Source organism: Phoca vitulina, unplaced genomic scaffold (assembly GCF_004348235.1).
Source record: "Phoca vitulina isolate PV1807 unplaced genomic scaffold, GSC_HSeal_1.0 scaffold12, whole genome shotgun sequence".
Classification (NCBI taxonomy): Eukaryota; Metazoa; Chordata; class Mammalia; order Carnivora; family Phocidae; genus Phoca; species Phoca vitulina.
In genome coordinates this window covers 33,226,976-33,298,684 of record NW_022589715.1, presented here as the reverse complement: position 1 = coordinate 33,298,684, position 71,709 = coordinate 33,226,976, and the positions used below count along the sequence as shown (strand labels likewise).

General features: G+C 40.6%; 3 protein-coding genes across 4 annotated transcripts in view; 1 reads left to right on the top strand and 2 right to left on the bottom strand.

The window, feature by feature from the left end:
- Window positions 1-19,073: 19,073 nt before the first annotated feature.
- FAM161A (FAM161 centrosomal protein A) lies at window positions 19,074-42,710 on the bottom strand. 2 transcript variants are annotated; one of them, XM_032410896.1, is made up of 7 exons: window positions 42,048-42,710; window positions 33,779-34,017; window positions 30,456-31,622; window positions 29,929-30,096; window positions 28,041-28,140; window positions 21,073-21,227; window positions 19,074-20,638 (listed from the first exon to the last, which is right to left on the bottom strand). In XM_032410896.1, the coding sequence occupies exons 1-7, from the start codon at window positions 42,246-42,248 to the stop codon at window positions 20,500-20,502; spliced, it is 2,169 nt and encodes a 722-aa protein (XP_032266787.1). In that variant the 5' UTR covers window positions 42,249-42,710; the 3' UTR covers window positions 19,074-20,499. The 2 variants fall into 2 exon arrangements, with proteins under 2 accessions (XP_032266787.1, XP_032266788.1); XM_032410897.1 differs by lacking the exon at window positions 29,929-30,096.
- Window positions 42,711-52,539: 9,829 nt separating this feature from the next.
- On the bottom strand, window positions 52,540-67,227 carry CCT4 (chaperonin containing TCP1 subunit 4). Its single transcript, XM_032410890.1, has 14 exons — window positions 66,966-67,227; window positions 64,317-64,369; window positions 62,829-62,918; window positions 61,763-61,871; window positions 61,016-61,158; window positions 59,391-59,512; window positions 58,818-58,950; window positions 57,552-57,691; window positions 55,970-56,066; window positions 55,778-55,888; window positions 55,553-55,683; window positions 55,192-55,426; window positions 53,092-53,205; window positions 52,540-52,833 (listed from the first exon to the last, which is right to left on the bottom strand). The coding sequence occupies exons 1-14, from the start codon at window positions 67,090-67,092 to the stop codon at window positions 52,819-52,821; spliced, it is 1,620 nt and encodes a 539-aa protein (XP_032266781.1). The 5' UTR covers window positions 67,093-67,227; the 3' UTR covers window positions 52,540-52,818.
- Window positions 65,476-71,709, top strand: part of COMMD1 (copper metabolism domain containing 1) — a 193,673-nt gene continuing 187,439 nt past the window's right edge. Inside the window, exon 1 of the mRNA XM_032410895.1 lies at window positions 65,476-66,854. The gene's annotated coding sequence lies outside the window, so the exon portion shown is untranslated. The remainder of the gene's footprint in view (window positions 66,855-71,709) is intronic.

Sequence of the window (71,709 nt, the reverse complement as noted above, 5' to 3'; positions counted from 1 at the left end):
TAAGATGTGGGGGCTGTCCGGATGGCTCAGCCTTAAGGTTAAGCGTCTTGATTTCGGCTGGGTCATGATCTCAGGGTCATGAGATTGAGCCCAAGTCGGGCTCCGTGCTGGGTGTGGAGCCTGTTTAAGATTCTCTCTCTTCCTCTCCCTCTACCCACCCCCCCCATGCACACGCTTTCTCGCTCTCTCTCTCTCAAAAAAAAAAAATAATAATAATAATAATAAAGGAAGTTGTAAAATGTGTTCTCTCCCTGCTTTAAAATGTAAAAAAGAGGGGCGCCTGGCTGGCTCAGTCAGAAGAGCATGTGACTCTTGATCTCGGGGTTGTAAATTCAAGCCGCACGTTGGGTGTAGAGATTACTAAAAAATGTAGAAAAGAAAGACCTCCCCTTACCTATGTGTTAACGTGTGCAGGATTGCAAACCCAGACGCCTACCAGCCCATCCCAGAGAGGTAAACTGTTACTCCTGGGGGAAGGAAGAGGACAAAACCACTCAAAAATGACGTCCCCAGCTAGTTGGTTAGCTCAGTTGGTAGAATGTGACTCTGATAACATGAACTCTGTGCGTTCGATCCCATCCCCAAACAGGCCAAGAAAGGCATTAGTTCTGTTGTTTAATAAAAATTAATTTAAAAAAATAATGAGGTGCGAATAGCACAGCAGGATTGGGGGGGCAGTTGGTAATACCTGATCACCAACTAATTCTAAACAAGAAATACAATGCTGATTTCCTTTTAAGTGTGAAGTTTAAAATGGTTTGATCCTCCAGCTCCTTTGGAGAGCCCGTGGTAACGCCTGTACGTAGGACGTGGTACTGGGCTGAGTCTGAGCACTTCTCCCTCCTTGGCTTCCTTCTCAACTCCATCTTGATTTACACACCTGCCCCCAAGCTACATGTTCCGCTTACTTCCGTCTTTGAGTTGCAAAATAATTTTTTTTTTTTTAAGATATTATTTATTGGGGCGCCTGGGTGGCTCAGTCATTAAGCGTCTGCCTTCGGCTCAGGTCATGATCTCAGGGTCCTGGGATCGAGTCCCACATCCGGCTCCCTGCTCAGCGGGAAGCCTTCTTCTCCCTCTGCCACTCCCCCTGCTTGTGTTCCTGCTCTCAAATAGAGAGAGAGAGCGCGAGAGCAGGAGCAGGGGGAGGGGTAGAGAAAGAGAGAGAAGAAAACTCGCTGTTTGAGCATGAGCCCAACGCGGGGCTTGATCCCAGGACCGCAAGATCATGACCTGAGCCAAAGTCAGACATTTAACTGACTGAGCCACCCAGACGCTCTGCACAATAATTCTTAAAAGTGAATGAATAAAAAAAAATGAAGATGGATATTGTTAAATGACAAAATTCAGTCAAGTAAATTTGAAGTTCTAATTGGCTTTATTAAATGTTTCATGGATTGGGCAGCATCCCATTTGGCAAATAGAGAGGCACTCCAAGGAGTTACACAAAATGCAAGGTTTTTCTAGAAAGAGGGTGGAGGCAAGAAAGTTATTAGGAAAAGAAAAGTATTAAGAGAGGCTGCTTTTTAGGGGGGAAAGCAAGGTGTTTTATCACGCAGATTACTTCATCTTCTTTGGGGGATGGAGGGGCCCAGGTGGCAGACTCATCCACAGGGACTGAAATATTCCCAGCGGACAGGTTAAGACTGTATTTCTGGGGGAGGTTGAAATTGAAATTAGGTTATTAAGCATCAGTTTGGGAACTCAGTCTAAATAACAGCATTTAGGGCCTGTGGGTTTTTTTTTAAAACAATATAAAATGCTGACCCATATGAATCAGTGAGCCCAGGTCACGTTATACAGAGAGTATATGGAAGCTTCCCCGTCACTGTTTATCTCCCTTCTTAGAAACACTCTTTCCTTGGCATCCAGGACACCATGGATGCTCCTTCTCGGTGTCCTTTGCTGGCCCCTCACCCTCTCCTCAACTTCTCATCACTGGTAGCTCAGGACTTAGTCTTCTGACCTCTTCTCTCTACACATGTTCCCTATATGCTCTTATCCGGGTCCAAGACTTTCAATATTTATGTCTATTTCAATGACTCCCAACGGAGTATCTCTAGCCCAGAACTCTGTTCTGAATTTCAGACGCATATATCCAGGTGCTAATTCAAAATCTCTCTTTGGCTTTCTCCAACAAGCATCTCACACTTTGCATATCCAAACCAGAGCTTTGATTCCTACCCTCACCCATCTTAGTTTCTATTCCCCAAAGAGCAGACTCTGAAACAGGGACCTAGAGCAGTGGTTACCTTGGGGAGTGGGGGAGATGGGTAGATTGTGTGCGAAGATGGCTAAGCTTTCCTCCTTCCTGTGTGCCTGCTCCTCTGCAAGGTGACTCTGAGCTCCCTTCCAATAAGAAGTGGGATTTATCACTTTACCCTTTGAATCTGGCCCTGCACAGTGACTTGCTTTGACCAAAAGAATGTGGGAGAAGTGACAGTGTGGGACTTCTGACCCCAGGCCGCAGGATGCTTTGTGGCTTCTACTTTAGCCCCCCTTAGGATGTTGCTCTGAGACTGCCCTGTAGAGAGTCCCAGTGTATGCTAGTGGAGGATATGAGGACCGGGGGCGTAGATGAGCCATTCTATCTGAAGCCTCTTAAAGCACCCACTGACGACTAGCATCTACCATCTACCAGCAGGGTTCATCTTAAACCACTCAGCACCAGTCAAGCTGCCAGATGACTGTGGCCACGAAGGGACGTGGGCAAGTCCAGCAGAAGGGTCACCCAGCCAAGTCTAGACCAAATTGCTGACCCACAGAATTGTGAGCAAAAATAATAGTTGTTTTAAGCCACTACGTTTTGAGGTAGTTGGTTCCGCAGCAAAAGCTAACTTATACAGGTTATCCCAGAAAGTCTAAGCCAAGTTCCCCAGTACCTCAGCTTGACTGAACAAGTCCCCCAGCAACGGGGGGTCCCCAAGGCAGGGAAGCAGAGGGATGAGGGTGGACTGTTTGCCACGCTGCAGGTAAGCTCTGAAGTAGGTCAATGGGAGACAAGGCATCAGTAGCATTTGCTAACTCCCCAAACCCATTTCTTCCCAAATCTTCTCTAATCCAGTAAGTGGCAACCCCATTCTCCTCTTGTTCAAGGTAGAAACTCCATCCTTGCACTCACTGATTTATTTCACGCTCCACACTAGAATCCTTCTAATGTTACCTTTAAAATATATCCGGAATCCGAATATTTCTCATTATCTCCCTCATGACAACTTCAAGTCGAAATCTCCATCATCTCTCATTTGGATTATGGCAACAGCCAGTATGACCATTTAAAGATGAGCCTGGGGCAGGGAGGGACAGTCCTGGGCTGACTCTCTGTGGGCCCAAATCCCTTAGCCTTCCAATCAACATTTTCCCTCCCTCTGGGGATACACGTGGGATTCGCACACTATGGCTATAAATGATTGTTCTCTAGTAAATCACTCCAGGTTCTGGGAGGACCTTTCTCAGATTCTGCATAATTACAAAGTTATGTGGAAAAAAAACTTTGTCTAAAAGCCCTGCTGGCAAGCTGCTTCACGAGGTGTGAGGTACGGGGAGAGCAGAAGGGAACCTGCCCCCAGAATGAGCCTGGAGGGGGCGGGGATGGGTCGGGACTAACATCCGGTGGCCAGTTGTTCTGTTCCCAGGGAGGACACACGGGGGTGTGGGTGGGGGTGGGAGGGGGTGTCAGGGTCTCTCCTCTCAGAAGCCGACTGCCCACCCTCTGAAAAATGTGCGTGTGTGTGCGTGTGTGTGTGTGTGTGTGTGTGTGTGTTGCTACATCTCTTCAGACATTTGAAGATAAACAGATCTTACTGCAGAGTGGAAACCAGGTGGTAAAATCTAAACATTATGTACTATATTTTGTGGAGAGAAGGCAGAACAACTGAATAATCCTTTGATTGGTCTCTAGGCCTCATGCTGTCCTGAAAATTCCACCATATCATTTTTTCACAAAAGGGAGGGTGGGGTGGGGAGGAGGGGGAGAAAGAACGAAATTAGGCTTAACTGAGGAATTTTAGCAAGTGTCTATAGTTTACCTCCTTACTGGGAAAACACACAGAGAGCCTCTGACAAGGTTTAAAAGGTTCTTTTCCAAGTAAAGGAGAGCAGGGAGTGGAAAATCAGGCCCTAAGCCCTGCTCTTTTGGATCCATAAATGCTGGTTTTCCTTTAATTCTTCTCTCCCTTATTTCCCAAAGTCCCTCCTTTAACCTCTCTCTATTTTCTGTCCCTTCTTCCCCACTACACCCTTTGTTACCTAAAGCAAACCAATACTCCCAACAAAAATAATGGAACTCTTATCCTCTTCTTCCTTCTGTCTTGCAAATTTTGCATCCTTGGGCTTCTACTGAAAATCAGTATCTTCTCCTGAGCCCTTAATCCCATTTCTGCTGGCTCCACCAGGAAAAAAGGGAAGCTCAGGCTTTGCTTGCTTCCCCCACCCCACCTCTTGAGGAGGGGTAAGTTCTGGATCCTAGCGTGCCAGTGAGACCTGCACTCCATGCTGGCTTCCTTCCAGAGGATAAAACCAAACACACCTCCACACCAAAGGATGGATGTTCTTCGGAAGGCCTACACTCATCTGCACAAAGAATCTTACTCCTATTCACACATTCTCTCACCTCATTACGTTATATTTGCCCTCCCCCCTGCCTGGGTCACATTAAAGCACGCTGACCTTGAATGACAGCAAAGTCATCCCTTCCTTCTTTGCCCAAATCCTTAAGGATCACCAGGGGCAGGGGTGGACTGAGCTCGGAGTTCTGGTTTACCCTACCTCTCTGCTGCCCTGTTGTACGGTGGGTTTATCAGCAAGTTGGATGATATGCGCGCTATCCTTGACTTAGAACAAGGGGCTCTTCATTCTCTGTCCTACTTGCTTTGGCAACCACATTCCTACAAGCACTTGCACTCTTCCTTCCGGCCACACTAACAGCTCCAGTGAGAGAGAAAGCAGGGGCCCAGGCCAGTTACTCCCCGCATGGGATGCGTACGTACTCAGGGTGGGAGGGGAGCAAGATGCCCCGTAGGTGCAGAAAGAAACTACTACTAGAACATTTCTACTTATCTTGTCTAAAAAAGAAAGAAAGCTTTACCAAAACAATATATGGATTGTCAGGGGCTGCTCACATGGTCTGGTCCTCGGACACCCAAGTGCCACAATGGGACAGGGCCTTTCAATTCTGTTCACCTCGTGGCTATGTCTTAGGTTGTGAGTGCCCTGTTAGGGAGCTTCAAAGGTTATATTAGCACCTTTCCAAAACGAAGCCTCACAAAACAGACAAGCGGCTTTAAAAGAAAAATCCGACAAAGAAACCTCCAGACTAAGGATAATACTCTTAACACAAGCACAAGGGAGCAAGAAAATACCAGAGCGCTTCTCCTGTACCTGATATGAGCTCTCAATCAGTCACAAAAGGAGGCAAAAACAATGGTGATCTAATCAGTCTTTCCTAGAGTAAGCCAAAAAGTGCAAAATTATCAAGAAGAATATATATTTTTTAAAGATTGTATTTATTTACTTGAGAAAGAGAGCACCGAGGGAGAGGGAGAAACAGACCTCTGCTGAGCAAGGAGCCCAACATGGGGCTCGATCTCAGGACCCTGGGATCATGACCTCAGCCGAAGGCAGACCCTTAACCAACTGAGCCACCCAGGCATCCCAAGAAGCCTATTGAAATAAGGAGTCCTAGCCACTGTAATTAACAACAAAGCTTACCCTATGTGAATATTGGATACCGAGCATTGAGCCTTGGAGGGTATCTTTCTCAGCATGACAGGCATTCAAGCCCAGCATTGAGGTACACTCAACTTGGAACCAATCTTTCAAATTGCTTTATGACAAAGTATTCAACCAACGTTTCCAAAAGTAAAGGACCATATTCAATCACCTTCCTCTCATGGAACAAAAGTTTTTATATGATTATACATTTAAAAAATTACTTTCAGGATAATGTTGTATTCTAATCTTATTTTTAAAATACATTTTTGTACATGTTTTATAACATATATAATATGCTAGTATAGTAGCACACATAATAAATAAGCATAATATAAAACTATAAATATATAAAATAGGGGCACCTTACTATCTTCCTCGGTAGAGCATGCAACTCTTCATCTTGGGGTTGGAAGTTCGAACCCCATGTTGGGTGTAGAGATTACTTAAAAATAAAATCTTTAGGGGCACCTGAGAGGCTCAGCCGGTTAAGCATCTGCCCTCGGCTCAGGTCATGATCCCAGGGTCCTGGGATGGAGCCCCACATCAGGCTCCCTGCTCAGGGGGGAGCCTGCTTCTCCCTCGCCCTCTGCTCCCCCTGCTTGTGCTCTCGCTGTCTCACATAAATAAAATCTTAAAATAAATAAATAAATAAAATCTTTAAAATATATATAATACAAACATTTATAAACTATAAATATGAAATAAAATATATTAAAATATAAAGATTATATAAAAATAAAAATACATTGGAGATGCATGCTCAAGTTCCTTTTTCTCATAGGGTCCACAATCATAAAAGGCTGCATTCCACTGCTGTAGGTGAGCGGTGATAGTGACCTAGACTAGAGCTGGGCAGGTGGAAACGGAAAGAAGCAATCTGATCTTAGATATATTGTGAAGGGACTTCCAAAAGGACTTGCTGAAGGCCTGGATATAGGAGGTAAGAGAGAAGCAGGAACCAAAAATGAAAACTAGGTCTCTGGCTTGAGTAACTGGGAGGATGGCAATGCCACCTAATGGAAAAGTAAGAAAATCTAAATTAGTTCTGGACATATTGCATTTGAGATGTATTTGAGTCCTGAAAAGGTAAACCTCTGGGGAGGGGCCTGAGATTGAGATATGGATTTGAGAGTTTTCCACTGTAGATGTTATGGGAAAGGGCAGTATCAATTATGGAGACAAAAGAGGGCAAATGGAATGGAAGTCACTGGCAAAAAAAAAAAGACAGGAAAATACCCAAGAGAAGAAGAAACATTCCAAAAGGAGGAATGGTCTGGCCATCTGGTCTTCTGAAACTCTACCAAAATGGCACTGAAGGAATAAAACAAGTATAAAACCACAAGAACAAAGAAAGCAAGAGAAGAAACAAGAGTGGATGAATCTTGAGCTTAACAACATTTGGAGAGATGTAAACAGAAAAGAGAAGTAGCAACTAAGGTAGAAGTCAGTAGAAGTTGTAATCTTTTTAGTGTGGGGTTCAAAGGAATGATTTTGGCACGTCTGAATGAGGTGGAAGAGAAGAGGTCTTGGGGATGAGGCAGTCCAGGTCTAAAGTCTAAGAGGTCTGGGGAAGGACACGTTGTCTGCAAAGAAGTGACATCTCTGAGAATGATGCAGATGGTAACAGGCATATATGAAATCTGATAGCATTCGTGGGATGTAGACAAAGATCACATATAATGTAGAATTTATACCTTATAGAATTTATACATATGTATTACAGAATATTTATATAAACACACATAACATTTCTGGAAGAATACACACAAAGCTGTTTTTAAAAATTTAGCCCCTTCTATATTATTGAGAGTATTTACCACAAACTTAAAGGATACTTTTTTATTTTTTATTTTCAAGTAATCTCTGCACCCAGCTTGGGGCTCAAACTCATGGCCCCAAGATCAAGAGTTGCATCCTCTACTGACTGAGCCAGCCAGGTGCCCCCTAGGATACTTTTAAAATAAGAAAAAGTTTGGGGTGCCTGGGTGGCTCTGTCGGTTAAGTGTCTGACTCTTGATTTCCACTCAGGTCATGATCTCAGGGTCCTGGGATTGAAGCCCATGTTGGGCTCCACGCTCAACAGGGAGTCTGCTTGAGGATTCTCTCTCCCTCTCCCTCTGCCCCTCCCCCTGCTCACACACACACTCTCTCTCTCAAATAAATAAATAAATCTTTAAAAAAATTAAGAAGGGGCGCCTGGGTGGCTCAGTCGTTAAGCGTCTGCCTTCGGCTCAGGTCATGATCCCAGGATCCTGGGATCGAGCCCCGCATTGGGCTCCTTGCTCTGTGGGAAGCCTGCTTCTCCCTCTCCCACTCCCCCTGCTTGTATTCCCTCGCTCATGGTCTCTCTGTCAAATAAATAAATAAATAATCTTAAAAAAAAAAAAAAAAGTTTTTCAATAATTCCTCCTGATAGTTTTCATATCATGACTGTAACAACTTTCTTAGTTATACCTTTTTTTTAAAATATTTTATTTGTTTATTTGACAGAGAGAGACACAGTGAGAGAGGGAACACAAGCAGGGGGAGTGAGAGAGGGAGAAGCAGGCTTTCCGCGGAGCAGGGAGCCCGATGCGGGGCTCAGTCCCAGGACCCTGGGATCATGACCTGAGCCGAAGGCAGATGCTTAATGACTGAGCCACCCAGGCGCCCCTAGTTACACCTACCTAACAACATTTGGGGTAATGTTTAAGTTTCTAGATTCTGAAGTTTTTTTTTTTAAGATTTTTATTTATTCATTTAAGAGAGAGAGACAGGGAGAGAGAGTGAGAGCATGAGCAGGGGGAGCAGCAGAGGGAGAGGGAGAAGCAGACTCCCCACTGAGCAGGGAGCTAGAGGTGGGACTTGATCCCAGGACCCTGGGATCATGACATCAGCCGAGGGAAGACACTTAACTAAGCCACCCAGGTGCCCCTAGATTCTGCAGCTTTTGAACACAAATGTTTTTGGACACCTTTAGTGGGTGTCCTTTTTTTTTTAAAGATTTTATTTGTCAGAGAGAGAGAGAGAGCACAAGCAGGGGGAGTGGGAAAGGGAGAACCAGGCTCCCCGCTGAGCAGGGAGCCCGATGCGGGGCTCCATCCCAAGACCCTGGGACCATGACCTGAGCCGAGGCAGACGCTTAACCAATTGAGCCACCCAGGTGTCCCTAAGATTTTACTTTTAAGTAATCTATACACCCAGCCCGTGCGGCTCGAACTCATAATCCTGAGATCAAGAGTCCATGCTCTTCCTACTGAGCCAGCCAGGCACCCCTAGTGGGATCTATTCTAAGGACCAAAAAACCCTGTACTTTCCTTGAAAGAAACTATTGTTTTGTTTCTGAGTCAACTTAGAACATGAACTGATTGTGTCTTCTGTTTTGAAGGTAACATTCCGTAAAGTGTAGGGGCGGCGGGGGTGGGGGCAGTTGAAGCAGCAGAGGACTCTGGGCCAGGTTTTGTCATTAACTAGTTGCACAATATAGCCTTTGCCTGGGTTATTTAATTTCTTCCTCTGCAAAATGGAAAGGATACTCTACCTGCTTCACAGGTTGGATGGGAATCTTCAATGATATAATATGAAATACATTGGAAACTACAGAGTTATACAAACAAAAGATTCTTGGATTCTTGTTTATTATTTGTTGTTTTTAAACTCTACTCCTTTCCTCTTTTTTTAACATGTGTACTTCCCAAGGGGTTCCAGAAGTGATGGTGGGCCCTGCAGAGCCTTCTCAGCTAGTGCACCTGCCCATCTGATCTGGAAATATTGGTTCAGAGTCTCCTTGTGAAAGAAAGAAATGCTGAGGCAAAATACAATTTCTCTCTACTCCCCCGAGAGCAAAGCAAGTTTACAAGATCCCATCCAAAATAAAGGAGAAAGAGAAGTTCTGAAAATTTCTTGACGAACAAGGAAAATAAGAGAATGAATTATATGGTACTCATTATTAATTACATATGTATGTCCATAATGTCATCGATACCACCTTTATTTAGTGGGCTGTTTTAAATTGGTGAACATTTTTAGAAATGTACTTTGTTTGGCTTCCTCCTGGCCTATTTTGGTTCCTCTGTCTCCATATTTCTCATGAAGTATTTCAGTCCCTCAGCCACACTTTCTCTTGGCCTGGTTTTCAAGAACATAACGTTTGGGGTTGGCAAAAGGACACTGTAGCTTACTCAATCCATCTGAGCATTATCACAGTGCCACAGGAGAGCTTATTTTCTTAATAAAAGATACCATGCTTCTTTTTATTAATACTTCAGGATGAACAGGGGCGCCTGGCTGGCTCTGTCGGTAAGGCATTGGACTCTTGATCTCGAGATCAAGCCCCGTGTTGGGCAGAGATTACTTAAAAAAAAAAAATTCAGGATGAACAGAAATATTTGTTTGAGAAGGGCTCCATTGTTGTTTTTCTTTATAATGTTAATTCATTTTGCATTTCTTCCCTCATAGGTAAATGCAGGGGATATTTTCTTTTTGGAAAAAAGTGAGTGTTCTTCAAGGAGAAGTAAAATACGGGCCTCAGTGTACGTGCTTCACATCACAGGGGCTTGTAGCTTGTGGAAATTCAGAAATGTTACTTCTTTCCGAAGGATGTTTAATGATGGGCTGGGGATAGCTCTTGAATTGGGAACTGTGTTCTGTCTGCCACATGTGAATGACTGAGGCTTAAACAAGACACAACAAGGCCCAAACAAGATTAACACAGCTTCTGGAGGTTAGCAATTGCTTTGTTGATTCTGTGGCTCAAGTGAGGCCATAGTTTCTCAGATTTCCCTGGGCCTTCCCCTCATGCTGATGAGATGACCACTCTGGCTCTAACCATCACATTCAAGCTCCCGGAAGGAAAAAGGAGAAAAAGAGAAAAGGCAAAGACCAAAAGGCCAAGCCAGCCAAATCTTTCCCTCCTGAAGGCCTTACCTGAAAATCCACTTACCTCTCTCTGCCCAGGATGGCAGGGCGTGACTCTGCTCCTTGTGACCACCGAGCTGCAAGGAAGGTTGGGAAGTATAATTTTGTTTTGTTCTGTTTTCACCTGGGCGTATTGCCACCTCCAGCAAAAGCAGGGAACTGATAATAAGGAAGGAAGGGAAAAATAGTTTGGCCAAGCAATTGGCAGTTTCTACTACATCCTTTTCTTGGAAAAATATCACCATCTCAAGATTATGTCTACAAACTAATGGTTATTTTCTAATTATAACAACAACATATGAGTTGTAAGGGCTGGTTTGAATTTCTCAATGCTATCACTAAAGCAAGTTAGTTATCTTGTTTTGGGGGAGTAGTTTCTAATGGAAATATTATATACTCAAAACTGTAGTTGGGGGATCTTGAGAGGATTTTTGTTTTTCTTTGGAAAGGATATATTCGTGGCTTATTTGTAATAGGGTGGTTTTGAGGAAAAAGTAGCTACCCACACAGCAGAAGTATAATCTCCCTTATGACCACTTTAGGACATAAGGTATAAGGGAAGGAGAACCGGCTTTGAAATTACACACACCCGGATTTGCACTATGGGCTATTTTAAAAGTCTCTTAAGTGACCTTCCTGCTTTTGCCCTTGCACTCACAGGCCATTCTCATCCATCAGATCATTCACCCCGTGGCTCCCCATCTCACTTGAAGCCAAAATCCTTGCAATGGCTTTCAAGATCCCCTGCTTCTCTGTTCCCCCTCACCCCCGCCCCCGCCCTGCCCCGTGTCTTTCTGGCCTCATCTCCTGTCTTTTCCTCCTCCTCCCTCTGCTCCAGCCACCCTGGCCTCCTTGCTGTTCCTCAAACATCCCAAGCACACTCCACTCAGAGCTCTGCACTGGCTCTTTGCCTGCAGCACTTTCCACACTGATGGCCACCGGGTCCACCCCTCACGCTTCCAGGGCTCCTTAACCATTTAAATTTGCAGCATGAGGGGCACCTGGGTGGTAGTCAGTTAAGCATCCGACTCTTGGTTTCAGCTGGGATCATGCTCTCAGGGTGGTGAGATGGAGCCCGGGGTCTGGCTCTGCCATCAGCGTGGAGTCTGCTCGGGATTCTCTGCCCCTCCCCTCGCTCCCACGTGCGCTCACTCTCTCTCTCTCAAATAAATAAATAAATCTGTAAAAAAAATCAATCTGTAGCATGAGCTCCCCCCGCAATCTCCCTTCTCTGCTTCATCTGTTTCCTGTGGCACTTGAATTTATCGCCACCATCTTTTCATTTCATTTAAGTGGTAGAAGGGAACTAAAACGTTTACTCCTAGTCCAGTATCTCCTTTTTATTATTTTTTCTAAGTAATACGGTAAGAAAAAAAAAATCAAAGAGTTCAAACAGTACACAGGGAAACTGAGTGTGGAGAAGAGGCAGTGCCCGCCGCGTGGTGGTGACATCTTCCCTTATCCACGCGTGTAAAAGGACGATGACAAAACCAAAAACCCTCAGCTGACATCTACAATAAAATCAGGGGATGAGACAGAGCCACCGGTTCCAAAATGGAAAAATAAGACCCTCGTGGTGTCAGGGAGAATGTGAAAAGAAGCAGAGAAGTCAGAGGCACTTCTGGAGGCGCTGAGACTCCGAGCCCTGAAACTGCCCACCGTGGAGCAGGCTGAGGACAGACTGCAGGCGCCAACACGCAGCTGAGTATGAAGAGACACAGGAAGCTCTGAGAATGCTGCAGTGGCCTGGGGCCCCGAATGACCAAAGCGCCCTCCCAGGAAAAGTCCCACAGTGAGGTGAAAACATTGTTTTTGTCTTTAAACAAACTCTACCCCTGACGTGGGGCTTGAACTCACAATCCTGAGTCGGACGCTCTACCGACTGAGCCAGCCAGGAGCCCCTGAGGAGAAACTATGAGTAGGGACAACAGGGGCAAAGAAAGTCGGAGAGTCGCATAAAAGCTCATGGGTGAGCAGAGTAGAAAATCTCAGAAAGTTCAAGCCCATATTTTATTTTAATAACATCATACAAACAGCAGAGTTTAAAGCTGATGGAGAAGGGGCGCCTGGGTGGCTCAGTCGGTGAAGGGTCTGACTTTTTTTTTAAGATTTTATTTATTTATTCATGAGAGAGAGAGGGGGGCAGAGGGAGAAACAGGCTCCCTGCAGAGAAGGGAGCCCGATGTGGGACTCCGTCCTGGGACCCTGAGATCATGACCTGAGCCAAAGGCAGACGCTTAACCGACTGAGCCACCCCGGCGCCCCAAGTGTCTGACTCTTGATCTCAGCTCTGGTCCTGATCTCAGGGTCCTGAGTTCAAGCTTTGTGTTGGGCCACGCTGGGTGTGGAGCCTACTTTAATTAAAAAAAAAAAAAAAAAAAAAAGGCTGTTGGAGGAGGCAATCCACCATAGGCCCGGAGAGTCCAAACACATTCTTGCTAGGTATGCCAGGATGCAAGGTCCTGACCACTCTTTCCCCAGGGCCATTTTCTCAGGGTTTTGTTTGTAGCAAGCAACCTTAAGGGGTGAAGTAACATCCCTCCCACCTCTACCTCCAGACAAATTACAGTCTTGTTTCCACCTACTGTGAAAGTTGCAACTCCCCCAATCTCAATTCTTCTCTTCTAACATAGGCCACTCCAGTGTGATGGTCCCTATGCATCCCCTCCATGGAACTCAGGGGACAAAGGGAACCAGCTCAAATGAACATCATGCAGACATTTCAGCTATGGCTTTCCATGAGTAACAGTCCTTTGTCTTTGACCCAGGATTCTCATGTTTTCTGTCAACATCCATGAAATTATGGCATGCTATCTCATGAACTTACAACAAGTGTAAAATCCTAGACCCTGCCCAGTTCTTAATAGAAGCTAGAAAAGCTGTCCTGGGCTTCTTCTCTCTTCTAGGAGTATGGTATAACTCATTTCACTTAAAATATTAGCAAGGGAAAAGGACCACAATTGAATCCTATTAAAAAAATTTTTTTTAAATAAGAGAACAAGAGAATAATAATGTCTCTTTGGACAATGAAGCACATGAGAAAAAAATACCCACAAAAGAAATGAAAACTATAGCCATCATATTTCAGAATGAGCTAAAAGAAAATGCTAAAAATTATAAGAGAAAATATTCATACACTGAGAAAAAAAATTTTTTTTTAAGATTTTATTTATTTATTTGACAGAGAGAGACAGCGAAAGAGGGAACACAAGCAGGGGGAGTGGGAGAGGGAGAGGCAGGCTTCCCGCGGAGAAGGGAGCCCGATGCGGGGCTCGATCCCAGGACCCTGGGATCATGACCTGAGCCGAAGGCAGACGCTTAACAACTGAGCCACCCAGGTGCCCCCAGTGAGAAAAATTTTGAAGTAAAATGATTTGAAAAAGATTTAAGGGGCGCCTGTGTGGCTCAGTCATTAAGCGTCTGCCTTCGGCTCAGGTCATTGTCCCAGGGTCCTGGGATCGAGCCCCGCATCAGGCTCCCTGCTCAGCGGGAAGCCTGCTTCTCCCTCTCCCACTCCCCCTGCTTGTGTTCCCTCTCTTGCTGTGTCTCTCTCTGTCAAATAAACAAAATCTTTAAAACAAAAAAAAAAGTAAAAACCCAGGAAAGATCAGAAGTAAATGAAAATAATCATTTCAAAAATGAAGGCTAGAGAGAATAAAACAAAAAAAAATAATGTGTTAAGGGGTGCCAGCTGGCTCAGTCAGAAGAGCATGGGACTCTTGATCTTGAGGGCGTGGGTTCAAGCCCCACGTTGGGTACAGAGATTACAAAAATAAATAAATAAATAAATAAATAAATAAATAAAAGGGCACACCATATACCTGGGGAAACTGGGTCAGGAGGCCAACATTGAGACACAATCTAGTAAAAGTACTGGACTTCAACAAAAAGAAAAACAAAAACTTTGGCTACACCAAGTCACTTACAAAGGCAAGAAAAATAAGATTTCTATCAAACCATATCATATTTTATGCCAGAAGACAATAGAGACATATTTAAGACACTTAATATGAGGTAAAGCTTTTATATCCAGCCAAACTGATTTTCAAATACAAAGACCCATAGACAAACAGTTATGAAGATGTTAAGGAATCAGGGACTATTCTCTCCATGAGCCCTTCCTAAGGAATCTACTAGAGAAGAGAGCTTCAGATAACCAGTGAGTGGAGAGATACTGGCATGAGGAATTGTAGCAATGTTCAGCAATGGTGGATTACATCACCAAATAAAATAATCATTAGATATCTCTTCCTGATGGAAATGTGCACCATCACCTATGAAATAATCTTGTCAAAAACACCAAATATGAATCTGATCAAGCCTAGATCTAACTACTAATTTACAGGAAATACAAAGAACAGAGGAACACATTAAATGACAAAATTTATAGTGGGATACTCAGCAGGACAAAGGACCTGGTCTCTTTAACAATAAAATTGCAAGAAAAAAGAGATATATTAAAAAGAGACTTCCAAGGGGCACCTGGGTGGCTCAGTCATTTGACCGTCGGACTTTTGGTTTTGACTCAAGTCATGATCTCAGGGTCATGAGATTGAGCCCGGTGTTGTGTTCCATGCTCAGTGGAGAGTCCGCCAGAAGCTTCTCTCCCTCTACCCCTTCCCCCACACACGTGTGTGCACACATTTGCACTCTGTCTCAAATAAATAAATCTTTTTTAAAAAAGAGACTTCAGAGGCATATTAACCAATTGCAATGTTTGGATCCTGATTCAAATAGACGGTATAAAATGTCTAAGACAATAGGTTAAATGTGAACACTAGTAGATAACTGGTATTAAGGAATTATTTTGTGTGTGTGTTAAGGTATGAGAATTGTGTAATGGGAAGATTTTTACCTTTTCAAGATATATACTGAAATATGTACACATGAAATATGACTATGATTTGCTTCAAAACAATTAGGGAGTAGTGGATGGGAGTACAGAGGAAATAATTGTGAGTTGATAATTATTGACATTGGGTGATGGGTATATGGGGTTCATTCACTCTGCTTTTGTATATGTCCAAAATATTTCATAATAAGGTTTTTTTTAGTACCAAGAAAAAGGTGTTTTTCTCTTTTCTTGATACCAGGACACTATAAATCCATGACTAGAAAATAGCTTCCAACAAGACTCATTTTATTTTTCTTTAATATATGTTAAAAAGGAAAAAACAAAACAAAAAACTAAGTCTTCCGCTGCCCACACCCAGACTGTTCCCAGAGGCAAATTCTGTTATCATTTTTTGGTATTACCACCTTTTCAGAGCTAAATATAAACATGCATATTATTCCTTGACTTTTGGCAGTTATAGAATAGACTTTACTATTTTTATTCTCAAATTTTTATCTCCTTCTCTTATTGAGATTCAGAACTTACTAAAGAGCACAAAGTCTTGGTTGTTACAGAAAGGACAAAAGTAGGGGATGGGGGAGTTGGGAAAGCTGGTCAAAAGGTACAAACTTTTGGGCACCTGGGTGGCTCAGATGGTTAAGCGTCTGCCTTCGGCTCAGGTCATGATCCCAGGGTCCTGGGATTGAGTCCCACATCGGGCTCCCTGCTCCTTGGGAGCCTGCTTCTCTCTCTCTCTCTCTCTCTGTCTCTCATGAATAAATAAATAAAATCTTAAAAAAAAAAAAAAGGTACAAACTTTTATAAATAAGTACTGGGGATATAATGTATATGGTGACTATAGTTAACACTACTATATGGTGTATTTGAAAGTTGCTAAGAGAGTAAATCCTAAAAGTTCTCAACACAAAGAAAAAAAACTTTTTTTTGGTATCCATATGAGATGATGTTAACTAAATTTATTGTGGTAGTTATTTCACAATATATGGACGTCATTATGCTATATACCTTAAATTTACAGAGTGCTCAATGTCAACTTTATTGCAATAAAACTGGAAAAAAAAAAACCCCAAAAGAAATAAGGAAAAAATAACTAGAGTAAGGGGGCGCCTGGGTGGCTCAGATGGTTAAGCATCTGCCTTCGGCTCAGGTCACTATCCCAGGACACTGGGATCGAGCCCCTCATCGGGCTCCCTGCTTGGCAGGGAGCCTGCTTCTCCCTCTCCCTCTAACATTCCCCATTTGTGCTCTCTCGCTCTCTCTGTCAAATAAATAAATAAAATCTTAAGAAAAAAATAACTGGAGTAAGTAGATACTCTAAATGTTAACATATCTGCTTTCATAGTTAGGAAATCTTAGAAACCATGGTTTTATTTTTTCATTTATTCAACCTATATTAGTTGCTAGACAGATTCTGAATATTGGGATTTTTTAAAAGTAGAATTTAAAAAACATACTGTATACTGGTTTTTTTTTCCCTCTGTAGAAACAAACAAAATTTCTTTTTTTTTTTAAGATTTTATTTCTTTATTTGACAGAGAGAGAGCACAAGCAGGGGGAGAGGCAGAGGCAGAGGGAGAAGCAGGTTTCCTGCTGAGCAGGGAGCCTGACATGGGGCTTGATCCCAGCACCCTGGAATCATGACCCGAGCCGAAGGCAGCCGCTTAACGACTGAGCCACCCAGGCACGCCACAAAAAAATTTCTATAAAAGTTATACCTATAATTTTTCCAAAGGATGATACAGATAAATTGGCCAACCACAGGCCACATCAGCACAACTTATAAACAAGAATTGAGAATGCCTAGAGCATGTAGGACAAAGTAATCACTTTCTTTAGACCATAATATATTGATAAAGCTTTATTGACCAAAACTTCATTTCACAAAACCTTGTTTCCTTCTAAAACAACCACCAAGAACACACATCTATACATAGTCATATGAAAGTTGAGAAGGGTAAAAAAAAAATTTTCCTTGAGCAGTAAGGCAATATTTTAAGGCTGATGATTTTTATGGCCTAGGTCTAAATGTTGAAATCTTTGCTACTCTCAAATTATTAGAAATAACTTAAAAATATTGTCCATGAAAATAATGCCTCTGAGGCATGTGAATTTGTTTTATTGTGTAGACTAAATAAATGGAATAAAAGTAATTTCTAAAATTTTCTATCATATACATACATATACTTATATGTGCATATGCAGTATACATAATATATATTTTGTATATACTATATATTATATGAATATAAAAATTTAGTATATATAAGTATATTAAAGTTATATTATATAAGTATATAATTATGTTATTATATATCTATATATATATATAATCACTTAATCCTCCATTACCCAGATGATTTCTTCTGAAGAAATATGTGTTTGAGGCCACTAGGTAACCCAGTAATATTTTTCTTATTTAAGGGGAAAGGAGCATAACCTTCTTCTTGATGCTAGGCTAATCATGAATAACAGACAATCCCATAAGTGAAAAGAATTATGGAGCCAATTCTGATGATACAAATGCACATTTTCAGTTACCTACCACCTGAGAACTATATTTACAGTTTGGGAGTGCCTGGGTGGCTCAGTCAGTTAAGCATCTGAATTCTGCTCAGATCATGATCTCGGGATCCTGGGATTGAGGCCCGCATGGGGCTCTGAACTCAACGGGGAGTCTGCTTCTCCCTCTCCCTCTGCCCCTCCCCCGCTCATGCTCTCTCTCTCTCTCTCTCTCTCTCTCTAATAAATAAATAAAATATTTTTTTTAAAAAGTGGTTCAAACATTATTTCTTTTTTTTTTTTCAAAGTTATCTATTTATTTAAGAGAAAGACAGGGAGAGAGCATGCGGGGGGGGGTGTGTGTGGAGGAAGGGCAGAGGGAGAGGAAGAGAGAGAATCTCAAGCGGACTCCCTGGTGAGTGTGGAGCCCTAAGCGGGGCTCGATCCCATGACCCTGAGATAATGACCTGAGCCGACTGAGTCACCAAAGTGCCTCCAAACATTATTTCTATTTTTTTTTTTTTAATTCTTTTGGCATGGCAGGCTGCTAGCACCAATGTCTTTTTTTTTTTTTTTTTAAGATTTTATTTATTTGTCAGGGAGAGAGCACAAACAGGGGGAGCGGCAGGCAGAGGCAGAGGGAGAAGCAGGCTCCCCGCAGAGCATGGCGAGCCCGATGCGGGGCTGGATCCCAGGACCCTGGGATCATGACCTGAGCCGAAGGCAGACGCTTAACGACTGAGCCACCCAGGCGCCCCAGGAATATTCTTTCTTCTGACACTAATCATTCGAATAGCCTAGTTTCCAAAGAGTTTTTTTCCATACATGATATCATCCAATCCTTCCTACAGCCACCCAAATAGTACTACTCCCATTTTTAGAGAAAAGAAAACTGAACATTGGTCCTGAAACCAAGTCCCACACTATTCCCATGGAACTGAGAAGGGACAGAATGAGGAGCAAATCCTTGGAAGCAAGTCATGTTTTTTTTTTTTTTTTTTTTTTAAAATTAAATCCTTGGAATTAATTTTTTTTTTTTTTTTTTTTTTTTTTTTAAATGTAAGTCAGATAATTTCTTTTTTTTTTTTTAATTTTTTTATTGTTAGCAAGTCATGTTTTAAATATTACAATTTGTGGGTTATATTTCACAGGCTTTCAATAAATTAGAAGGGAGATGATTTTAATCCCATGTGTACTCATTCTGAAATAATTATAATTAAAAACCATATTCATCTACTTACTCATCCAAGCCTTTATTAAGTCCCCACCATATGCACAATCTGGTGCAAAATATTAAAGGAATACAAAGATGAATTTTAAAATGGTGCCAACTCTCAAAGAGTTTACAATCTAATTATAGTGACAAATAGTTTTAACACAAACTGTAGGAAGGAATTACAAGGAAACATGTGCCCTTGAGAAAAATCACCTTATTTCTTAATTTAAAGCATAAATTTCCAGCTGGGAAACACTGCTATTATAAAACACCTTAATTAGTTCATGCTCTTTAAAGGAGGTTGTTTTTAGAAAAGAAAATGTCTTATCCTATCACATCTTTATGTCTGGTTTGAATTTTTAAAACAAAAATTTGCTTAAAGAGGAAAAATGATAGATTCATACATCATACACAGAAAGACAAAATACATCTGCAATAATGTATAAAAATTTGAGCACAACTGGGTCTAGTATTAAAGAGTTAAATCTGAATTACTTTGGAGATTTGCCTCGGACAAGTTATTATGCACAATTTCATCATATATACAACGGTGTTGATATTTACCCCCAATTAAGATTATAACTCAGATATTTATAATTACTTCTGTCATAATACATAGGGTTAAAAAAAAACCTGGTATAAAAACTTTTCTAATAATTTACATATCAAAAATAATTTGGAATAAAACTAGGGATAAAAAGAAAAAGTCATGATAGTGTGGATAATTTAACAGCAAACAGTGCAGAAATGAACACCAATTTTAAGTACCTATTTTTTCCTATATTTTATTACTTTTTACAAAAATGGCTCAAATAAGAAACTTAACATACCCAGTAAAACAAGTGTGAGGATTCATTCTGTGAGATGTATTGCAGAGGAAAAGAATGGGCAAATAGTATAATTTAAAGCTATTTATTGATTCAGACTTCCCAGAAAATTTTTTTCAAATCGCCAAAAGCCAATACTTCTCTCTGCTCTCGATGCCATGCCATTTGTTTCCACCCCAAATAAGGAAGTAACATATACTGTTATAACTAATCAGTTTGTGACAACTATGATTCTCAAATGCTTTTTTAAAAATACAAGTAAGGTCAAAGTTGCAAACCATATGGAGTGATTAAAAACCTGACTAGGCAAAGCCTTACATTAACTGACCCCACAGCCTTTCGGCTGGACTTGGCCTTTTCAGGCTACAGATGACTTTGCCCAGGAGCCCTGCACCTACTGGAGGGCTCTCATGGATGTCCTGAACACCACAAGCACGTACGCTAAGGCCCGCGGCCTTAGCACAGGCACAGACAGGCGGCCCGCTGAGTCCGTGTTACCCCTTAACAGATTGCTCTTCTCTGCTCTCTTCATCAGTTTCCTCTTTTTCCTTGTAAGAATCCTGGCTGTTCGTATCAGTAAAATGATTTTCTTCCCCATTCTCTCTTTCTTCTATTTTTTCTTCTTCATCAAAGCTGGAGGAAGAAATTTATTAGTCTTTCAAAGGAAAAATGATTTGGTTTAAAGGTCAACAAACCCTTTGCAACGTACGCCATCACGCAGTCTTCCTTCCTCAAGTGTATGAGCTCTGATTTATCAAGAAAACTCTACAAAAGTGCCAAGTGGGAACTAATCTATTTCAAACCTTGATTGATCTTTAAACTTCATTTGAAAGCATCTTATTATTTACATCATTTATGTCAGTCAGAAAGTTAAATCATTCTGCTTTACTTCATCACCATGTAATATTTTGAATGTGCCAAGTGTTAAAATATCAATGTTTTACAACAGTTCGCATGCATTTTGTTAGGTTAAAAGATCTTTTAAAAATATAGGACAGAATTTTATGCTTTCTGGCAGGTAAGAATTTTTTCAAAGGTAAACCATTTAGACATCTTATATATGTTACCTTTCTTTATCTTCAGTGAAACTCTTCCTCTCTTGATTGCTGAAGTACTCAATTATTTTTCCACTTTGGCCTTTCTTTGAAACAAACTCATCAGATAGTCCTAGTGCTTTTAGGGTGTTAGAATAATGCTTTTCTGCTGCCATTCTTGCATTTTTCTATAGGAAAGACAAACCTTTTTAGAAGAGAACAAAAGACTTTAAATTTCCATTAAAAATGTATGGGTTAAAAGCTCCAGTGAAAATTAAATCCAATAATCACAGTTGGCTGACTGTATGCAGACCTTCTGACCAGCAATCCCACTCCCAGGCATATACGCAGAGAAGCTCCTACGTATGTGCCCAAGAAGACCTGTACCAAAATACTCGGGACAGTACTGTTTGTAACAACCCCAAACTGGAAACAACCCAAATATCTCTCAACAATAGGATGGATAAATAGTGGTCTATTCATACAACAGAATAAAATAAAGCAATGACAATGAATGAACTCTAGTTGTACATAACAATATGGATGGATCTCATGAACATACTACTAAGCAAAAGAAGCAAAACACAAGAGAATACATATAGTATGTATGATTCATTTACATAAAGTCCCCAAATGGGTAAAACCAAACTATACTGTGTAGGCATAGGTACATAGGATGGTAAAACTGCAAAACACAAACAACAATAATAACAAAAACAAGGAAATACTAATTTCAAAAATTAGAATGGTGGTTACCTCTAGGGGAGTGGGAGAGGGTTTTGATCTGGGAAGGGCACAAAGGGTTTCTGGAGTGCTGGCAATGTTCTGTTTGTTAACCTAGGTACTAGCCACATGAGTTTTGGCCTATAGTTTATTCTTTACATTATACCTGTTTTATATACTTTTTAAAAAATACTTTTATGACTGTTGAAGACTATCTGGAAAAACCAGGGAGAAAATAAGTTTGTGATAGTTGTCAGATGGTTCTTTTAGTTTATGTACCTACTGTAATTTTTATTCTTTACATGCCATATCTCTAATCCATCAAAGATGATAAATTCATCACTGTTGTTATCTTTACTCTGGAGGAATCAATGGATACAGCAAAAAGAACAAGAATTTAGAACTCGGTTCAAGTCTCCAGAATGTTGTTTCCTGACTTTGGGACCGGTGAAATTGTGATGACCCTCTCACATCTGAAGCAAGACAGGAGTCATCACAGTTCCTGAGAAAACGGGCTTTCCAGGGTCGGTCACAGGATGACTGGGGTTCACACTAGTGCCTCAGCTTTGGTCACCTTTTACCTCCTATGAGTATAGGGCCAAGAATTGCCATCTGGACCTCCAACTGAAGCAAGGTGACTTGGAATGGGCCAGTTCCAGGGCACCAATGGCACCCCATATTGGAAAAGGTGTGGGAGAGCACCCAGTGTCACCCCCAGATTTAACAAAAAAGGAAACCAAAACACTCCCCACTGTCACTAAGGTTAAGCAGTTTGCTTAAGGTCACAAGGATAGTGAGTGGTAGAACCAAGTCTCTTGACCATTTCCTGGGTCTTTTCCACTGCACCATGCTGCTTTCTCTAAGTAGTAGTGCTCATCCCGGAGTTTGAAGGTAGCTTAAACCTGACTCCAGCAATGCAGGTGTCAGATATTTATTTGCCTAACCTAAGGACTCCAGCATAATGAGGGACTATAGCATCTAGTGTTCCACGGGAGAAACCAAAATAGCAAAGACCGATTACAATGGATAAACCATCACCAGTGATTTCCTGATGCTCTGGAAAACTGAAAACGCACTCAAACTGTTGCTAAAAGGCACCCACTATGAATAAAAACGATTTTTATTTTTATTTTTTTATTTTTATTTTTTTTATTTATTTTTAAAGATTTTTTATTTATTTATTTGAGAGAGAGAGAATGAGAGAGAGCAAGCACATGAGAGGGGGGAGGGTCAGAGGGAGAAGCAGACTCCCTGCCGAGCAGGGAGCCCGATGTGGGACTCGATCCAGGGACTCCAGGATAATGACCTGAGCCGAAGGCAGTCGCTTAACCAACTAAGCCACCCAGGCGCCCTAAAAACGATTTTTAGAAAAGTTAATAAAAATGCATCCAGAGGGGCGCCTGGGTGCCTCAGTCAGTTAAGCATCTGCCTTTGGCTCAGGTCATGATCCCAGGGTCCTGGGATCGAGTCTGGCATCAGGCTCCCTGCTCAGCAGGGAATCTGCTTCTCTCTCCCCCTTGCTCGTGTTCTCTCTCACTCTCTCTCTCTAAGTAAATAAATAAAATCTTAAAAAAAAAAATGCATCCAGAAGCTATGAACACCAACACACAAGCCTTGAGGACCTGAAAGTCATGGCAAAGTGAGAAGATAAGAACTATGCCCCAAAGACGGTAAAGCAGAATAAAGAAACCCCAAACCTAACTCTAAATGCATTAAGAACAGTATATTCTGATGTAAACAAATTAAATATAAAAGAAATTAAAATACCAAAGTCAGTGCTCATTAAGTCTTCGTTTGAATTTGGTTTAGAATTTAGAATCTACTCAATTAATAAACCCTGTGATTTCCAAGAAACAGGACAACATGGTTTGTTCTGTCCTGGATCAGAGGCTTACTCTGCTAGAGAATAACTCAACAGCAGCAAGATCACAATTAACACTAATAAATGGATAGTGCACAAAGTTGTGAGTGAATTTATTAAATAACAGCTGTTAATTAGCAGCAATAGTCACAGCAAAACAGACTGCAAGAAAAAACTGCATTAATTTATGTTAACAAAACCAAAGCAATGGTGAGTCACTGCCAGTCACTCTATACATAGAATTACCTTTTAATATTTTATATCAAGGTGAATAGTATATAATTATTCTTAATTGAAATAAACATTTCCTCCTTTCATTTTACCATGCAAAGAATTAATTGCACAGACTATGAGATAAGAGGAACAATTAAAATAACTGTATGGGGGTGCCTGGTGGCTCAGTCGGTTAAGCGTCTGCCTTTGGCTCAGATCATGATCCCAGGGTCCTGGGATCGAGCCCGCGTTGGGCTCCCTGCTCGGTGGGAAGCCTGCTTCTCCCTCTCCTTCTGCCTGCCGCTCCCCCCCTGCTTGCGTTCTCTCTCTGACAAATAAATAAAATCTTAAAAAAATAATAATAAAACAAAATAATTATGATTATTTTATTTTGCTATCAAAGATCACACAAAAAAAATTAGTGTTGCTTCTTCAGGAAATCAAAATAACATGCAACGATGAAAATTTGTCTACAATCAGTGCCCTCATTTGAAGGGGGAAAATACTTATTTTTCATAACTATAAGTTTCATTTATAGTAATTCTTTCATTTATTTAATTACTGAATACTTCTTTTGTAACAAGTCCTCATGGGAGGTAAGGGGGGTATATATATGGAGAGAGAAAAGTGTTTTTGGACAAAGGGACCAGCATATGTGAGGGCCAGAAGTGGCAAAAGTAGAAATCAGCTGTGAAACTGACCTATGTTTTCAACAGTTAAAATTTCTCTATGGGTTTAATTTCACACACGCTGCTTATTTTGCCTCACTTTCTCTGGTGCTTGGAAGCAGGAATTCACAGCAAGGCACAACGGCTTACTCAGGCTGAGACTCATCACTAACAGGTCAGCTCGGCGCTCTCACGCCCGGCTAATCCCAGAAAAAAAACAAGAGGTCATTATCTGGCTAATTTGATCTTGACAGTTCAGTTTTGGTTCAACAAATGTTTATTAACATCTCCTCTGTGCCAGACGTTATCCTAGGTGCTAGGTATTGGGAATACAAAGATTTGACCACAACCTTTAAAAGTAACTAGCTAAAAGGGAACAGAGATCCTGAAACAGCTAATTCCCACACAGTGCAGCAGGAGTGAAGACAGAGGCATGGAGACGGTAATGAAAAACACAGGAAACGGCACCCAATCCAACCTGGGAAACAATGCAAGAAGTGATTTTATACGAAGACTTGAAAGATCAGGAGGAAAAACAGGAAGAGGCTCTAAGAGTGTTCAGAAATAGCATGAATAAAGATTTCAAGTTTGAAACTAGTAGTCTGGTACGGTCTGAAAGTAAAGGGTGTCCATGGTGGGGGGGTTGGGGGGAGTGCTGTGGTTGATTAATTTGGTTTAGAATTTAGAATCTACTCAATTAGAGGTTAACAGGGATCGGAGTGTAGAGAGTTCTATACACTATGCTAAGACTCACAGAGTTATCTTCTGGGAGAAAGCTGGACAGCTTAGTCTTAAGTGTTTGGAAGCAGACTGGCTTGGGTCCAATCTTAGTTCCATTATTGACTAACTATAAACCTTACTAGTTACTTACCTTCTTTGAACTTCAGCTTTTTCCTCTGTAATACAGGAATACCCACTTTGAAGTACTGTTTGAAGAAGTCAGTGACAAGACCTCTTGATACCATTCGTTGAAAATGAGAACGAGTAGAATCAGTGAAAATGCATGACTGTCACTGTTACCAGAGGTTATTTACTACCTACCCAGGATTAACATTTTGGCAAGAGAACAGGAATGGTAAAGTGAAAATATAATGGGTGGCTTTGCAAAGAGCAAGGCCAGAAAAACCAGTCAAACCATTACAATAACTCAGAGAGGACATAATAGAGGCTTCACATAGCATTTCACCATCAGGAATAGAGAAAGACAGATCCAAAAATTATTTAGGAAGAAAACTTGTCAGGTCTCTCAGTGGCAACTGAAAGAGGGAGGAAAAGTGGTTCCCAGTCACCAAAATTGTGGCCCAACAAAAACAGGAAATCAAAGAGGAAGATCTAGTTTGAGGCAAGATGAATGTAAGATGTCTGTGCGAAGTCTGTGTAGGTACAACCACCAGACAAACAGATATAACAGCCTGCAGTTGGGAGCAGGAAATAACTACCTTGAGCTAAAAGTCAATCACTTTCTGCTAGGTTAATACAGAATTTTTCTGTATTTTTCCCTCTAAAGTTGAAACTGAGATACTAAAAAAGAAACCCACCCTCTACAATGAAAAGCATCACATAAAATTATATCCAAATCTGTAAGTAAAGGGTTCCCATAACTTTGCGAGATTGAATATATAAATTCATCTATAATACCTGTCCCTGTCCTCAGCACATCATTGAGAAGGGCAGTCCTATAATGCTGGCAGGAAGCTCCAAATGCAACAGCTTGAAATTCCCAACACAGCACCTGTAAGCTCCAGTGATTCTATTGTTAAGCCATGTCACCCACAAGAACACCTCCCTTGTGAGTACAAAGAAGATGATGCGAAATGGACAGGTATCTCTTAGGGTAAGATTGTAAAACCGACTATAAATTTAGTAAAATCAGGACTCACTGTCCACAGGACCAAATTATTTTCCCAATGAAAAAAAAGGAAGTCCTTTCAGCAGTTGTGGATAAGAATGAAAATTATAGACTCACTTAAAAAAACGATCAACAAAATGAAAAGGCAACCTACTGAATGGAGGAAATATTTACAAATGATATATCTGATAAGGGGTTAACACCCAAAATGTATAAAGAACTCATTCAAGTCAATAGCAAAAAACCAAATAATCCAATTTAAAATGGGCAAAGGATCTGAATAGACATTTTTCCAAAGAAGATATTCAAATGGCCAACAGGTACCTGAAAAGGTGCTCAACATCACTAATCATCAGGGAAATGCAAATCAAAACCACAATGAGGTATCACCTCACACTTGTTAGAATGGCTCGTATCAAAAAGACAAGAGATAACAAATGCTATACTAGTGAGGATGTGGAGAAAATGGGGCCCTTGTGCACTGCTGGTAGGAATGTAAAATAGAACGGCCGTTATGGAAAACAGTACGGAGGTTTCTCAAAAAGTTAAAAATAGAAATACGATACAATCCAGCCATATCCAACTTCTGGGTATTTATCTGAAGGAAACAAAATCACTATGTTGAAGAGATATCTGCACCCCCACATTCACTGAAGCATTATTTATAATAGCCAAGCATTATTTATAATAGCCAAGACGTAAGTATCCATCAAAAGATGAATAGGTAAAGAAAATGTGGTATATGGGCAAAGGAATACTATTCAGCCATAAAAAAGGAAGTCCTAAAAAAAAAAAAAAAAGGAAGTCCTACCATATGCAACGATATGGATAGACTTTGAGGACTTTATGCTAAGTGAAATAAGTCAGACAAGGGAGACAAATGCTATAGATCTCACTTATATGTGGAATCTAAAAACAAAAACAAAACAAACTCACAGAGAAACAGATCATATTTGTGGTTACCAGGGGAATTGGATGAAGGTGGTTAAAGGTATAAACCTCTAAGTATAAGATAAATAAACACTGGGAATACAATGTACAACGTGATGACGGTAGTTAGTATCACTGTATGGCATATTTGAAAGTTGCTAAAAGAGTAATCCTAAAAGCTCAGATTTTAGTAAATCCTAAAAGTTTGGTATCTATATGACATGTGGGTTATTAACTAAACTTATGGTAGTAATTGTTTTGTCATATATGTATGTCAAGTCACATGCTGTACATCTTAAATTCACACAGTGCTCTAAATCAGTTATATCTCGATGAAACTGAAAAAAAAAATCTGGCAGTAATAAATCTGATTCCATTAACATTTTGTTTCATTTTTTAATTCTTCAAGGACTTCCAAATCATATCATGAAGACTCACCTTAATATATGGCTAAGTTGGTACTTAAAAAAAAAAAAAAAAGACCAGCCACAAAAAACAAGTTGTGAAACTCTTATTTTGACTATGACTGCATTAGCAGCATGTTCTGTACCAAGCTGACATGCCGCCTCAACAAGATTTGATGTTCAGATTTAAGCACAAACTTACTTGACTGATTTGATGAAGCTGTCACAGAAACGACAGTATGTCTCAATAAATTATATAACATATAAGAAAAATGGACTGTAAGTTAGGAGCTAGAGATGTTAAAAAAAAAAAAAAAAGCTGACTGTAGCTCTTAAATTCCAACAAACACAACCTGAGCAACTCTTTCAAATAGTAGCGGCCTGTGTTTTAATTTTTCTTCTCTTTCTTCTAGTTCTTGTCGGTATTCTCTCATCCTTTCCTTTTCACTTTTTCTAAAATCAAATAAAAGGAATGGAATTTTAAAAAGAAATAATAACTTACACATATAACATTTAGCTTAGATGACAGATCAGAAATTAAATTATGAGCACGGCTTACAATTTACCACAATTCCTTTCCTAGACTGGTAAATTTTTATGGAATGCAGAATAAAAACCCTAGGTTGTGAGAGCACACATTTTACATCCTGGGAACAGTCTGGATACTCTGATGTTTCTGAAATTTTTAAGACATAATGTATTAAAAATGCTTTAAACTGTCTTGGAGAGATGAATAAATGCCCTCTTGACTCACTTTTAAGTGCAGAAAACCAAGAAAATTTAGTCCAAATTAGATATCTTCTCTTTAAGGAATTTATTCTGAAAAACAAGACCCTGCTCTTCTTTTTCCCCCTAAATGAGATCTCCCATAGGTTGGTGGCAAAGTTAATTAAATGGGAGCAGGTCAGGGGAAAATAGGGAGTAAGGGAATAGAACATCTAGAGGAAAAGGAACCAAAATACATAAATTCACAGTAAATGTACTTACTATTTGCACAAGATCCTATAATGATTAAAATATGCTTTTTCCTCTATGTAAAACATACTAACTCTACTAAGATAATAAGATTTCATGGATTAGAGAAAATAATTGTACTATAGAAAGATAATTATGCTTAATTATACACAAAATTGGTATTATGAAAAATCCAGTTTACTTTCTTAGGGTGAATAGTATATTTCTAAAAAATTTTTGTTCAAGTTCATCAAATTTCTCCCTCTATCATGAATTACACTGATATACATTATAAGGAATATAAACATAATATACATTATAAAGGAATATAATTATAAACACTATGTATTTAAAAAGGAATACTCATAATTAAAAGCAAATATAAATTTGGGGGGTTATTTATAAATCAGATTAAAAATTAATAAATCATATTACTTACCCAGCTTTGGGGGAGATATTTTCCTACTTAAACATGAACATTTTTACAGAAAAATGTTCCTCTGGAACACTGGTTTTCAAACTTTGTACTGCAGAATTCCAGTGTTCTGTGAAGGGGTTCTGCAAATATTTTTATTTATTTATATTATATTTATTTATATTAAAACTGCAATGAAATGCAACATACACCACTAAACACTTATACACGTGTTAATTGGTGTTAATTGACATCAATGTGTTAATTTGTGATATCAGATTTCATGCAGACCTTAGAACAAAGGTCTTTGACAGATCTATTTGTTGAAGAATATTCTGAGATTACATGGCAAACTATTAAAAAAGAGCTTTATCTGTATGAATCAAGATTTTTTGATGTTAACTATACTGGAATTAAAATAAAAAACTTAAAAAAAAAAGATTTTTCTCAATATTGTACTGTACAATCAAAAATGGTATAAAGAAGGGGCCCGTGGCTGGCTCAATCAGTAGAGCATAGAACTCTTGGTCTCAGGTCATGTCACGTTCAGGCCCCACATTGGGCATGGAGCCTACTTAAACAAACAAAAAAATAGTATAAAGAAAAAGAAAAGATTACATGCTGACATACAGTTACAACTATTAACTATGGCCACAATATAAAACGTTTCTGTTCATCAACATGGCATTATGATCCTCACCGTGAGGTAAGGTGAGTGTGAATGTGTATGTGTGTGTACGTTGAGTGTAAGTGATAGCAACTTGAACCCAGAAACTAAAATACTAATTAATCTGTTCATATATTATATCCGCTGATTAAAAAAGAAAGTTTGAAAACCAATGATCTAGAGGTTCAGGATTCTTTTATGGTACCTGAGAGATTTGACTCTGGATTTAGACATTTGAGCTAAACTTTGATGTGAGTCATAAGCCTTAGCCCGGATTGTCAGGAGTTTCTGCAACTCTTTCATTCTTTGCTTCTGCTTAGTTAGGATCCGATTTCTCTCTTCTTCCAACATTTTCTTTTCCTCAAGTGATCTCCTGAGGGCAACAAACTAAGGCTTAATTCCCTTTAAGCCAATGAGAATGTTGTTTAGCAAAGATTTAACATGGGAAAATTCAAACGTTGAAAAAAGGCAACCTTTTGAGAAGGCTCTGACTTGTGAAACAGGAAATCAACAGGCTAACTAATCTTTTCTATCCCCGAAGATTCATAAACTGGAAAATACATTCATTTCTTAGAAGGACACCCTCTGGCAAAATGCTCTATCTAATATAGTAAAATATATTAGCAAATACAATTTCTTCATGTTTTCAAGTTGACTGACATAAAATCAATAGAGCTACAAACACTGTTTCAGCAACCATGAGTCAGCTGGTACTACATCCTAGTCATTTACCTCGTGGCTTGCGCTCGGCCTCTAGAAGATACTGTGGGCATCGGAGGGTTGCAGTTACAAGGCACAGGCTTTGCACTTGCACTTCCTCCTGACGACTTGTGCCTTGGAGACAGATTAGGCCGTGTTTCTTCTAAACGTTCTACATCTGCTGCAATGTCTGCCAACATCTTCTCTCTTTTAGTGGATGCATTGGAAGCTGCATGAAGATCAAATGGCTTACGGCCAGTTAGGAGTTTTGAACACTTCTGTTCTGAGAGGTGTTTCTGGTATCTCTCAGGAAGGCCTTCAAAATCAGCACTCTGGCATCTAAACTTGTGTTTACACTTCAACTTTTCAGCCTGTTCAGGACACTTGAGCTTCCTCGGAGCACAGCTTCTGTGACCTGACCTAGAAGGCAGAGGGGATGAATTCTGTAAAAGCTCTTGGGCTCTCAGCTGCGTCATAAGGTCTCTAGAGAGCTCTTCTTCTTTTAACTTTTCATTGGAGGTTGAGCCATAAGTAGATCGAGGTACAGGTCTGGCCTTAAATCGATTTGTTTTCTTTTTAGACTTACACAAGTCTCTCAACTGCTTTTCCCGGATTGCTTGCTTCTGTTCCTCCCTTGCAATAAACTTAAACGGCTTTTGTGAGGCCAAAAGAGCTGCTTTGGTTTTTTCCTTCAAACGTCTCCTGCGTTCTTCATTTTGCTTGACTATGTCATGATAAAGGGGGAGAAAGACGAATGCAGGAACTGGATTGGCGTGGAATTTTTTCTTACACTCTGATTCTTCTTCTTGTTCTTTGAGCAGTTGGCGTACCATTTCAATATTGGATTCAGATTTCATGTTCTCTTCTTTTTTCCTCTGTTCCCTAATCATCATTTGAAAAGGCTCAGGTACTGTAATCTTTGGCACCCATTCTCTTGGTTTCTTCTTTGTTTTTTCAACTGCTGGGAAGTTAGCATCTTTACACTGAATATAATCTTCAACAGAGAAGTTTGTCCACATGTTGTTGATGAGTTCTTTAGCATAGCTCATCATCCTCTTTTTCTCAGGATACTCTTTTTCTGAGTTGGGCAACTCATCTTCAGAGGAAGACATAATCAAGGAGGAACACTGTCCTAAATCAGGTTCTGAAAATGATGTCATTAACGAGATAGGGTGATAGAAGTTTTTTTCTGATTCAGACCTAAAAGAGAAGAATAATTAAGTTACACTCTCAGTTGCATGTGACCAAATATAAAAATTAAGAACTATAAAATCAAGGTATAATCAGAAGATAGGAGCTGGATAGATAGGCCTTATAATTATCACTTTTATTTAGAATAGAGCTAAGAGATGCCTATAATTTATCTAATTCAACTCCCTCTTTTTACAGGGGAACCGGAGGCAACAGAGGCTCCTTGTGGCTAAGCTCTATTAAATTCCCCACATGTTTTCCAGAGTCACCATCTTAAAACATACATCTAGTCATGTCACTCCCCTTCTCGAAACTTTTCTATGATTTGCCATTGTAACAAAGTCTAGATTATAAAGTCCTTCAAGACTAGACCCTGTCTGGGGCGCCTGGGTGGCTTAGTCAGTTAAGCATCTGCCTTTGGCTCAGGTCAGGATCCCAGGGTCCTGAGCTCAAGCCCTGTGTCAGGTTCCCTGCTCAGTGGGGAATCTGCTTCTCCTCCACCCTCTCCCTCTGACTCTCCCCTGAGCTTGTGCTGTCTCTTGCTCACTCTTTCTCTCTCAAATAAATAAATAAATAAATCTTAAAAAAAAAAAAAGACTAGTCCCCGTTTACCTTTCCTGTTTCACCTCTTGCCTCTCTCTACCTCCAGTTACCAATCTTAAGTCATATCCAACCACAGGAAGTTCCTCACACACACCATGATTTCTCATGCCGCCATGCCTCTGCACACATGGTTTCTGTTGCCTAGAAGCCCACTCCTTGTTTCCTGCATCTGCTACAGCTACTCCTCCTTTAATACTGAACTTGGATATGACAGTTCCATAGAAAATTCCTGCCTGCGTCCCTCTACCAACACCATGACATGATCAATCGCTTCTTCCTCTGTCTCCAAAGCACTGTTACATCATGTTGTATCACAATTTTTGGCTCTCAGCTAGTCTTTGAGCTCCTTAAGGGCATCTTGATTTTTTTTTTTTTTTTAAGATTTTATTTATTTATTTGACAGAGAGAGACACAGCGAGAGAGGGAACACAAGCAGGGGAAGTGGGAGAGGGAGAAGCAGGCTTTCCGCTAAGCAGGGAGCCCAATGCGGGGCCCTATCCCAGGACCCTGGGACCATGACCTGAGCCGAAGGCAGATGCTTAACAACTGAGCCACCCAGGTGCCCCGGGCATCTCGATTTTTGACTCCTCAGTGCCCAGGCAACTTCTGGCACACAGGAGATGCACAATTAGCACTGACCAACGGGATGAGTTAAGGGACCTGCCTCAAGTTTCAAACAAGAGAGTTCATAGCAGAAATGGGTCCAGAAATTACAGACTATTTTGAAAACCTGAATCAGATTTATGTCTTAGTCCTGAACTCTTTGTGTGTGTGTGTGTGCATAGTATAATTTATTTATTTATTTACTTATTTATTTTTTTGAGTAACAGAAATGGGAAAGTTTATCAAAGCAAAAAGTACACTCTTGAGATACAAGAGCGGGCGCACTCAAGAGAGAGAGCTGTACCTGTACTTTATATTTTTAATGAGCTCAGGTTTTTTGTTGTTGTTGTTTTGTTTTATAAGCTCCATGCCTAGCATGGAGCCCAACACGGGGCTTGAACTCACAACCCTGAGATCAAGACCTGAGTTGAAATCAAGGGTAGGATGCTTAACTGACTGAGCCACCCAGGTGCCCCTGAACTCATGTTAATCCACATAATGTAAAGGATTTTAAAATTAAATTTTAATATTTATCATTTAAAAATGGCCCAGACTAGGGGTGCCTGGTTGGCTCAGCTGGTAGAGCATGCAACTCTTGAGCTCAGGTTTTAAGTTCAAGCCCACGTTAGGTGTAGAGACTATTTAAAAATAAAATCTTTAAAAAAATAAAAAATAAAAATAAATAAAAATTTAAAAATGGCCCAGACTAAATATGTTGATACATATCTATAGTTCTGTGAGTGGCAGGTCAGAGAGAAAAGACTAAATGACCACCAAATGACTCTCAAAACAAGAAGCCATTGGTGGATAAGCCATCACACATTTCGAATAAAATCCAACCTCTGTATATCATTAAAAGTACAAAGGGATAGTTGAGAGAAAATATTCTGAAATAGTTTTGTTCTGCACTTTTAAGAATACATTTTACAGCCCACAAATAACGTTATGTACAAACTCACCTAGAAGAGACACTAGAAGCTTCTTCCCTGATGGTCACTGGCTGAACTTCTTTTAAATTTAATTTATTCTGGTACATCTTCTCTAACTTTGCCATAGTGTCCAAGTGGGCAGCTTTCAGCTCTTCTAGCTTCCTAAAATACTCTTCATTAGAGTGGTATATATCAGAAAAGTCCACAAAGTCCTCATTGCTTATATGTGTTTGTTCATCCACCTCAGAAATGTTGATGTTAAAATCAGCCTGGTAAGAGGAAAAAAAACCTGTCATATGGTGTTAAAACTGAAAGACAAATTAAATTGACACCGATTCCCAATGCTGCTTCTGAAAGTGTACACTTAATTCGGTTATATGTTACTTGTAGGCTACATACACATAATGGATTATAAGTTACTTGTGAACTATGTACAATGTCAAGAGCCCCAACCAAGAGCCCAGGTGGCCAGGCCATAGCCAACAGGAACGTTGAAGTATGTGAGCAGAGGAGTGACATAGTAATGCTCAGAAGGAGTCTTCTCGTAGCAAGTGGGAGAGAGTGAAGGAAGGTAAGTTTGGCAGTAGTTAATGGGCTATTGCAAAGGTCTGAGTTAGAGATATTAAAGGCAAAATAAAGGGAGCAGTGCCAGGGACAAAAGCAAGGAGGCTGCCTTGGGAGATTTAGGAGGCTGAAGTATCAGCTTGATAATGGCCTGGGTTGTGGGCAAGAAAGTAAAAAGATTTCTGTTTGGAGTGCTGTCTGTCTAGGTAGATGGTGGTGCTGCCATGCATCAATATAGGGAATACAGTGGAAAAGAGTGTTTTAGGGAAAGGAAACTAATCTCTGTCTTAGAAACACTGAGTTTGAAGGGATAGCAGGGCAGCTAGATGTCCAGGAAATGGGGAGGGGGAGAGGGGAATGTATATGGAGAGCTGGTAATAAGGCTGGGCTGGAGAGGGAGGTATGGCAGGTACCAGTGCACACAGAAGTGACAGGTACAGCTTTGGACGTGGATAAGGTTGACTAGGGAGAATGGAGCAATGAGAGATGAAAACCTGAGGATGGGGTGCCTGGGTGGCTCAGATGGTTAGGTGTCTGCCTTTGGCTCAGGTCATGATCCCGGGGTCCTGGGATCGAGTCCTGCATCAGGCTCCCTTCTTAGCAGGGAGCCTGCTTCTCCCTCTCCCGCTCACCCTGCTTGTGCTCTCTCTCTCTCTCTCTCTCTCTCTCTCTGTGTTAAATAAATAAATAAAATCTTAAAAAAAAAAAAAAAAGAAAGAAAACCTGAGGATGGAAATGCTGACAAACACCAACATCTAAATAAGCAGGGAGAGGGGCACCTGGGTGGCTCAGTCGGTTAAGTGTCTGTGTTCAGCTCAGGTCATGATCCCAGGGTCCTGGGATCAAGCCCCACATTGGGCTCCCTGCTCAGTGGGGAGCCTGCTTCTCCCTCTGTCTGTTGCTCCCCCTGCTTGTGCTCTGTCAAATAAATAAAATCTTAAAAATAAATAAATAAATAAAGGGTGCCTTGGTGGTTCAGTTGGTTGGGCGTCTGCCTTCGGCTCGGGTCATGATCCCAGGGTCCTGGGATCGAGCCCCGCATCCAGCTCTCTGCTCAGCGGGGAGCCTGCTTCTCCCTCTTCTGCCTGCCGCTCTGCCTACTTGTGTTCGTGCTCACTCTCTCTCTCTCTGCCAAATAAATAAATAAAATCTTTAAAAAAATTAAAAAATTAAAAAAAATAAGCAGGGAGAGGAGGACTGATATGAAGGAGAAAGTGGTCAGGAGAGATATAAAGACCAAGTGACAAGGGTATTCAAACAAAAGGAGCTTTAGTTTGGTTTGAGTTTGGAAGATAAAGGAAGGCTTCCTGGAGGAGATGATATTTGAGATGAGTCAAAGAATGGAAGAATCTGGGGGGTCAGAAAGAGTGTAGGGGGCAAAAGGAAAAGGATACTCCAGATAAACTTCCAGTTGAAGCTAAATGACATTAGTAAAAGCAGCTGGGTCGGACAATATGGTGGGGAGCAAGGTGCACAAAGTTGCAGGATAAGAGGAGAGTAAAATGCATAAAGCAATTTAGGGAGCAAGCAGGAAGTTTCTCATTTAACTACTGGCTCCCAACCACTCACTGGTTACCTGGTTTCAGCTTCCTTATAACCCTTCAATAATAAACACCCGTATGGAAGTTAAATAACTTTCAGTTTGGAGCGTTGTCATGCCTTGGGAGAAAGATTACAGGCATGGCATCAGCATTCTCATTCAAGCCTAGGTTCTGCCCTTCTTAGCCATGTGACATGGGCACTTACCTTCTGAACATCAATTTTATGACACATAAAGTAGGTGAGCCAGGTGTTAAACTATTGTCTCTTGGCTCCAATGCCACCCATCTAGCCCCTGCTATGTGATGCTGGGGATGGGATTCTGCGCAGTGTTTCTGCTTTGCCAGCTGTTCCCCATTAGGCTCTGCCAAAGGTAAGACTAGAGGGAAACTGCAAGGCTGGAAGAGAAAGGGACTCTATTCCTTCCTGTTAGTTCTCTGTCTGCTTGAGCCTCCCCAGCAACGGTTCTTCCCCTGGGCAGCAGCAGGTCCTTCTAGAAGCAGCAGCTGCTTCCAATTTGCGGGTTTTCCAATGCTCACAGAATCAGCAAAACCATGTCAGAACCTTTGCACTTGCTGTTCCCTCTCCGTGGGATGCTCTTCCTCCAGATATTTGCACGGCCCACTTGCTCACTCCTTTAGGTCTTAATGAAATGTTATCTTCTCAGGAGCGCCTGGGTGGCTCAGTCGTTAAGCATCTGCCTTCGGCTCAGGTCATGATCCCAGGGTCCTGGGCCCGAGCCCTGCATCGGGCTCCCTGCTCAGCAGGAAGCCTGCTTCTCCCACTCCCCCTGCCTGTGTTCCCTCTCTCTGTCAAAATAAATAAATAAAATCTTTAAAAAAAAAAAAAAAGAAATGTTATCTCCTCAATAAGGTCTTCACTGACTACCTGATTTGAAATTACAACCTCTCCCCCCACTCATTGTCAGCCTCCCTTTTCTGCTTTATTTTTTTCATAAGTACTCACCACCAACTGACATTCTACATGACTTTACTTATTTGTGTGTTGTATGCCTGTTCCTACCAAAACGGAAGTGTCACAAAGACAAGGATTTGTCTGCTTTGTTCATGGCTGTGTTCCCAGTGCCTAGAAAGTTCTTGGCCAATGGCAAATACTCAAGTAATATTTGTTGGATGAAGGAATATAAGCTAAAAAAAATATTAAGTTTCCACAGGGGGAAGAAGATAGGTATTCCCTCACAGAGGACTGAATCTTTTGAAGAATTACTGGCTGCCCTAAAGAGCTATATTCCACTCAGTATTAAGGAAAGGGATTATTTTCCAAAAACTAAAATTAAAATCGGAGGATATTCCAAAGAACTATTTTTGGCAAAAGCATCCATACGCTCTTCATTCATTCTTTTAGAACATCACTTAAAAGGAGGCCTTATAACAATCATTTCCACAAAAAGGATAAAATGTATTTGGACCTGGAAAAACTGAAAAAGTTATAGAAGGATGAGTAGCTTCTGACGAGATGGTGCAGGTATCAAAAACTCAGGCACTGACTTCTGCACAGTAGCCATTCCATTTCAGCTTAATACTTTTAATTTTTCAGATAAAGTGATCTCTCAGTGTTTTATCTAAAACAGGTGAATGGTTAATAAGCAACTTCCAATTCTAATGTCACCTTTAATTATATCCACACAGAAGAAAATATTTAGTATATCAAATAACATAGGCCGACATTATTTTCCAAGAACCTGAAATAGCACCCTTTCCCTTTAATTGTCAGCTTTCTATGGAATGTTGTACATGTAGCCACCAGATTAGAGGATAATCTTCCCTAGATTGGCTTGACCCATTTAGATAATGACTCCTTCCAGCACATGTTGCTTCATTAGTAACCAGCACTCATTATTATTTGTGTTCTTGTCTATGTAGTATCATCGGCAGTTCTGGAATTTTTATTTAAAAACTTCTTTGCATTGAAAAGATTTCTAAGAGGGGCGCCTGGGTGGCTCAGTTGGTTAAGCGACTGCCTTCGGCTCGGGTCATGATCCTGGAGTCCCTGGATCGAGTCCCGCATTGGGCTCCCTGCTCGGCGGGGAGTCTGCTTCTCCCTCTGACCCTCCCCCCTCTCATGTGCTCTCTCTCTCATTCTCTCTCTCTCAAATAAAAAAAAAAAAAAAAAAAAAAGAAAAGATTTCTAAGGAATAAGGTAGATACATATACTAACATGGATAAACCCCCCAATAAATGTAAGAGAAAATACAAGCTGCAGAATAATACGTATATACACAATGTGACCATATATTAAAATATTATGTACACAGGAAACAGAAAAAAACCCAGAAGACTATATATTGGTTTCAAAACAGTGGCTACCAGTGGTGGGGGGTAGGGGGGTGTCAGATTTTCTTTCTGGGGGGAGAAGTGTTAAAAGGGCCTGTGCCTTATTTGTAGCATTGAAATTTTTTAAGATTTTAAGTAATCTCTACACCCAAAATGGGCTCAAACTCACAACCCCAAGATCAAGTCACATACTCTACTGACTGAGCCAGCCAGGCACCCTTGTAGCATTTGAAATTTTATTTTTTTAATTTATTTATTTTTAAAGATTTTATCTGTTTGACAGAGAGAGACACAGCACAAGCAGGGGGAGTGGGAGAGGGAGAAGCAGGCTTCCCACTGAGCAGGGAGCCCGATGTGGGACTGGATCCCAGGGCCCTGGGATCATGACCTGAGGAGGCAGATGCTTAACGACTGAGCCACCTAGGCGCCCCTCTCTACCTGACTATTAAACACTAGGTTCTTTTTTTTTTTTTTTAAGATTTATTTATTTATTTTAGAGAGAGTGTGAGCGTAAGCGAGTGGTGGAGGAGCAGAGGGAGAAGGAGAGAATCTCAAGCCGACTCCCTGCTGAGTCTAAGAGTCAGACACTCTGCCGACTAAGCCACCCAGGCACCTTTTTTTTTATTATTAAAAATATATATATTTTTAAGTAGGCTCCACACCCAACGTGGTGCCTTCCTTCTGCTTTGTCAAAGTCTCCAATCATTCTCCACAGAGCCATCAGTCATCTTTTAAAAATGTAAACAGAAACATGTCGGATCTCTTAAAAGTTTTCAAGGACCTCCTGCTGTACCTGTACCAACAATAACACTAAACTCCTTACCTTGATCTTAAAGGTCGTGAATGATCAGGCCCAGCTGACCTCTCCGACCTCGTCTCCTTCCCCAACACCTTCCTCTCTCCCCCACCTTCTCTCTTTTCAGATCCTCAATCACACAAAGCAATTTCTCTTCCTATCTTAGGGCCTCTGCACATGCTGTTCCCTCTGCCTGGAATGTTTTTTCTACCCCTAGTCTTCAGATGGTTGCTCTTTCTCATCTACCAGGCATTGATTTAAATGTTAATTCATTTAAGTAGGTTCCCGGCTAGTTCTTTTTTTAATCATAGAAACCTGTTCATTTCTTTCCCAGCATTTCTCATCTTATAAACATTTGACTATTCGTTTTGTATTATCTAACTTCCCCACCGACTGGAAGGTTGGTGATGATGTGCTCTATGTCTGCTTCACTCACAACTGAATGAACAGTCAGTAACTAGCACTTAATAACTGCTTGATATTTGTTGAAAAAGGTTACCCCATTAGGAAAGTCAGTGAAACTTTAACTGTGAATTAAAGAATATTGCTTTACCCATGTTATCATCAACCACGTAACAAGGCCTATGGAGTGCTATCTTCAACTGAGGCTAGATTCAAGGAACATGCCTCAGAGCCCAGTATGGGCTCAGAGTCCTGCAAGGGGTGTGTTCAAGAGGGGGATGGGGTTGGTTTTGGCAAACCAAAGGACTGAAAGGAGCCTACTGTGACAGTTGGTTCTCTGTAATCAGTCTTTTTTTTTTTTAAGTAGGCTCCATGCCCAGCGTGGAACCCAGCATGGGGCTTGAATTCACAACCCTGAGATCAAGACCTGAGATCAAGGCCTGAGCTGAAATGAGGAGTCAGACACTTAACCAACTGAGCCACCCAGGCGCCCCTCTAATCAGTCTTGTGTGGTGCATATAGTATCTGAGCTTACTACATTTTATAGATGACAAAGTTGAGACAAATTAATCTTTAAAAAACAAGGCAGAGGGGCGCCTGGGTGGCTCAGTCAGTTAAGTGTCTGCCTTCGGCTCAGGTCATGATCCCAGGGTTCCTGGGATCAAGCCCCACTTCGGGGTCCCTGCTCGGCAGGGAGCCTGCTTCTCCCTCTCCCCACTGCCTGCAGCTCTGCTACTTGTGCTCTCTCTGTCAAATAAATAAAATCTTTAAAAAATAAAATAAAAAATAAAAAAATAAAAATCAAGGTAGAGACCCAAGACAAACTGGGAAGAAGACAAGCTTGGCTCCTGCACCCTTTCCTGCCTTTTCAGGGCTTCTTCCTCCAACCAGTACCCTCTGATTATCAGGTCTACTGCGGCAGCTCATCCAGGTTCGCTTGTGGATCCTCCAAGTGTGGTAAGTCTTAAGAACAGTGTCAAACCCATAAGACTTAGCTCCCTTTTGTTTGCTTGATAGGATCCTGTCCCTTTAAAACTAGCTTATTAGATAAACTAATGTCTCCTAAGGTACTAAATTTCTAATACAAATTTGCAGTTCAGCAGGGCACTCTGGAAGTATGCCTGCCACTACAGAAATGACAGACTCCTCTAGTGCAGCAAGCCAAAGGAGATTTATTTAATCTTTGGGTGAGTTGTTCAAATAACAGTCTCACTGGCAGTTGTTATTATTATTACGAATTTATATAAACTGTTCTTTAGATACGACACACATTTTCTCATTTGGTTCTTCTAATATCCCGGTGAGACAAGAGAGACATTTATTATAGTTCTTTTACATATAAGGAAAATGAGATCGAAGAAAGTTACATCTTAATATCACCTAGCAAATGGCAGAGAACGGATCCTAATCCAGGACTCCCAATCCTCTTCCTCCATTCAAATCTTTTTCCTCTATCACTTTGCCTCCTTTGTCGGGTACTGAGATTTGTGTTGTGGAGAAACTTTATCATGAATGAAACTGTTCCCAGGACTCTGACCCTGGTTCATGTTCAGGGTCTCAATCTGCCTTACTCTGGAGAACCTCAAGGTGTTTGTCTGTTGGTGAAATACTGACCATAAAAGGGTTGCTACATATTTTCTCATTAACAGTTTTAGTGTAAAACGGTTAGAATTCCAAAATATCCAGTGATTTTATTAGCCACAGACCAGTGTTTTGTATCAGAGAAGCTTTGGACAAATGGTATTAAGAATCTTTAACTGAGGGGCGCCGGGGTGGCTCAGTTGGTTAAGCGTCTGCCTTCAGCTCAGGTCATGATGCCAGGGTCCTGGGATCAAGCCTCGCTTCAGGCTCCCTGCTCAGCGGGGAGTCTGTTTCTCCCTCTCCCTCTGCCTGTAGCTCCCCCTGCTTGTGCTCTCTCTCTCTCTGTCAAATAAATAAATAAAATCTTAAAAAAAAAAAAAATCTTTAACTGGGGGTAAGGAGGTTTGTATCTGCACACTGCTTGTTAAAATTCACTGTTCCCATCTTTTAAGTGAATAAGAGTAGATGGCAGACTCAGCCCTCTACCTGATGGGCAGGTGTTCACGACACATTTGACACTGAAAATTGATCAGTGAAAAGGCTTTCTCACCCTGAAGAGTCGTTTAGGAAATTGGAACCTCAGTAATTTGCTTCTCCGGATGTTTAACTTTAATCTGTGTATGATCTGCCCACTGAACTCTTAAACGATTTTAAACACCGCCTCTCATGTACAATGTTGTGTTAAAATGCACTAACCAAGACTTTAAGGTGACAATAAACCACACCCGACAGCACAGTTGATTCACCTGAGTTTTATGGGCTATCCACTATGGGGTATATCAACATCAGTTTTCCCCAAGTTGAAAAGAAAAAGCAGTAACTACTTCCAACAGATGCTGGAGCAAAAGGAGTAAACTTCTGTACTTTATACTCCCTAGAAATAAATGCTCTCCAAGAAATTTTTACAATCTCTTTGTTAAAAATTAAAAGATTTTCCAACGCCTCGGTTTTGAGGCTCTTCCGTGGGGCAGAGAGGTGGTGGGCCAGGTTTACTGGGTAGGGAGGAGCTGGACAGGGCGCCGCGTTTCCCAGCCGGTCCCTCAGCCCAGCGGGGACGCGGACCAGCCCTCAGCCAGCACCCGGCGGACACCCAGCCCCAGCCTACGACCCGCCCCTGCATTACCCGCGCCCGCGCCGGCAGCACCGCCTTCTCCTTCTCTTCGTCTTCTTCCTCCTCCTCTAAGGCCGCAGCCACCGCCCCCGCCGCCAAGGCCTCTAAAGGGTCTTCGCGTTCGTACTGGGCGACCTGCGCTCCGGTGCTGGGATTTTCCGGGGTTTGGAGACTGGAGGCCTCCAGCTTCGCCGCTCGGTGCGAGGCGGCCATCAGCGCGCCGCCGAGGCCTGAGCGCCCGCGCTGGCCCGGGGCGGGGAAGCTGGGCCGACTCAGGCCACCCGGCGGCTCCTGGCTTGGGGCGGGCGGTTACTAGGGGCCTAGTAACTAGGGACGCTACAGGGGCCGCGAGGGGCCAGAATCACTCACACTCCCTTCCGGCCGCTGGAAACCCGAGATGGGCGCTTCCTGGATGGTGGGAGTGAGTACTGAATCTTTGCTGGTTTAGAGGGTTGGCGAGCAGAACAGGGCATCTTCGCCAGCTTCGCGCCTCACCGCCTAAACGCACACTTCTCACATTATACCAGTGAAACAACTCGCTTTGTAGAAAAAAAAAAAAAGCGCATTTTCATTCATTGAAATAACACGTTTGTTGAAGGCGGCGGCAGAGGAAAGCAGGAGATGTTATTGTGTGGAGATCTCAGAAACACTGACACAGTATGCATCTCTTACCTAACATGGCTCCCCCGGGAGCCAGAGAATGGGAAGGAGTGAGGTATATTCTATTTTGATTGACTTGAGAGCTCGCAGGAATCAACCAACCCGAAGGAGGCTGCTAGTTATCACACGCGGTTTTTTTCTTAGTTTGACCAATAATAGCCCAGAGTTGGGTGGAGCCTGGCCCACCCACCGCTGAGTGATACTGCCGGTCTATGAACCGGGGGTTTGCTGGTTGGGTCCATCAACTTTACAGTGGTGGGGTTGAAGGGTGCAAGCGCCCGACAGTAACCACAGACACACCCTATCTCCACCTCACCCTCTCAACAGCTCCCCACTCAGGATTTGGGCGTTTCAAATGGCGCCTTCCCTCTACGCCATGTGGCTGTGGTGCAGTCTCAGCCACCTGCTACCTAAATCCCTACTCCCTCAGGCTGAGGCTGCCCTCACCCTCTCCTTCATATCCTTTAGCCTCCTCCCGACCCCTTGCCCTACAACCAGCCATCGCCACCATAAAGGTAAGGTATGCAGCTTGTGCTTACTAGAACCTCTGAGGTCTGAGGTCTGAGCGCTTTTTCTTTTTTAATCTTTTCTTTTCTTTTTTTTAACCAAGCTTTACACTCATCATGGAGATTGAACTCAGGTGAGATCTAGAGTCACATGCTCTACTGACTGTGCCAGCCAGGTACCCCCGAGCCCTTCTTACCAAATCTTTCTTGGTCAGGGGACTGGAGTGTGAGCACCTGCAAAATCCCCTATTTCCCCACCTCCTTCAGGCTGTTCTTTGTTTTGGCTGAGACTTGCTTTGCCTAATGGAACAGATACTGGCTTGATTTTGAGCAGAAGCCAGAGCTAGAAGCTCATGAGGTATGGATGCCCTAAGTGACCAGAGTAGGGACTTCTAGTCATTCACATGCAGATGGTTCCGTGGCCACACGTGCCCCTCTTGGGATTTGGTGTAAGCCTGACCCCAAAACAGCAAGACAGGCCTATATGCTGAAGCACTGCAAATGGAAGATTAGGAAAGAATATGGGGCGCCTGGGTGGCTCAGTCGTTAAGCGTCTGCCTTCGGCTCAGGTCATGATCTCGGGGTCCTGGGATCGATCCCCGCATCGGGCTCCCTGCTCAGCGGGGAGCCTGCTTCTCCCTCTCCCACTCCCCCTGCTTGTGTTCCCTCTCTCGCTGTGTCTCTCTCTGTCAAATAAATAAATAAAATCTTAAAAAAAAAAAAAGATTAGGAAAGAATAGAAGGAATGAGTGTGGAGGACATGGTCTCTCTGTGTGTGTGTGTGTGTGTGTGTGTGTGTGTGTAGAAGAGCAGAAAAGTTTCCATTCACCAACAATATTCTATATTTGCAGATATCTAATGATACAGCTGCAAAGTATGTAGAGCAGAAATGGAAAGACAGATCTACAAGAACAAAATGACAAATCTTACATCATCACAAGAAGAATTGTTTTTGTACTTTTGTATTGAGATGTAACATACACAGTGAAATGAATAGAACTTAAATGCATAGTTGGATGAATTTTGACAAATGCGTACACTCATGAAATCATACCACTATTAAGATATAGAGCATTTGCAGAGAAAGACAAATACCATGATTTCACTCATATGTGGAATTTAAGAAACAAAACAGATGAACATATGGGAAAGAGAAAAAAAAGAGGCAGAGGGAAGCAAACCATGAGACTCTTTTTTTTTTTAAGATTTTATTTATTTATTTATTTGACAGAGAGAGACACAGCGACAGAGGGAACACAAGCAGGGGGAGTGGGAGAGGGAGAAGCAGTCTTCCCGCTGAGCAGGGAGCCCAATGCGGGGCTCCATCCCAGGATTCTGGGATCATGACCTGAGCTGAAGGCAGATGCCCAATGACTGAGCCACCCAGGTGCCCCACCAAGAGACTCTTTACCATAAAGAACGGACTGAGGGTCGATGGAGGGATGTGGGTGGGGGATGGGCTAAATGGGTGATGGGTATTAAAGAGGGCACTTGTTATGACGAGCATTGGGTGTTATATGTAACTGATGAATCACTAAATTCTACTCCTGAAACCAATATTACACTATATGTTAACTATCTGGAATTTAAATAAAAATTTGAAACAACAAAAAAAGATATAGAATATTTCCATCATCCCAGAAAGATCTCTTGTGCCCCTTCCCACCCTATCCCCCATTCCATCCCTTTGACTGTTCTAAAACTTCATATAAATTGAATCATACGGTATGTACTCTTTTTGTTTTCAGATTTTTTGCTCAGCATACTAGTTTCTTTTGTTTTTAATTCATCCATGTTGTGTATTTAAGCAGTCTGTTCCTTTTAAAGTGCTGAATAGTATTCTTTGCTGAAAGAGATAATAGTTTTCCAATACTGGAAAAATTTTCGTTTTTTTTTTTTTTTTTTTTTTTTTTAAAGATTTTATTTATTTATTTGCGAGAGAGAGAATGAGAGACAGAGAGCACGAGAGGGAGGAGGGTCAGAGGGAGAAGCAGACTCCCCGCTGAGCAGGGAGCCCGATGCGGGACTCGATCCCGGGACTCCAGGATCATGACCTGAGCCGAAGGCAGTCGCCTAACCGACTGAGCCACCCAGGCGCCCTCGTTTTTTTTTTTAAGATTTTATTTATTTGAGAGAGCGAGCGAGCACAGTGGGGGTGGGGCTCCCCGATGAGCAGAGAGCTCAATGCAGGACTTGATCCCAGGACTCCGGGATCATGACCTGAGCAGGAGGCAGACGCTTAACCGACTGAGTCACCCAGGCGCCCCAATAATAAACTTTTAAAAAGCGTTTTGTATAGGATGTTGCTAAAGCAGTGTCCTAGGAAAATATGTAATCTTAAATGCTTATGTTAGAAAAGACTAAAAAAAAAAAAAGGCTCAAAATTAATGAATAATCCAACTTAAGAAGAAAAAGTAGAAGTATGAAAATACCCAAAGAAAGTAGAAGTAAGGAAATAATAAGCATGTCAGATTAAAGAAATGGAAGACAAATGTGCAATAGAGAAGATCAACGGAGCCCAAATTAATTCTTTGAAAAGACTAATATAAGCAGAAAAGTCATATAATAATCTCAATAAATATAAAAAAATGTATTTGACAAAAGTTGACATCCATACATGTTTAAAACAAATCTCAAGAAACTAGGAATAAGGGTGCCTGGGTAGCTGAGTTGGTTAAGCATCTGCCTTCAGCTCAGTTCATGATCCCAGGGTCCTGGGATTGAGTCCTGCATTGGGCTCCCTGCTCAGCGGGGAGTCTGCTTCGTCCTCTACCCCCTCCCCTGCTTGTGCTCTCTCACTCTCTCTCTCTCAAATAAATAAAATCTTAAAAGAAAAAAGAAAGAAACTAGGAATAAAAGGAAAATTCCTTAACTCGATAAAGGACATCTAGCAAACAAAAAATAAAACAAAATAGCAATCATACTTAATGGCAAAAAGATGGGCAAAACAAAGATGCCCACTCTATCAGTTACCTATGTCATGCTGTGTAATGTACTTCCCTAAAACAATAAACATTATTACTTCATCTAGTTTCTAAGGGTCAGAAATTTGGCATTGCTCAGCTGAATGGTTCAGGCTCAGGATTTCTTGCAAGGGTAAGTCAAGTTGTTGATTAGGGATACAGTCATTTCAAAGGCTCTACTGAGATCGGAGAATCTGCTTCCAAGCTCATTCATGTGATTGTTGACAGGCCTTAGTTCCTTGCTGGCTATTCGCTGAAGGCCTGTGTCCATAAAGCTTCTCCAACCATAGCAGCTTGTTCCTCTCAGATCAAATAATTCAGGAGAGAGCAAAAACCAGGGTGTCCAAGACAGAAGCCACAGTGTTTTATAATCTAATCCTGGAAGTGACATACCACTTCTGTTCCATGCTTATTGATCATATGCTCTCATCAAACCGTGGTATAATATGGGAGAGGGTGGGGATTACACAAGATGGTGAATACCAGAAGGCAGGAATGATTAGGTTCTATTCCAGAGGCTGGCGACCACACACACTGTGATCATTTCTATTCTGCATTTGTACTCTAGGTCCTAGCCAGCAAGAACGGAAAGAAAGAAGAAGAAATGAAAGGTATAGGAAAGAAAGGGGGGAAAATTCTCAATACTTATAAATGATTTAATTGTGTAGAAGATCTCTCAAAAAGAGAGAGGTAAATTATAAGAGTAGTATATAAATTTTTTTAAAGATTTTATTTATTTATTTATTTTAAGATTTTATTTATTCATTTGAGAGAGAGAAAGAAGGAACAGAGGAGGGAAAGAGAGGAGGATCCAGGCGGAAAGCCTGCTTCTCCCTCTCCCACTCCCCGTGCTTGTGTTCTGTCTCTCGCTGTGTCTCCCTCTCTGTCAAATAAATAAAATCTTAAAAAAAAAAAAAAAAAAGAAGGAACAGAGGGAACACAAGCAGAGGGAGAGGGAGAGGGAGAAGCAGACTCCCTGCTGAGCAGGAAGCCTGATGTGGGACTCCCATCCCAGGACCCTGGGATCATGACCTGAGCCGAAGATAGACGCTTAATGACTGAGCCACCCAGGCGCCCCATGATTTTTATTTGACACACAGAGAGAGAGCACAGCAGGGGGAGAGACAGAAGGAGAAGCAGGCTCCCCGCTGAGCCAGGAGCTGGACGTGGGGCTCGATCCCAGGACCCGGGGATCATGACCTGAGCCGAAGGCAGATGCTTAACTGACTGAGCCACCTAGGCATCCCTAGAGTAGTATATAAATCTACAAGGATGGTGGATACAAAATTAATTTTCAAAATCAATTCCATTTCTTTCTGTGCTTTATTTTGGGTAATTTCTGAGGTCATGCCCTCAAGTTTACTCTCCTTTCTTTAGCAATATCTAAACTGCTATTGTTAAAAAAAAAAAAAATCTAAACTGCTATTAGTCCTATCCAGAGTACTGGATTTTTCATTTGTAAACATTTCATTTGAATCTATCGTATATCCTTCATTTCTCTCCTCATTGTGTTCATATTTTCTTTTACGTGCTTGAGTATATACGGAAAATTTATAAAAGCTGTTTTTAGGGGGCTCAGTCGGTTAAGCATCTGTTTTTGGCTCAGGTCATGATCTCGAGGTCCTGGGATCGAGCCCTGCATCGGGCTCCCTATTTAGAAGGGAGCCTGCTTCTCCCTCTGCCTGCTGCTTCCCCTGCTTGTGCTCTTTCTCTCTCCGACAAATAAAATCTTTAAAAAAAAAAACAAACAAAAACGCTGTTTTAGGTCTGTCTGACAATTCTATCATTTCTGCCATTTCTGGGTCTGTTTCTCTTGATTTTTTCCTCCATTATGCATAGTTAGCTGCTTCTTTATGTGACCAATATGTTTTCAATTTGTTTTTATTGTGGCAAAATATACATAAAATTTGCCATCTTAACAATTTCTAAGTATATAGTTCAGTGGTATTAAATACATTTACACTATTATGTAACCATCACCACCAACCATCCCCAGAACTTTTCTTCTTGTAAAACTGAAATGCCATACTCTCAGAATGAGAACTTCCCATTCTCCAATCCTTCCAACCCTGGCAACCACCATTCTTACTTTGTTTCTAAGTACTCAAAAACCTCATATAAGTGGGATCATATTTATCTTTTTTGTGACTGATTTATCTCACCCAGCATAATGTCCCCGAGGTTCATGTATGTTGTAGCATCTGTCAGAAATTCCTTCCTTTTAAGCCTGAATAATCTTCCACTGTATGTACATACTACATTTTTATTTTCCATTCATTCATCAGTGGCCACTTGGGTTGCTTCCATGTTTTAGCTATTGTGAATAATGTTACTATGAATGGGGGTGTACAAATATCTCTTTGAGACCCTGCTTTTAATTCTTTTGGGTATACACCCAGATGTAGAATTGCTGGATCATATGGTAATCCTAGTTTTAATTTTCTGAGGAACTGTCATAGTATTTTCAACAGCAGCTATATCATTTCACATTCCCATCAACAGTGCACAAGGGTTCCAATTTCTTTACATCCTTTCTGGTTTTGTTTTGATAGTAGCCATCCTAATGGGTGTGAGGTGGTATCTCATTGTTTTTAATTTGCATTTCCCTAATGTTTAGTGATGTTGGACATCTTTTCATGTGCTTATTGGCCATTTGTGTATACATCTTCCTTGGAGAAATGTCTATTCAAGTCCTTTGCCCATTTTTGAACTGGGTTTGCAAGTTGTTTATTTTTTTTTATTGCTTATTACTGCTTAGTTTTAGGAGTTCTCTACATATTCTGGAATTTAATCCCTTATCAAATAAGAGATTTGTGAATATTTTTCCCCTTTCTGTAGGTTGCTTTTTACTCTGTTGATAGTGTCTTTTGATGCACAAAACTTAATTTTTGTGAAGTCCAATTAGTCTATTTTTTTTTCATTTTTTAAAAAGATTTTATTTATTTGACAGAGCACAAGCAAGGGGAGGGACAGAGGGAAAAGCAGGCTGCCCGCTGAGCAGGGCTCGATCCCAGGACTCTAGGACCACGACCTGAGCTGAAGGCAGGCACTTAACCGAGCCTAATGACTGAGCCACCCAGGCGCCCCTCTGTAGGCTCTACTGAACTATTCCTGGCCCTCTGTAAACTTTGGTCTACTACTTTCCAGTGGTTGTTCCATGAACTCTATAGAGTTTTACCCCCCCAGATAGAAAAATAAGTACTCAGCCAAGAACTCAAGACTACTACTCCACACTACAAGCTTCCTTTTGTAGTACTTTGTCCAACTTATAGCCACCTTAGTCATTCTGATCTTTGATCCCTATCTCAACTGAGCAAGACCACTGGAAAAATAATCTGTATATCCAAGGCCAAAAAACTCAAAGGGATCCACACTTAAGACATATGGTAGTAAAAACGTCAAGAGAAATCTTAAAGCACAAGTAAACAATTTGAGCAAAACGCTAATTTCAGATTTGCTTGGAAAAAGGTGAACGCAAGAAAAATGCACCCAGCTGAATTAAACTGCCTAATAACATACAAAACACACAAAACCTCAATATACGTTGGTACATCAATTCACCGTTAAGCTACATCCATCCCCATCAGGTGTTGCAACTTGGTCATGTTTCAGATAACCCTCCTCCTACCACTTTGCAATGACAGCTGCAACTTACAATATCCACTGCCAAGCAAGCTTTAGGTGTTTCTCAAGGTAAAGTGGCATATGTAATGTAGTATGTATTTCTTAACCGTTTAACACATGTAGATCTGTTTCTATTAGGTGTTTTTTTTTTGTTCCTGATGAAGTTTTTGAGTTTTGTGCCCTTAACCACATTTGTCCTCTAAGTCCCATGGTTTCTATCACATAATTTTGCATTATCATGATTTTTAGGAATGTCATTTACAGATCTGACTATATGGCAAAATGTCAGTAATTGTTTAGGTGGAGAGTATTTAATGTTCAGGACGTTCTTTAAACTTCATGTATTTGAAAATTTTCATAATAAAAGGTTAAGGGTTAGGAATAAATAGCACTCAAGAGAAAAAAAAACAAGTATACAAAATCTCTGCCCCACTAGGGCACAATACTATCCCTTCTCATTATTAAAAAGCATACCTTTTAAATATTTAACAAGATACATCTCCCTTTTAGAATTATAGAACTATATAAAACCCTCTTTTTGGGGGTGCGTGGGTGGCTCAGTTGTTAAGCGTCTGCCTTTGGCTCAGGTCATGATCTCAGGGTCCTGGGATCAAGCCCCACGTCTGGCTCCCTGCTCCGCGGGAAGCCTGCTTTTCCCTCTCCCACTCCCCCGCTTGTGTTCCCTCTCTGTCAAGTAAATAAAATCTTAATAAATAAATAAAACCCTTTTTGAGCAGTCTCATTTGGTCTCCCATTACCTAAAATAGAACTGGCTTAGATTATTTCATCAACTGTTGTAAAACCTGAGTCAAACCCTACACAAAGTGGTTAGTGGTCTAATTTATATCAAAACAAATTTAACAGAAAAACAAGAAATACTTCCTTGGAAGAGTTCCCTCTAAGAATTTTATATTGGCAGCAGCTCTTTCTGCCCACGGGTCCTGTCCCCGTGCTTTAATAAACCGCCGTTTTGCACCAAAGGTGTCTCAAGAATTTTCTTAGTCGTCGGCTCCAGACTCCACCCCACTGAATCTCACGGATATTCCAAAACCTCATTTGGCGCCTGAACGTGGAGCTTTCAGTCTTTACATGTGGACTCTGAGCTTCGGTGCAGAATTGGTACTTTCCTCTTCCTTTACTCTCATTCCAGGGGACCTTCAAGGAGTACGGTCTTATTGGAACTTTCATGTCAATTGGCCAGGCTGCTCTATGAGGAGGAGAAAGTCTGCCTTTTGGCTGGAAGTTGGTACCCTGGCCGGGATGGTAATAAGACCCAGAAACTTGATGCCCTCTCTTTACTGCTGTCTTTATATGAAGTCGTCTGTCTTGAGCATGGGACAGCCACCTAAGTCACCAAGACAGCTGACAATCTTAAGATTCCTGTGTGAGGTTTCCTCCTGATTGATCTAATTGATCCCCTTCACATCCCTGGTCTACCCACTTCTGGCTGCGGGACCTTCACTGGGAGCTGGCCGAAACCAGTACCCGATGGAATTAAAGCCCAACTAGGGACCGTTTCTTAGGGAAGTTGGCTGTAAAGACCACGTGTTGGAATGTTGCTTAGATCATGATGGATTTCTATCTTTACTATTTTCCGTCAAAAAAAAATTGTTACATAACCAATTTCTATTATTTAGATATAGCCTACAAACCTTGTGCTGTGTAATTAATGGATAAATTCAAATATAAATCATTTGGATTACAGTATTTTGACTTAAAATTTAGAATATACTTCATTTTGTACCAGCTAAAAAAGTGTATTTTACAACAAGCTAATATCCATTATAATGGGAGTAAACTGAATTACTAAATTCCAGATAATCCAGAAATAGCTAATAAGCACACTAAGCCCTCCCACTTACCAAATCATTTTAATCAACTACTTGTCAGATGCAAAAGAAACTTCTGACTGGCTGGCTGAAATCATTGCTCCACAAATGCGGAGTCCCGGTTGTTTTCATAATACTCCTTGTGAAATACAGGCCAGGAGATGGTAGGCCAAGTGGTACCACAATGCATAGGCCCAATTTATGGTCCACATCAAAGGCTGGCCTTTATCCATGAAAACTTGTGCCTGACCTAGAGTGTGCAGAACTGACTGTAAGGAAGCCAGAGCATGAGACTAGTTTGGAGATCTTACACAATTCATGTCAATAGACGATGCCTGTGTTAGGACAGAGGCAATGAAGAGGTTCCAAACCACTGAAATGACATATTAAGAATCCCTATGTATAAGATTTGCTACATATATACATATAGTTTTATTTGTAAAAGGACTCCCAATTAACACAATAATGGTTATATTCTTGAAGACAAGGACTGGGATGATAGGGTGGAGGGAACTTTTCATTTTTCACTTAATATCTTCCTGTACTGTTAACTTTTTGAGAGAAAAAGAATGTGAAAGCATGCACACACACGCACAAGCAAGGGGAGAGGGAGAAAGAATCTCGAGCAGACTCCCCAAAGAGCCTGACACAGGGCTCCATCTCACAACCCTGTAATCATGACCGGAGCCAGTCAGACACTTAACCAACTGAGCCACCCAGGTACCCCCTTACTGTTACCTTTTAAAATAGCATATATACCACTTTGATACGATATTTTTGTGTAAATGGGGATTTATCAGGGTGATGAGCATACTGGGCCATTTAAAAATTCTCAAAACTTCAGTTAAAAAACAAACAAAAAACCACAAAACTTAAAGCACTCAGGATTGAGACCTAAGAAAGTCAACAGGCAAATGTGAACTCATTTTTTTCTCTTCTTACATATATTTTTCAAGAATATCAGAAGTAACAGAATGTTGGGGGAGAAGGCCCAATAAATTAATCTGCTTTTTGAAACCAAACATTTAATATTTTAATTAAGTTTTGTCAATACAATTTCAAGCAAGTGCCAACTGAAGACCAGGCCTAGGAATTCACAAAGGAAACCATCTTCCAAACAGCAAGGAACACCAAGGTGATCTTCCACTTCAGATGCACTGTTAGTGGCCACAGTGGTGCCAGTTGGCCAGTGTTTATCCAATTACCGAGTGTTTACCTGACAAGAAAAAAACTTGAGTTCCACAACTTGTAATGATAGAATTTTAATGATCAAAGAGGTTTTGGGCAATTATGAAAGCCTATTTTACAAGTGCGAAAAGACTGTAAAAAGTATGTATTGTTATCACCTTGTTGACCAACAAAGTAACATTTACCACCCTGCTCCCCTCCCAAAACTCTTGGAAAAAAACAAACAAACAAAAAAAAACCCGCCTTTTCGGCCCTGTAGGGAAATTCACATTCTATTTACACTTACCACATCATCAATTTTCAGAATGCTCCGGACAGTTTCAGTTGCTAGAGTCAGTGCACTGACTGAAACCAACAAAGGCTGGACAACCAGTTCCTCCAAAATATTGGAAATACCACCCTGCCAAATAGCATAAATTGCTTTTAGTGTCTGTAATTATACACCTTACCAACTACACACTGTTACCAGTAGGACACAAGGCCTTTCGAACCTAGTTTTCCCTTGTTTTAGTCAAAAGTAAAATCTCTCTACTAAGCTCTCTCTCTATTGTAGGTTCCATTTAACAAAAATTTGGAAACACTGAATTAATGCTACATTCCCCCAATTCCAACCCCAAAACAACTCCTAATTACCTTTAACTTAAAAGTACCCAGGCAAAAATTAGGTAATCATACTCATTAAAAATTTTAAGATCTTGGGACAGCTGGGTGGCTCAGTTGGTTAAACGGCTGCGTTTGGCTCAGGTCCTGGGATCAAGTCCCACATTGGGCTCCCTGCTCAGTGGGGAGTCTGCTTCTCTCTCTCTGCCCCTCTCCCTTCTTGTGCTGTCTCTCTCTGACAAATAAATAACATCTTAAAAAAAAAAAAAATTTGTAAGATCTTTCATGTTTAAATCATCCCTGAACCCTAATACTGAATATGGGCAAGTCTGGTCTGCCTTGCTTTTATATCTCTTAAATCCCACTTTTAAATTGTTACTGGCACTATCTTAGTCCCCCTTCTCTCAGGGTTACTGCATTATGTGATGATGGCCATAACAGGCAACCATGCCTCCAGCCTTCCCTCCTTAAAATACTCTTTTTCATCATCTTAGCCTTGGTTAAAAAAACAGTAGTAGTTCCCAACTACTGGAATAAAAACAAAACTCCCCAGTAACTGCCCCAATACTCAAAGGCCTCCTTATTCTAGCTCTTATGGGAGCTTTCCAACCTTAAAGTCCACTCTATTACCAACATATAATCCTCTAGACAAAACAAGCAATTTCTTGGTTCCTTTCACCCATAAAACATTTGCTTCCCCACGTGGAATTTCCTCATCTCCTGCCAAAGCTGCACCTTCATAAAGCTTTCCCTAACCAGGCAATGCCCTTCCTTTTGAGTTATCATTCAAAAAAATATTACTTTGGATTGTCAGTTATTTTCCATTATGTGTAATTAGTCTCTTCAGTAAAAGGAGACATTAATAAAGCACTAATACAAAAGGAGAGATTATTACTGTTATATGTGTTTACCCTACACAACTATACTAGGCTACTGGCCACAACAGCAGCAATGATTAATATTTATGTAATGTTTACTCTATGCCAGGCAACTTAGTAAGAGTCTTCTAGCTGGTAATACATTTAATCCTCACAAGAGAACTTTGATTAATTGTCCCTGTTTTTACAACTGAGGAAACAAGCACAGACTAAATAACCCACTAAGAATTACACAATCAGTGTAATTTCCCCAAAACTTGACTACCTAATAACCCGCCGAACAAATAATACTTTACCTTAACACATCCTCTTCATTCTTACTCAATGGCATAAATTAGTTAACCTGCAGTTCTCATATTTGGATCCGAGATTACTTTTTTTTTTTAAGTCATCTCTACACCTAATGTGGGGCTTTGAACTCATGACATGGAGATCAAGAGTCATATGCTCTTCCAACTGAGCCAGCCAGGCACCCCTAAACCCAAGATTACTTTTTTTAAAAAAAAAGACTTACTTATTTGAGAGAGAGTGAGCACAGGTGGGTAGGGGCAGAGGGAGAGGGCATCTCGAGCAAACTCTCCACTGAGCGGGGAGCCCAACACAGGGCTCGATCCCACAACCCCAAGATCATGACCTGAGTCAAAATCAAGAGTCAGACGTTTAATCGACTGAGCCACCCAGGTGACCCCCAAGATTACTTTTGATTAAAAAGCTTTTCATCCAGGCAATCCTCTTGGGTCCCCTCCCTCTTTGGGAGCTTTGTACTCTATCATTCAATAAACTTTATTATCGATCAATAAACCTTGCTTTGCTGCCCACCAAAAAAAAAAAAAGGCTTTTCATTCAACAGATAATTATGAAGTTTTTAACATTTCAATCAACATTTTCTACAATAATTAAATTATTACCTTTCGGACATTAATGCCAGTAGTTTTTTCTCCTTGGGCATGCCGGTTTCTTAGTTCTGTTACTGTAGAAATAGGATTCAGGCCTGCATTTTCAGCTAGTGTAGATGGAATGACTTCCATAGCATCTGCAAAAGCACGAATGCAGTAGGATTCCATGCCACTCAATGTTCGTGAATATTCAGTTAACCGTAGGGCCAATTCTATCTCTGGAGCACCACCTCCTGCAATAAGAGCTCTGAAATTCACAAACACATTTTTAGCTTATTTTAGCTATCTTTAATAACTTACTCTTTATACCTTAAAAATAGTTAAAAGTATAGAAATGTTAATGTTCAAAATTTTACTCAGTAACTTATATTACCTCTTCTTCACTAAACAGCGAATAACACATAGGGCATCATGAATGGAGCGCTCAGCTTCTTCAATCACCAATTTGTTAGATCCCCGAACAACAATTGTAACTGTTTTTCCAGGGCTTGTACACCCTGTAATCTGTAGTAAACAAACTCCAAATTAGGTATTTGAAATAAGGGTTAAAACAAACAAAAAACCCAGGTAAATAAAAGCTGTATTACAATACTGTTACCTTAAGCAGTTTGCCAGAACCATTTAAATTGACCTCCTCAGCTAACTCAGCTGATCCCAGCATGTCAGCAGTGAATTGGTCAATATGAGCAACTGGCTTGGTTCCAATTGTCTGGGGAAAAATATCAAACCCACAGATTAAGACAACATTTGATTACTGGATATTCTCACACAGAAGCTAGGAATATTTTACCTTACAAATGAATTCGATGTCTTCTCTTTCAATATCCTTAACCACCATAATCTTCATTTTGTTTAGGAAATGTAATGCAAGATCACTAAGAGCATCTCTAAAATATAAAATCAGTGATTAGGTCAATGCTAGATTAAAAAAATAATTTGTTCAACTTCTTTTTAAGCTTTTTGTCATTTTATTATTGTTTAAATGATGAATAAATCAAATTATTTGTATAGGAAGATGCTTTAAATTTAGTTGACCAAGTTTATGAGCTCAAAACTCTTTGAAGATTTCTAATGGATATTAAAATGTACCCCAGCAACACTATTTGTAAAGGACACCATAAAAGGTAACTATTGTCATAGTTTTTAATACTAAACGAGTATATCTTTGATAATAAAACTTTATTGATATTTCATGAATTTAGAAGTATGATTAATTCAAGACTCCACAAATTTACACTTTCTCACAAATTATCTGGACAACCCTGTGACACTGTGACACCTCTGACAACCCTGTGACACTGGAACGGTAGATATTACGATCCCTGTTCTACAGATAAGCTAACTAAATTTTGAGAAGTTTACTTAAGGTCACTACCTATAATATGACTTGGTAGGAGAACCAGGTAATCAAACTCTTCATCGAAGTTTCTATATAAAATAATCACCCACAGTACTTTCTTGCATAACATTATTAGTAGAGTACAACGGAATGTGTGTACTTACTAGAAGAAAACACTGAAGGAAAAAAAAAAAAGGACCAGTTCGAACTTTGAAAAATTCTTTTGATCCATGAACTATCCTGCATTCCCTTCAAAAGAACTAAATTTCAAGGCAAGCAATTTCATGGACCTTTAAATAAATGCCTTTCAGCTAGCTAATCAATTCTAGATCAAACTTACCTCTTCAAAAACAAAGCATTCCATTTGTTTGATATTTAGAATCTTGGTCTAGAAAGAACATACAGTTGACCCTGGAACTAACGAGTTAGTTAGGGGCACCAACGCCCCCTCTCCAGTCAAAAATATGCATATAATTTTTGACTTCCCCAAAACTTGACTACCTAATAACCTGCTGACCAAAGCCTTACTGATAACATAGTTAACCAATATTTTGTATGTGCATGTATCATATGCTATATTCTTACAATAAAGCTAGAGAAAAGAAAATGTTAAGGAAACCATGAGGAGGGGCGCCTGGCTGGCTTAGTTGGAAGAATATGCAACTCTTGATCTCAGGGTCATGAGTTCTAGACCCATGCTGGGTGTTGAGATTAAACAAAAGTAACTTAAAAACCATGAGGAAAATACACTTATAGTACTGTACTGTAATAAAAAAAAAAATCCACACGTAAGTGGACCCACACAATTTAAACCTGAGTTGTTCAAGGGTCAACTGTATATCCCACACATTTAAATCATCACAATGGGAAGAGAGCCCACTTCAGAGGATTTATCAGAATACAGTGCTGTCCCAAAATGCAGATTCATTCTAGATTTCTAGTGATTTATCCACTCCAAATGTTTCTTAAAAAACTGCTAGAGGATCCAAAATAAATTGTCATTAAAAGGTGAACAAAATAAAGAGCCCCACACCTCAGAATAGACTTCTGTATGAGAAGGACATTACATCCTGTTTTTTTAATTTGCTTCACTAAATTGAGAATATAGGCTCTCTCCTCCCGCAGCACACGGTCCATCTGGACATAGTCAGAAACTACTATTTGATTATCCATCTGTTTAGAAAAAAGAACATCGTATTAATAAATTGCATTGTATCCATTTTGAGTCTATTTTTGTGTGTGGCATAAGGAAATGGTCCAGTTTCATCATGGAACACTGCATCAAAATAAATAAATAAATAGGAAAAAAATTGCAGTGTAAGAGTTAAGTGAAAAGAACAGACTTTTAATGAAAAATATTATGTATCATGTAAATTCAACCAAAATCATACCTAATAACAAATTACAGAGGCATACAAAGAAAAGGTCTAGGAAAATGAATATACACCAACCTTAACTCAGGTCTTTAACTTTCATCTATACACCTTACCGTCTTATTTACATTATTTGCAAGTACATTTTTGGTAATTGTAAAATGGTTACTCTAGTTCCTGAACATGTCAATTTTCTTCATACAAATATATGCGTTACTGAAATAATTTCAGTTGCATCCTTTTAACTCTATGGCTTGTTATAAAAACTGGTATGCTGAAAGGAGGTACCAGGGACAAATCTTGTTAATCAAAGGTGTATAAAACATTAATTTTTCTATGGGTTGAACTTTTGTGAAACACATGACTGAGTCAACAGGAAGCCTATACGCCAATACAATGTAAAAGGAGAGCAAATCTGAGCAAGTGACAAGATCAACCACTCCCTTTTGGAAATAGCACTTATGATGAAAAGACATGAAAATACCTTTAAAAACATTTATTTGGAATATAAATAGTAAGCTGGTTTCAACTTTCATTTGTGCAAATGTAGGACAAAAGATCTGCCTGCTGCTATAGGAGGGATGGAGGTTTCTCAGAAACCTACAAAGAAACTGGAAATTCCACTTATACTGTAACTTTTAGATAACCTATTTTTATTATTTCATACATAGGGCCCCTACTGTTATTTGCCTTCATCTATGAAGTCAATGCTCAATTTCAATGATAGCCAACTGAAGCTATAGATTTGTCATGTCTGGCATCCAACAATTTCTACTTTTGTCTCAATCTTACTAATTATTTTGTAATCTATGATCTTTATCACTAGTATCACTGTATTTTCTATTTTTATAATATCGAACAAAGGTCCAAGCTATTAGAAAGTTACGCACATAAACAAGGAACCAATTTCATTTGGTTTTACTTACATCTGTTTTGGGAGCAGATAAGCAAAACTGGATAAGCCCAATCTTAGCCTTTTCAACTCTGGTTATGCCAGAATTTGCCACCTTTTGAGTAAGTACCAGCCCTTCGACCAGCTCACAGTCATCAATTGTCCCACTAAGAAAAAAGGAAACAAGGAAGAAACCATTAACAAAGGATGGAAATCTTTGAGTTTAATAGGTTGCTAACATTAAAAATCACCAGTCCAATAAAATGTGAGTCAGTCTCACATTTATTAGTGCCCTAATTCCTCAACTTCTTTGATCATGCTACCACCTTGCCATCATAATGGAATATAAACAAATTCTTCAGATTCCCACATTAATACAAGTCCTTAGATTACTTTTTAAAAAAGATTTGTTTACTTATTTGTCAGAGGCAGAGAGAATGCACAAACGGGGAGAAGCAGGCTCCCTGCTGAGCAAGGAGCCCGATATGAGACTCGATCCCAGGACCCTGGGATCATGACCTGACCAAAGGCAGACACTTAACCAACTGAGCTACCCAGGGGTCCCTTTAGAGTAGTTTTTATTAAAATTATAATTAGAAATGCTCACCCAAGTTTCTTAACAATTTTAATGTCTCTAAGATCTACACCAGTAGCGGTGGCTGGGTCAATCACTTTCATCACTGCATTTACACTCATTGGAGAAAGCAGACTTGAATACTGAGAGACAACCTAGAATTAAAAAAATAATAAAGTCAGCTTCACAACAGAAAAAGTCCTAGTTCTTTAGTGATAAAGATCTTCAAGAAGTAATCTTAACTACTTTTTGGGGTGATGAGGAGAGTGGGAACATGAGACAACATTCCATACCAACTGTCTTCTCCACTCAGGCTGTCAGTCACCAAGGGCACAAGATATGGAGGCTTCTTTTCCTTTTTATTAATCTAATAGATAGGACTGTCTAGATTACTAATTCTATAGAAAATCCGAAAATCAAATTATATGCAGACATTTCTTATCTAAAATGAATTTCTGAGCAAATGCTATATATGTGCACCCCTAATACTGAGGGGCTAATAAAAACTAGTAGCTAACACTTTACTAAGCACTTACTGTACATGAGACGGTGGTCTTAGCCCTTCACATTATATATGCATTCAATCTTCAGAGGAAGAAATTCAAAGAGTCACACAGCTTAGTCAAGTGATGAGCCCAGCACTAAACCCAAGTCTATGACCAATGCCTGTTAATCCTGCTATTCTGTCTATATTAGATCTGGGGACATTCAACAATATCATGTATGTCACTAACACTATCTAGCTCTCCATGTAACAGTGAAAGAAGATGAATGTATCAATATAATGCTGCTAAAAAAATGGGGGGGTGGGTGGTGACACAGGACCTGACAGAAAACAAGAACATTAAGTTTGCAAGAAATTTAAAAAAATCAATGGTTTAAATTTGAAAACTAAGAAAAGCAGCAATGATTATTAGTTAAGAGGGACCACTGATGGGCAAACCTGTCATGGTTCCAATCTGCACTTATCCCTTACTGATAGTCTTGGATTAGTTACTTAACTTCATTAGATCTATTTTCCCATCTGTAAAATGGGCATACAGTTTATTTGACAGCCCTGAAGGAAGAAATTTGACGTGAACTTATTCAGTTATACAAATTACCTCAGTTACCCAGACACTCCAGACCTAACGTTTATGAACTGTATAGCATAAAAAATCACAACCTAAGAGTTACAATTTTTTTTTTTAAAGATTTTATTTGGGCGCCTGGGTGGCTCAGTCGTTAAGCGTCTGCCTTCGGCTCAGGTCATGATCCCAGTGTCCTGGGATCGAGCCCCGCATCAGGCTCCCTGCTCCGCGGGAAGCCTGCTTCTCCCTCTCCCACTCCCCCTGCTTGTGTTCCCTCTCTCTCGCTGTGCCTCTCTGTCAAATAAATAAAATCTTTAAAAAAAAAAAAAAAAAAAAAAAAGATTTTATTTATTGGACAGAGAGAGACACAGCAAGAGAGGGAACACAAGCAGAGGGAGCGGGAGAGGGAGAAGCGGGCTTCCCGCCGAGCAGGGAGCCCGATGCAGGGCTTGATCCCAGGATCCCGGGATCACGACCCGAGCTGAAGGCAGACGCCCAACGACTGAGCCACCCAGGCACCCTAAGAGTTACAATTCTTAACGAGCTTTAAGAAGTAATTTTATAATGATCCCTTAGTACTGGTCTCACCTTTGAGTTCAGTGAAGTGGTGGCACTATTTAATAAAGTTTCTCTGTCACTCAGTTCCACAGGTCGAGACATGTCAGTCAAGACTTCTATACCCTTTTCCAAAGCCTTCTGGAATGACTCAGAAATGATGGTTGGATGAATCCCTGTTGTTTGTTAAAATTTAGTTATTATAACACATAAACTACATATGACACCTCTTAAAATTTTTTATTCATTATAATTTCAAAGTAGTCATTATTTTTAAATCATCTAAATTAACTTAGGCTTCAATTATAAATAAAACAGTCTGAATAACCTTAACTGCTGTTATGACTAGTAACTTATTTCCATTAATTTGGAACAGTCAATTCTGCACTCATGTGATATTTATACTTTTTAAAACACCACAAATCTAGGTAAGAAATAGAGTAAGTGACTAGAGAGTCTCCACTATGATTAAGCACTATTTACCAGAATAAGAACCCATACTACCTCTCCCAAATCACCATTCTCATCTAGAGCCTAAGATTTAGTACCACCACAACTTATTTTAGAAAAGCAAAATTTTATCAAGTTCCATTCAAAATGAAGCCTGGTGGAAAAAAAAAATAAAGAAACAAAAAGAAAATTTTCTTATTCATACGATACAGCAAAATTTAACCTAAAAATTCCTAATAAAATTAGTTATTTCAAATCAAATACCAAATCTATTACTTAATAACTTTTGACCTTTACTTAGTAATAAAACATGTCCTATGTCCTACCTACCTTTCTGAAGAAGCTTGGTACAGGAATCTAAGAGCGAGCCAGCAATGATGACCACTGATGTGGTACCATCTCCTGCTTCTATATCTTGCGCCTTAGACAGCTCCACCAGCTAAGTAAACAGAACATGCTAAGTTGCTCAGTGAGAAATGTGAGGACACAGTAACATCTAACTGAAATATAAAACGAATGGCCTTCATATCAGTGTCAAAAACAATTTGATTATTATCAACACTGTAAGATTCAGTATAATTCTTGACTTCTTGGGTTCCATTTTATTTATGAGTTTCATTTTAAAATGATTGATACATTTGTGACACACAAAATTCTGCTCATATACTCTCTATAAGAATCTATGTTATGATTTCTGGTTCAGACCATGGGTTATACATTTTTTCTTCCCAGCTATTAAAAGTTCCTGTCAGAAAGTGTAAATGATGTTGCACCAAAGGTACCCTGTATACTTGGAAGCTAAAAAAAAATAGGGGATTCTGGAAGAAACAAGTGTCAGTTTGGAGTCCTTTGGAAGTTTATCTGAAGGTATATAATTATCAGATAAGCATTATCTGATTCATTTCGAAAGTCATCTTTACATAATCAAACATAACTTTTTGACAGGGATTTCTTTTTTGCAGATATGGTGACTTCTCACTTGATACTGGAATCATCGTAAAATTACACTGAAGTTGAATTGGTAACTGTTTTTAATAAACCTCAGTGTTAAGTTTAGACACGCGATTTTGCACACAATTAATATTACACTGCTCTCTTCCAACTAACACCCACTGAACTAATAATTTAAGCCATTTCATGTTATCTTTTTCTTCCTCAACTATACAGCACATTCCTGTGGACAAGGAGATTCATGTTTTATTACAACCTTGCACTGAAGAGCACAATGTTAGGCACACAATGTATCCTAAAAACATGCCTGTTTAACACAGAGAAAAAGAATTCACAATGCTTAAATTACACAGTGTGATCAAATAAAACAAATTTAACTGTTCACAAATATCAAGCAATACACTTAAAAAACAGAAAAAACCACCTCATCTAAAATCATACTTACCATTCTGGCTGCTGGATGTAACACCTGCATTTGTTTCAGAATGGTGGCCCCATCATTTGTAATGGTCACATCGCCTTTTCCATCTTGAATCTGTGAAGTTTCGTTTTTTTAAAAAAAGCTGTATTTCAAAAATTGTTTTCTTTACCAAGCATTATGACATCCTGAAAACTCTACTAAATTTTAAAGCTTCTTAGTAGAGAGGGGCGCCTGGGTGGGTCAGTCATTAAGCGTCTGCCTCCGGCTCGGGTCATGATCCCAGGGTCCTGGGATCGAGCCCCGCATCGGGCTCCCTGCTCCGCGGGAAGCCTGCTTCTCCCTCTCCCACTCCCCCTGCTTGTGTTCCCTCTCTCGCTGTGTCTCTGTCAAATAAATAAATCTTAAAAAAAAAAAAAAAAGCTTCTTAGTAGAGAAATTAATTTGTTTGCATAAGCTTACAACTGTGCTTAATTTCAGATTCTCTTCCCTTACATTCGTATAATGACTTAAGAAATACGCAACAGTCTAACTTTACAAGTGAAAATACTCGGCTTTACTACAGCTATTTTTTCATTTGTTTAAAAGTGAAGGAAATCTAGACACACATACAACACAAAGTAGAAATAATACTATGAAGAATTACTAACATTATTGGGTTCATATCCATAGTAAGAAACGATACCACGGATCTCCAAAAAAGCACCACAAATGTAGTGAATACAATTCTCACAGTCAATACGGTAACTTATGTCTTAGTATTTTCAACAAAGGGTAAACCGCCTTACTAGCGGGGCGCCTGGGTGGCTCAGTCGTTAAGCGTCTGCCTTCGGCTCAGGTCATGATCCCAGGGTCCTGGGATCGAGCCCCATATCAGGCTCTCTGCTCTGCGGGAAGCCTGCTTCTCCCTCTCCCACTTCCCCTGCTTGTGCTCCCTCTCTCACTGTGCCCCCCTCTGTCAAATAAAAAAAAAAAAAAAAAACACAAAAAACCGCCTTACTAGCAAGGACAGATTTTAAAATATCCAGAGAGAAAAATAATCTGTATATCATCCAGACAATCCTTCATATTGTTTATCTCTCATTTTGGATGTTAATTAGCACTGAATATGAGGGTATATTTCTCAAAAGTTACTGGAATGCATTGGAATGTTTTATGCTGCCAGTCAACCACACCAGAATAACAAGTGAAATTCTACAGACCCATGTAGCGTCACAGTTGTATCAATAAGGAACACTGAACTCAAGCACTTATGGCTATAGCCTTACTCTACTTTCCATGTAACAACACAACAGATAACTACTTTTGTGTATGTATTTTCATTGTTCAAAAATCATTTAAAAAATATGAATTATACTTAAGTCCTGCTCACCCCAGAGCATCTATTATTCTTCTAAACTCTCAAAGTACCCTTCTAACACTTTTTACTTTTTAAGCAGCACATCTTAACCCCCTATGGAGATTCTGCAGTGTGGACATAGCACTCAATAAGTAATGAATAATTCGGTCTTTTACCATTTTATCCATTCCTTTTGGTCCGAGGCTTGTTCTAATAGCATCAGCAACAGCTGTAAACAGAAGGAAGAAATCAAGACCCCTTTAAAAAAAGCAAAGTATTTCTCCTCTCAAATGATCACTTGTCCTTATTAGGATATGGTGTACAACCATTTACTGTGTCCATTAATGAAAATTTATTGCCTAATAATAACCTACTGGAAACACAATAATTTATTCCTTTAATTGTATAACACTCACCTTCTGTTGTTAAAGTCAATGTACGTAATACTTGTGCCCTGCCTATGGTAGAATAAATTTTGAGGATTTACCTAATCTTCCTCTAAATATCAAAATAAGCACAATGTAGTTATGAGTTCAAAATGGAGACTGCATTCTTTTCTCCATTCCTTAAAAGAACACAAGCAGCAACAGGAGAGGCAAGACTTCCTACTATATAATTCCCCTTGTCTATTCTGTCTCCCCTAACTATAATTTTTGAAAGCAAAGACCTGTCCACCAATGTGAAGCTGGCATAAAGATGGCCCATAGTAAAACACCCTTTGACACCCTCCACCCTGCCACCAAATAAACCAAAACAAACAAAAACCCCAAACCTTACACCAAACAAAAACCCTAGCTTTCAGTCATCAACGGTACATTATGAAACATCGCTGGGTATATAGCCTACCATTCCAAAGTTACTTATTCTTATTAACTTCCCTAAGAATGTTTCTGTTTTATTAGTCCACTTAAGGGAACCTGGATTTGATGAACAGTCAAGTCAAATCCCCTTTTCTTTGAGAAGCCCAGGACAAGTAATTAGACCTTCCCCTTCCTCACACACCACCTCACCCCATATACACAGGGCTGAGATTGTGCCCTAATTATTGTATACTCCACAACCAGCATACCTCCCCCTTTACTGCGTGAATAATAAAGATCCTAAGAAAAAAAATATTTGCTATAATTAAAAATTATTTTCTAGGGGCGCCTGGGTGGCTCAGTCGTTAAGCGTCTGCCTTCGGCTCAGGTCATGATCCCAGGGTCCTGGGATCGAGCCCCGCATCGGGCTCCCCGCTCTGCGGGAAGCCTGCTTCTCCCTCTCCCACTCCCCCTGCTTGTGTTCCCTCTCTCGCTGTGTCTCTCTCTGTCAAATAAATAAATAAAAATCTTAAAAAAAAAAAAAAAATTATTTTCTATTTAATTGTTTCATAACTTTGGACTGCTATTCCTAATTATCCAGTCAATGTTATGCTTTCAAGCGATTTTAGTGGACCTACATGGGCATGATTCTACAAGCAGACCAGTTCACTTTAAGAATGCCCTCACATTCATTTACATGAAGAAGTTAGGAAAACACACCCTATCCAAAATAATAAAAGATTTTAGACTGCTCACACCTCCAAAAGTGTCTGATGTTTAAGATACTGTGTGGCACACAGTAGGGTCTATGTTAAAGGACTCATGAAGAGTACTAGAACTAGTATCATTTCCTGTGTGTGTATGTGGTTTTTACATTATCAACCAATTTTGGGGGTCACTTTTTTGGGATAACATCTAAGTAAAAAACTGGCTCAACTGAAAATGCATCTAAACTAAAGCAACTTTTCTTTATCAAGCTTGTTGGGTTTTGTCTGACTTGGAAACACTAGTTGTGCCCCTCTGTTCTGACTTCTCATTTAAAAAGGTCAGGTTCACAGATAATTCACGTGGCCTCTGCTCACCAGGCCCTTCAAGATTTGGCCCCATCCTACCCTTCCAGTCTCACCTCTCCTGTCTTCTTGCACTTTATTCTCTAACTGTAATGAAATACTGTATTTCAACACTCAATATTCATCATCTAAGATCTCTAAGCCTTCGTTCTCATTTTTCCTTCCAGACTCTTCTGTCTCAACAGCTACTCTTAATTCTCACAACTCCAAAAAAAAACAGCGAACACTTTCCTCAATTTTATGGCTGAGGAAACGTTAGCTAAAGGTCGAAGGTCACAAAACCACTTGGTAACAGAGAATGGCAACTCAGGTTTTCATTTCTATCATATACCAAAATATTCTACAAAACAACGAAACATCAATAAATCGTCCATATTCCTAGACTTGCTTGTGCTTGGTTGCACATGCAGGGAGAACAGAAAAGCACAACCTAGCTTTCTATCTGCTCAATCAGGACGGGTGAGTCTTCCCCACAGCCCAATACAAAGGGCCCCGCCCCAAGGTAAGCGCGAAGTTTACCCAATTCGTTTCACTAGTTGCGCCGAGAGCTTCTTTAAATGCTATTTTTATAAGAACACTTAAAACTAAAATGTATTTTGCAAACAACATTCTACCAGTGGAACCAATAAGCAGATAAACGACAGTGTCAGATATGTGTCAGATCCCAAGGGACCGCTACGTTCGGTCCTCGACATCTTTCTCCTGAAGCGTGATGAGCGACCGAGGATGAAAAATTACGGGCGCCTAAGACCCAGAATAGGGCCAGCCCAAAGGTCTCCACACTTGGCGTTGGGAATTACCGGCAGAAAACAGTAAAGATCCCTCCACAGAGCTGCTCTCCCTGGTAAGACAAGATCGTCTCAAGTAACAGAAAATGAGCTTTAGCAACCCAAGTTCAGGCTGAGAGTGCAGAGCTCGACCCGCACGGCCTCGGGTCAGACTCAGGGAGCAGTACCTTTGGCCGCGGAGATGTTGCTGAAGCGGATCTGGGCCGGCTTGTCACGGTCCTGATAGGCGGTTTTGTTGCGGCCGCCGGCATACCCGGCGGGCGCCCCGCTCCGAGGTGCCACGTTCTCGGGCATGGCAAACTTGGCTGGGTCTGCGTGGGCTTGGGAAGGACGGATGGACGCGGATTCCAGGCGGCCGCGGAGCAACGGAACTCTCCCACGCCTTTCACGAAGCTTCCAGAAAGCGGCGCGGACGCCGGGAGGAGGAGGGGGAGAGGGGGCCTGCGAAGCGGCGCGGCGCCGACATGACGTAGCGGGCTGCCCGCCGCGCGCCGGTTGAGGTGGCTGTGGCGGGGAGCTGGGGGGTTACCCGGAGTGTTAGCCCCGGACTCCGGGGGTGGGGCGCGCTGGGGGCGGACGCTTGCAAGGCAGACAGGCAACCCATGATTTTAAAGGCGGGTGTTGGGCACCCACATCGCCCCTGCCCTGGCCTCGGCCGTGAGGTCCCTTCCGTTAATTCAAACCCGACGCGTCTACGAGGGGTTGTGGGCTCCCGGATTACTCCTGAACGGGCGGGGCTGAGGCGGTTTTTGCTGGGCCGCTTAGTCTTGTATTTTGTTGAGTTTTGTTCGTGTTGGAAGAGAGAGGTTTGAGATGGGTGTCTGTTTTCATTTGGTTTAAGTGTTGATTGTCTCCTGTTGATTGATACTGAGGGGTAGTTAGAGATTTAAATACGTCCTCGTTAAATTGCAGAGAATCTTAACAAGTTTTGAAGCTATGATTGCCTGCCAAACCAGATTGCCTGTCTGATACAACGCCCTCGCTGTATACTAGTTTCTTATATAAACATGAGCCACTCACGGGGAGCCTAGGCATTTTAGTTATGATCATTTTAGTTCAATTTTGTGCTAGGTGCATTGTTAAACCCTTTAGACGTTTTATCTCATTTAATCTTCACAATAATTCGATGAAGTGGGAGCCATTATTATTATAATTATTATATTTAGTAGGTAAGGTAACCGAAACACAGAGAACTGAAGCCCAAGGTAAACCTGTAAGAAGATTGAAACCGTATTTCCTTAGAGAGCAACGACTTGCCAGGTCATGAGCTAAACTGCTGGGCTCTTGTTACCACTGTTTTTACTATAGAAGTTCATGTAAGTTAAGTTCATTCAATGTTCTTTCACAAATAAATATTAAGCGCTCATAAAGCAGGGATGTCTGGGATATGTTAAAGGTACTTAATCCTGTGATCACCAGGCGCTTTAACACGCTGTGAGGAAATGAGCACTAGAAGTTGAACCTTCCTAAGTGCTCTCTAATTCAAATGCTTCTGGTGCTGACTTCTTTTTTATTTTTTTCTTAAGATTCATTTACTTATTTTAGAGAGAGCCTGAGTGCGTGAGTGAGCAGGGGCAGAGGGAGAGGGAGAGAGAAAATCTAGCAGAATCCCTGCTGAGTGCAGAGCCCACAGGAGTCTCCATTTATGACCCCCGAAATCATGACCCAAGCCAAAACCAAGCTGATTTCTCTTTTGAAAGGACCAGACTTTTTGATGTAGCCCATAAATATCCTGTGATTACTTGTTAAGGCAACTGATGTGCGATCATGGAAACAAGTGTGTGATGATGGAAATACCATTAATTTGGGGATCCAAAATCCTGGCTTCAGAGTTCTACTCTGCTACTTATTAACTATGTGATCTTGGGCAAGTCATTTAAGTTCTCTGGGTCTCATTTTCCTCACCTATGTAATAGTAGGATTAAATTACATGATCTCTAAAGGCGAGTTAGATTCTACTAGTTTTATTAGTGTAAGGAGTAGACCTATTAGCCATAAAAGAGCAGAATTTGGAAGATGCCATTACTGGCTTTTTTGGACAGTCCCCATGAGTAAGACAATTGCTTTAATTATCTTAAAGTTTTCAAGTCCTAAATATATCTTTTCTTTTTCTGTGACAAATCGGAATTACTTTTTACCCCCCCAACTTACGCAATAAATAAGTGCTGAAAATTTGATTGCTTAAAAGTGTCAATATACATTAATTCCCCATTAGAATGGGATTACGTTAAGTATTAAAATGTGCAAACTTTTGTATGCTATGCAAAGCACTGTTGCTAGTGAAGGATGGAAATACTGAAAAAAATCCTGTCAGATCCAAGCAGACACGAAGCATATGTGAGAATTTGGCAATATCACTAGCCTTATAGAATTTCTCTAAAGATTTGTAAAGTAGGTTTCATAAAACAGTAGTACTTGGCCATCCATCCAGGTGAGGGTTGTCTTCCCTAGGACAGATGCTGAACCACTTGCTAAGCCCCTAATAACAAGACTGAGCTAGGGTCTGTTGGGGTTGGAAAAGGGGAGAGGGTTGTGTATATGTCCTCTCTTAATTTTTCACACCAAAGACAATGGTTTTTATTGTTATTATGTATAATCTATTTTTCTTCTCCTTTGTGTGAGTTTATGTCATTGAGACAACCATTAAGCCCTATTTTTCCTAAGCCATATTGCTCGCATCATTCATTTTTTTGTTTGCCTTCCAATGTTACATGAAGCAGAGGCCTGTTTTCCTTAAATATACTTTGATTTTTCTGATTTTCCCTGAAAGATTTCTAGTTGACATTTTTATCACTTTGTAAGCTTCCCACTGAAAAGATGTCTGAAAATGGGAAGAGGAAAAACCAAAAAAGGGGGCTGGCAAACTTAGAAGCTTCATGACCTGTTTTAAGTAAACCAGATTTTCTGTCTAAAAATAGGAATCAACTTAATACTAATTATTGCAAATTTGTAGGCAAAATAAATGATTGTTGTTTTGGGGGTCAAGATGTGGGGCACAACACAAAAAGAGAGGCAAGCAGACATTAGATATTTCCCAATGGAAGAAAAAAAGAATTGAACCTGAGTCTAATCAAGTTCCTAGATGTAATTTCTAATTCACAGGTTTACAGGACATACAGGATAGATTATAGTTTTTAAAAATGATAACCCATGAGGATACAATCAATAAGACATAGAATGTGAGAAACTCTTTAGGATAAATGACCTGCAAATACGTTGCAAGAAAAGAAAAACAAAAACAAGATGGAAGGGGAACTTATAGATTAAAAGAAACTTCAGATTAAAAAAAAGGAACGGGGGTGCATGGCTGGCTTAATCGGGAGTGTGTGACTCTTGATCTCGGGGTCCTGAGTTCGAGCCCCTCGTTGGGTGTAGAGATTACTTAAATAAGTAAATAAACTTAAAAAAATTAAAAGAATGATGCAAGCAATATGGCTTAATAAAATAGGGCTTAATGGTGGTCTCAATAACAAACTGTGCAAGGGAGAAGAAAACTAATTGTTCCTTGCTGGTTAATCAAGTACTTAAATATTCAGACAGGCAATTAAAAAATATGAAGTTTGGGGCGCCTGGGTGGCTCAGTGGTTAAGCGTCTGCCTTCGGCTCAGGTTATGATCCCAGGGTCCTGGGATCGAGCCCCGCATCGGGCTCCCTGCTGGGCCAGGAGCCTGCTTCTCCCTCTCCTACTCCCCCTGCTTGTGTTCCTTCTCTAGCTGTCTCTCTCTCTCTCTCTGTCAAATAAATAAAATAAAATCTTTAAAAAAAAAAATGAAGTTTGTGAGACAGACATTTGAGTATGGATTTATAGTTAACAAAGTTGTATTTTATGTGAATCATTATTATGGTTTTTTTTTAATGTCTATCTTTTAGAGAAACAATGAAATATTTACCAATAAAGTTTTTTTTAAGATTTTATTTATTTATTTATTTGGTAGAGAGAGAGAGATAGAGAAAGCACAAGCAGGGGAGACAGCAGGCAGAGGGAGAAGCAGGATCCCCACTGAGCAGGGAGCCCAGTGTGGAACTCCTTAGGTCAGACCCACATCATCATCTGTTTGCTTACGGAGATAGTCTAGCCTTGGCCTTCCCCGCTTCTTCAGTTTGCTACACTGCCACATGGAGGAATCTTTTTTTTTTTAAAGATTTTATTTATTCATTTGAGACACAGAGATACAGAGAGAGAGAGAAAGAGCACGAGCAGGGGGAGAGACAGAGGGAGAAGCAGGCTTCCCGCTGAGCCAGGAGCCGGATGTGGGGCTCGATTCCAGGACCCTGGGATCATGACCTGAGCCAAAGGCAGATGCTTAACCATCTGAGCCACCCAGGCGCCCCCAGAGGAATCTTTTGAAAACGCAAATCTGATGGGGCACCTTGTGTGACTCAGTCGGTTAAACCTTTGGCTCAGGTCATGACCTCATGGGTCATGATCCCTTGGGTCCTGGGATCGAGCCCCATGTTGGGATCTGTGATCAATGCGGAGTCTGCTTGAAGATTTTTCCCTCTGCCCCGCCCCCCACCCGTGTGAGCTTGCATGCGTGTGCACTCTCTCAAATAAGTAATCTTTTTTTTTTTTAAGATTTTATTTATTTGACACAGAGAGAGAGAGAGGGAGAGCACAAGCAAGGGGAGCAGCAGTGGGAGAGGGAGAAGCAGGCTCTCTGCTGAGCAGGGAGCGCTATGTGGGGCCCCATCCCAGGACCCTGGGATCATGACCTCAGACAAAGGCAGATGGTTAACTGACTGAGCCACCCAGGCACCACTCAAATGAATAAATAAATCTTAAAAAAAAAAAAAAACACTGCAAATCTGATCTTTTTTTTTAATTTTAATTTTAATTTTTTTTAGATTTTATTTATTTGACAGAGAGACACAGCGAGAGAGGGAACACAGCAGGTGGAGTGGGAGAGGGAG

What these genes read in the sequence shown, in the direction of transcription:
- FAM161A (XM_032410896.1), bottom strand. Translation starts at nt 42,248, where the DNA reads ATGGCCGCCTCGCACCGAGCGGCGAAGCTGGAGGCCTCCAGTCTCCAA. An exon ending in GCTTCTAGTGTCTCTTCTAG is followed by an intron (nt 31,623 to 33,778) that starts GTGAGTTTGTAC and finishes CTTCTCTTTTAG; the next exon opens with GTCTGAATCAGAAAAAAACT. An exon ending in TCCAGAGTCAAATCTCTCAG is followed by an intron (nt 28,141 to 29,928) that starts GTACCATAAAAG and finishes ATTTGATTTTAG; the next exon opens with AAAAAGTGAAAAGGAAAGGA.
- CCT4 (XM_032410890.1), bottom strand. Translation starts at nt 67,092, where the DNA reads ATGCCCGAGAACGTGGCACCTCGGAGCGGGGCGCCCGCCGGGTATGCC. An exon ending in CAACATCTCCGCGGCCAAAG is followed by an intron (nt 64,370 to 66,965) that starts GTACTGCTCCCT and finishes TTCTGTTTACAG; the next exon opens with CTGTTGCTGATGCTATTAGA. An exon ending in CAAAAGGAATGGATAAAATG is followed by an intron (nt 62,919 to 64,316) that starts GTAAAAGACCGA and finishes GAAACTTCACAG; the next exon opens with ATTCAAGATGGAAAAGGCGA.